Source organism: Nymphaea colorata, chromosome 1, assembly GCF_008831285.2.
Source record: "Nymphaea colorata isolate Beijing-Zhang1983 chromosome 1, ASM883128v2, whole genome shotgun sequence".
Classification (NCBI taxonomy): Eukaryota; Viridiplantae; Streptophyta; class Magnoliopsida; order Nymphaeales; family Nymphaeaceae; genus Nymphaea; species Nymphaea colorata.
This window is the reverse complement of record NC_045138.2, coordinates 10,605,135-10,677,223: the sequence shown is the minus strand read 5'-3', so window position 1 is coordinate 10,677,223 and position 72,089 is coordinate 10,605,135. Positions and strand designations below refer to the sequence as shown.

Below are 72,089 nucleotides of genomic sequence, written 5' to 3'. Positions count from 1 at the left end.
GGATTCAAGTCATGGGACACCTAAGGGTGGTGATCTTAAAGAGCTAGTGTTTGATGCAGCAGGGCATTCAAATTATTCCACCATTCCTTCTAATCAGGTATTATATGCAATACTGTGTTCAAGTATGTAGCTTTGATTTTATTAGGTAAGTTAACAAAAAATCATTCAAACTCATTCTAGAAATTTTTCTGCTTTTTTGGTTTGTGCTTATTTGAGCCTGTGTAGTGCATTCAAATCTTTGGCAACTAAGGTAATATGCACTCACAATGCACATGCACACTTACACACACAAGTGTGTGTGTGTGTGTGTGTGTATATATATATATATATATTCAACTTTATTGATTAAGGTGCCAAATAATGCCCAATAAAAAATATGAATGTAGATCACTTCAGAGCATAAAAAACACTGATTTTAAGTAAAAACTCTCAAAAATGGGCAGTGATTGTCCATGTGTAAAATACATGTTAAAGAGACTTTACAAAAATTAGAGTAAACCAATTATAACTTTTTGAAAGTACGTGTAACAAGGCCAAGCATTTCAATTCTGGCTTTCCCTATTTCATCTCCGACATCACATGGAGCATAGCGTTGGAGAAGCCCCAATTTTAGCTATCACCAATGTGAACACATCCTTCATCCACGGTGGTGGGCTGCTCTTCTGCAATCATCGATGATACAAGAAATCACATCAAAGATCTTAATCAAGCATAGACACTACAAGGAAAAGGGCGTTGAAGAAGTCCAAATCTGTTGTAGTTCATGTTCTAGGATTTTGCCTATTGGCTCTTTTAATCATTGATCTAAATCTATGCCAAAAACAATGGTTGGAGATAGTAACAATTTAACACATAGTTTGTCATACGCAACTGTCAAAAACAATGAAAAAGTGATGGTAGGTGAAGATTTGCTTTCTGTCACCAACTGTCGGTGCTAATATGGACATGAAAGATAGAGAATATCATGGGATTTATCTTTTCCATCATTGTGGTGTTCATTTTTTTAGCTCCACTATATATGCAAAATGTTACGAACCTTAGGTTATGGAATTTATATTGTTCATCCTCGTTGTGCTCATTTGTTTAGCTCCACCGTAAAAAATGGTACAAATCTTTCTTTGTCCCTGTCATTAAATTAGTCATGCTGTTATTTTATTACATCACTACACATATATTGTGCGATCGAATGTTCCAGTTTCTTTTATATTGGTGTCTTCCAGTATATAAGGTGGAGGTAGTGCTACCGGGCATGCTCTGTTGCTTGGACCATCTATGGTCTAGTTACTTCACGTTTTGACGATATAAATTTTCTTTTCTTGAGGGCATCATAGTACAACCTATGAATTTCTATTTGGTTTTTTTTTTTTTTTTTTTTTTTTTTTTTTTTTTTTTTTTTTTTTTTTTTTTTTGCTTTCATCTGTACATTTGGAATTATGAAGTCAAATTTTTGAGAAAAGCTAAATAAGTACGTAGATTGGATGTGAATATGAGTTATGAGCGTGTGGCTCCTACTTCTTTGTATCTGTTCTAGAATTTGTTTTCTTGCATAGAAAATCGGCACATGCATGAAAGGTTCTTCTAAGCTTGCTCCATTGTGCACCTAATCATTACACTTCAATGTACAACTTGTTTAATTATTTGATAGTCTTTCTATTACGAGAACCCTTTTTCTAGTTAGAATTTGACTTTCGAAGCTATATTTGTACTTAAGTTGCATAATCATTGTCTGTGATGGTAACTTATTCTTATATTTTTGTTTATTGACACATGCTGCTCCATATCATCAATGATGTACTTGACGCGAACAGCTTTGACTTTGTGAGATTGTCGTGAGCGACATTTTCTTTAAATTGATCATTGACTAGTTTTTTGCCTGTGAGATGCATTTATTTGGTTATTGCAATTTGGATACTAACCTATGTAAATCTTGATTATATTTGTAAAAAATCATTGTATTTTTAAATCTAAATAAAAAAGTGTACTTGATGAATGAGCAGCATTTTTTACAAAAAGTGAAAGAACCTATAGTGGTGACAAAATCACTACTAAATATGACGTTTCACTGCTATAGACCATATTGGCAACAACTTTCATCCTGTGGTTGATGTTGCCAACAACATTATGGCAACAGCTGACACCCTAAAAAATGGTTTTTTCCAATATGGTTTTGTCCAATGCCACAAAGGCAAAGGGCAACCTGGATTATCCCCCAGAGTGAGAGCCGTTGCTAATAATGTTATTGGCGATGAGTTTGTGGCTATTGGTAATGGTAAGAGTGGTAGCTGATAGTAATGTTTGTTGCTGTGGTTATCTGGCTTGCTGCCTCTATAAGCAAGTACCCCTTTCTTCAAAGTGGGCAACATGTCACCATCATTCTCGTAGCAAAAGACAATGGAAGTAATGAGTGGGATTGAAAGATGCCCAAAAAACTAAATGGCTTTCCAGTTGGTGGGTGTCATTATCAATGATACAAGAAATTTTTGAAAGTTCATTGAGCTTGACATGCCTAACCTTGGAAGCCGATTTCGTGTTAGGTACCAAATCACATGGGCACGGGTACTAGCACGACAACTACAACAAGCGTGAGCACGTGATATAATATATATATATATATATATATATATATATATATATATATATCATGGCCATGTTCCAAGAGCTTTTCGCACCATTCTTCTTGTAGTTTACCACAAAATAATGGAAGGCTCAAATAGGTGATCGAAAGATGTCCTACATTCGAATTGCGAGTCTTCCTAACGAGCTCCAAGTCCGCCTCCATAACATTAAAAAGACCAAGCATGTCTTCTCAGCGTTAGCCCAAGGGTGGCAAAGTCGCCAATTTGGCCAGCTTGCTGCCCCTAAACGAGCAGTGGCCTGACTCGGCCTGGCCGAATGTCCGACTGCAGGCCATGATCGGCTATGGATGCAATAGTCTAGGCCTACAGCGTTCACCTGCATCATTCATAGGGCATAAATGGTGCCAATCTCAAACCGTTGGCACAAGCACATGAGGGTTCAGCTTATTTTTTATGGGGTAGCAAACAAATAGCGGAATCGCTCATATTCTAGTAGGAACTCTAGAAACATTCTCTTGTACTCTCGCTCAAAAGATCCCCCGATGAGTTGTTTTCAATCCAATAATCTACATCGTTCACACTTCTGTACCCAACGCTAAGAGTTGCATGATTAAGCTTGGTGATTAATTGTACCTTGAGAAGTTCTTACTCCAACTCCTTAAAAAAAATATGAAATAATATTTAACTGAAAGCTTCAGTCAACATAGTTCTTAGCCCACATCTAACTAATAAACGAGAGTCCTTACCTCGCATTCATCAATGTCAACATAAGTTGCAGATGTGGATGAGTTGTGAAAGGCAACTCGTCTCCTTCGAGGGAGCATTTCCTTCACCGATGATTGGCCTCTGTTTCGAGTCTTACAACTCTTGGTCTCTCCAGTAACAGACTTGAAGGAGTAATTCCAAGCCAATTGGCAGGTCTTTCCAAAATTCGAAATCTCAGTATGGGTGATACCCAGAAATAATATTTTCCACTACAGTTAGGTAGTGCCTCCGTCCCTCTTTCAAGTGGTGGTGATCGGCCCTGCCGCCATGTCCTCCAATTCGGGCACCATTGCCATTGATTGGGTTGTGGTACACGTGCTTATCTCCCAAGCTGATTTAGTTCCTTGAATGAATAGAGATAGGAAATTTTGGGGCGATGGCCACCATCGGCCACCACCAGCCTCTAAAGGCCGTAGAACTAGCTATGACCTCGCATGCATCTACGGGGCTGTGGTTGAGACCCACACAAAACGGTGGAAACGAGGTCTTTGTTCTTTCTTTTTTCGTTTCTTCTAAAGAGGGATGCAGTGATTGATCCCGACATAAACTGACTACCATGTCCAACGAAGCTAAGTGGGGTTATATATGACATGCCGTGCATGAAATTTTAGTGTGCCAATATAGTAATGACGAAAAATGGCCTTAGTGAATAGGAAAAGAGAACTTTTTTTTATATTTGGACAAAAAAAAAGATTTGGAATTTGATAAAGCTCAGACCAAATGATTTTGTCAGTAGATCATTATAACTAGTATACTTTTCTGAACAACAAAGAACGTCTTTTTTTTTTTTTGTCCTGCTAATGTCATTATCTCTACTCCTATCGTTGTTTCATGCCCATTATGTCATACTCCTACTCCTATCGTTGTTTCATGCCCATTATGTCATACTCCTATTATTATCTCATACTCTACCGTTATTTCATACACATTATCTTATACTCTTGTTGTTACTTCATACCCATTATCTCACATTCATTATCTCATACCCCTGTCACTATCTCATACTTGGGGTCCAAAATCCAATACTTGAAATCCAAATCTAAGTAGATAGACTTGGGTTGATGCCGTGGTTTAGATCAGCATAAGCTTTATGATTTGAATCCAATACTTGGAACTAAGATCCAAGATCTAAATGGGATAGGGGTAAGCTATCAAAATGACTGGGTTCAGTCTTGCCTACACTGGGTTTAAACCTACCTGGGATGGGTTTGACGGTAATAAGTGGGTTTGGTCTTAGTCAAACTATGTGATATAGAATATACAATTCATTCATGTTATCTGAATGATTGTAAAGAGATTTGACTAGATCTAGGCTATTGGGCTAGGTTCACAAGTAATGGACTCTAGTACCAGTTTGTGCTAAGTCTTGGAGAAGTGAGATGGGTTTGGACTTTATGCCTACATGGCCTAGGGTTTTTAAAATCTTTAAAGAAATTGAGTTTTGAAAATATTTTGGAAAACTGTGATTTTAAAATGGTTCTTGTATACGTACCAAGCAAGATTTAGGTTTTCTCATAGCTGGGCTGATGCGCACAAGGTATGTTACTAGGCAGTCCTAGTCTTGTTTTAGACTAGGGATGCATGTGGTTGCAAGATGGTTCTGGTCTATACAAGCAAAAACACAAAATTAAAAGAAAGTGACAAGGAAGAAAGAGGCATATCTGGCTCCTATGCCTACCTTAAAGATATTAAAATAAATCTAATATAGAAAATAAATATGCTAAACTAAGCAAACAATAACTAAACTAAACATTCTAGAAACAAAAGAAAACTGAACATGTTAAAAGTAAAATAGAAAACTAAACTAAATATGCTAAAAGCAAAAACTAAACTAAAAATGCATAATGAAAAAAATTAAATTGCAAATAAGAAAAGAAAGAAGAGGGAAAAGGAAATTACCTGAACCTGGCATTCTGGTTGGGCTTGCTCCCGTTACCCCTACACTAAGTCTAGTTGGGTCCAAGTTGAGTAATGCAGCCTGAATCAAGACTTAGACCAAGACTCTTAACAATTTAACTTAGACCAACCCTTTTTTGAGTACTTGGTTAGAATTTTACCAACTTTTTTGGCTTCTCAAAGAATAGCTCAAAGTTTGTAGTGCCAAAAGGGAGGGAGGAGAACTACTTATAGGAGGCAGAAGGGGCAAACCATTTTCTCTTTATTGATACATGGCTAAACTTTTGCATGTTATTTCTTCTTTCTCAACTCAAAACCATATACTAAAATTATGCCTTCAATCGAATTTTGCTCACGACCATCTCATATGGACTCCAAATTTAATTTCACAAAAAACCACGAGCACACAGAGAAGTGTTGATTGATTCTTGATGAAGTATTTGGCTTTGACATTGAGTGTGTAAAATGAACGACATAAAATATAAAGAAGAAATAAACATAATTTTAAACCTTATTCTAAAACTTGATATAAATTGGAACAATGTTCACTCTGGCCATATACGGGTACCAATTTCGACTCCGTTTATGTTGGAGTGCTCAACAAAAAATTTCACACGTTTCAATCAAGCAAAATTGACATTATGCATGAAGTGAGTAAATCATGATACTTTTTTGAGATATAATGTGCATTAAGTTCACATGTAGATCCTGAATCTAGGTTTGATGCTGAGACTTACATTCAGGTTTAGAACCAAAGAAAATTTTAGAAGGTAGATCTATGAATGGTATAGAAATTTAGGGCTCTAAAATGAGAATAACGGATCTGGATCTATAAATATAGATCAGATCTGAGACTTAGATATGAGATCCTGACATGGAAATAAGACTTGGATATATGATTTGGAACAAAAATATGAAATGAAGACTTATAAGTAGCAGGAACCTGGACCTGGCTCGATCTGAGCTAGGTGGGTTCAAGTTTCATGACATGGACTGGACCTGGGTTAGGTTTAGTTTTTTGAAAAATTGGGTTCAGACCTAGGCTGAGCGCGTAATGCTGTTTTTGGAAAATTTAGTTTTAATAGAAAATTAGGATAGGCTCATAAGTTCAGGTCTACCAAATCCATGAAATTTATATAAAAAAGTTAATTTAGGTTCATGTGGCTCCTAAGTTAAGTTTTATGAAAAATATGTGCATAGTAATAAATGACTAAAATACCCTTTTGTGTGATTTTAGGCTAAAATAGGTCCAAAGAAAGGGATGGGCATGAACTAGGGTTCAAAAATCAAAGAAAATCATAAATCAAGGTACATTTGACTTATACGTTATGCTTATGCAGAAGAATGTGAGTCAAAAAAGAAAAAACAATTTTGGCCATGTATGTATTTTCAAAAGCCTGGATGAATTTTCATGATTTGATTGAACCAACTTGTGGTCAGGCTCCTAAATAGGTTTTTGCTAAACTCTCACTAAAGAACCTCTTGACTTGCTCTAAAAATCAAAAAACAAATTTTTACCAAGTCATATAAGGCACATTTATAAAGAAAAATCGAGGAAAACCATAAAAATCAGATTTGTGTAATTTTCACATGTGGAGCTGAGGATATTTGGAAAAGCTACTTACATATACGAACATGCTGAAAGATCGAAGAAATTCACTTTGATTTTGCAAAATTCAGCTCGACATCAATTTACATATTGTAGCAAGTATTAGGAATGAGCTCTACGGCCTTTGCAATTGAATTGAGCTTAAACTAGAAAAATTAAACTCAAATTGTGCTAAGGGAGTATTGATTTATACATGACAAATATAATCCTAGCTCAGTTTTAGCTCACAAGTGAGCTCGAATTTAGCTCATTCTATTGGGCTGAGCTCAAATTTAACTCAAACCACTGAAAACATGATAGAGAAAACACTTAGAATTGAATACTGAGATGAATGAACCCAAAGTGAACTAAGGGAAGCTTGATTTATATATGATAAACATGGTCCTAGCTTGGTTTTAGCTCAATCTCTTGGGTTAAGCTTAAATTCAGCTTAAACTCCCGAAAATAGAAGAGGGAAAGCACATAGAATTGAATTGAATTCAAATTGGAATGAATGAACTCAAACTGAACTAAAGCAAGCTTGACTTATACGTGATAAACATGGTCCTATATCAATTTTAGCTCAATATTTTGGCTTGAGTTCAAATTCACCTTAAACCCTTAAAAAGAGAGAGAGAAAGATCACGTAGTAATCTACAAGTTAGTATATAGCTGAAACTTGGGTTTGACACAAAATAAGTAAAATAAAACTTTCTCTCCACTAAGGTACACTTTTTTTTATTTGATTGAGCTAAGATCACAATTTTGAGTTTCAAGAGTCAATTTGGGCTATAGAGGAGCTAGCTTCAGACTGGGTAACCCTAGTGAGCTGATGCTAGAAATCCAAGGGCCATGTAAATGGCCTAATTGCTTAATGTTGGCAATTCTCGAAAATTTGATGAAAAATTACTATTCTTAGGTAGGTATGGTAGGGTGTATGGACAAAATGGTAATTTTTAGTTTAGGCAACCTAGGTGATTTGTGTCTAAGTATGCGATGCTTATATAAAAAGTGTCTGTTTATCTCAGAAATGACTTTGTTCTTGAAATTTGGCTTTTGAAAAACAATTTTGAAACCTCATGGTGAAGGGTAAAATGGTCATTTGTACTTGTAAAAATTTTGAATATTCACAACGTAGTGGCTTTGAGAACTCCATGAATGATTGACCATCTGATTACCATCAAATGCTCTATAGATCAGCATCGAACACCAATGTTATTCAAATCACCAAGGACAGATGGGTGTCGGTCTTTCATGCTCCTAGACAAGAGTGAGAATTCAAACGGAGATGAGTACAAGAAAAGGGGAACCCTAGGGAGACAAGAGAGAGAAAATGAAGGTGAAAATAGAAAGGGTGAAAAAAAAAGTTTCCATGTGCATCTTTGTGAGTGCGAAGCTCATGAGATCCTTACCTTGATCCTGGAAAGCTCAATGCCATAGCAATTGAAATGGCACTAAGGCACAAGTTGAATAGCTATTGGCTTTGGAATATAAAGTGGCAGAGCTCTTTCTAAGTTACGAACATTGTGTGTCTAGCTCTGGTGATAATCCACGGTAGTGAAAACCATAATTGTTGGACATCTACCACAGTGCCAGAGACTCGGCCCAACAATGGTGTCATATTGCACCGCGCTAGAGCTTAAATTGTTTTAGAACTAGATCTACCTTGTTTTGTTGTAGTCTATAAATCATTGCTTGGAGAATCAAGTAAAACATAGATTAGTTAACCAATGACCAATTATAGTGCTTTTTCAGTGCTTGGATGCACACGTTGATGGTCATCAATAGTAACAACCCGATTACTACATTGAAGTACATTATTATTTTCTTAACATTAAACAAGAAAAACAACAAAAGTATGACAAACATAAAATGTTATATGCTTTGTACATACATATCAAAAAATCTAATAAAGTTAATCTTATTTGGTATTCATGCATTTGCCAAGAAAAATCTGGAAAGCCACCCATACAGTCATTCATGGCTATACCTATCGCAATCTGCTAGTTCTTGTCCCCACAATGACATAAGCTCACTGATCATGATCTTATTTATTCATTCTGCAGCTTCAACTATCAGAAATGCCCAATAACATCCTAAAAGCACCAATTAGTATGGAGCATTGAAGATCAAAATATATGTCTACTATTTTATAATGCAATGCAATTTGTTAATCGACAAAGGAAAAAAAAGTACAAAAAAACAAGGAGAAGGTAAAGACTTATGATGGTAACATCCTTGGTACTTCACTTGTAAAATTATACCTAGCTCCCGCCAATCTATCTACTTTGTAAGATCTTCTTTCTATTGTACCATGTAATGTGAGCTTGGTATAGGTGAACAAAACTTTAAGCAGTGAGAGCTTCTAATTGCATGAGTCTTAAAGTGGTCAATCTCAGAAAACTTCAGATACTATTTCTCAAGAAGCTAGTGCTAACAAGAAGGTTGAAACAAGTATTCATCTAAGTAAACTTGTTTTATTAAAGTATAAAGGCAATAGGAACATAGGAACATAAGGGAGCACATTAGGAAAATGTCTCATCTAGCCTCAAAGATAAAGGCACTAGGTCTGAACTTACTTGAAGACTTTAAAGTATGTATGGTTTTGCTCTCTTCATGACATCATGTAACGTGAAGCAAAGCAAGCTCTATGCAATCACTCGCACCATCTTGCATAATATGAGTAGTTTAAGATCAGCTGTAACCAAAAAGAGATAGACTTTCAATGAGCTCATTTGCATTGCATGTAAGGGGAGGAGAGACCGAAGCAAGACAAGATAGAGAGTGTTCATTTTGATACTACATTTAAAAGCAAGAAAAGAAAAGTAGTCAAAGACGTTAACTCTTCGTCTATTAAAAAATAGAAGAAGCCTAAGAATGACATAAAATTATTTCTTTTGCAAAGATTATGGTCATATGAAGAATGATTGTAACTAAGTGCCACGCATAGATGAAAAGAAAGGTACACTTCTTACTTTAGTTTTTTTTTTTTAAGGTTAATTTGACTCCAGTATCCAGAGTAGATGGATTTGAATGCTACTACTCCCCGGAGGGGAATTAAGGAACAACGAAAGAACTTTCTTGCATTATCTTTCCCTGCCCTTTCTTTATTTGTCAGTCGCTTTCTCAACATAAGTGTATCAATACATGATTGCCTAAATTATGAGCTGTCAATTGATGATGAATAGTTCATTTATGTGGGTCATGGCAACAAGGTGGAGTTTGAAGTCATTGCATATTTCAATTATTGTTAAAGACTCACTGTTATTCAAATTGGTCAAACTTGTACATAATTGATTTAAGCTTTTTTTAACACAATGTAGTTCTTTATGTAGTGGTAATAACATTTATTTGCTCAATACAATTTTCATATCATGCAACCTTGCACGTTGCATCTTCTAATACTAAATAAAAATTGGAGAATTCTATTTTCATATAGCATAGATGATTAAGTCATATCTCTGAAAAAGGAATTAAGATGCTTGGTTCAAATGAAATACTTGATTCCCTTGATTTCTTAGACTGCTATGTTTATGTTGAGTGCATAAAGAAAAACCAAATAAACACTGGAAAACATTATCAATCGAGCTTTAGATATCTTAGAAATAATACATATTGATGTTTATGGCTCATTTCATATGGCATGTTAGAATGAATAACAATATTTTATCATGTTTATAAACTATTATTCTTGTTATATTTATCTGTATTTAATTTATGAGAAGTCTCGGTCCTTAGACATATAAAAACCTTTTAAGACTGAAACCAACTTAATTAAAGAATTATGGTTGTCAGAATTGTAGTAGTGGGTACTATAATAGATTGATGAATCATGTGAACAACGTCCACAATCATTTGTAAGTTCCTAGAGGATTATGGTATAGTCCTCAATACACGATGTCAACTACTCTTATTGAATGGTGCAACTACGAGACAAAACATCACATAAGCATATGGATATGGTAAGAAACATGATTAGTTATTTTACCTTGTCAGAGTCCTTCTATTTTGAATATGGTACTAACTAAAGCAAGACTGATAACCCTATATGAATTGTGGACAAGCAAAAGGGGGCCAAATCGGGCTCGACTCAAACTCGCTTGCAAATACTCGACTCGAGCTCGACTTGTTTATTAAATGAATCAAGCTCAAGCTCCAACTAAAGCTCAAGTTTATAAACAAGTCGAGTTTGAGTCGGTGGAACTCGACTCGTTTAACCCATCCTGACTCCTTTTTCCCTTTACGAAAAATTTTAACCAAACCCTAAATACCTAAACTCATTTTCGTTTGAAAGTTTGAAGAACTGCTTCTTCATCCTCTCCTTGTCCCACTTCTCTCCCTTTAGTCTTTGTCTCTCAAACTCTTCATCTCACTGCTCTTGCTCTTTTTCTCGATTTGCCAACAGCCAGTCACTGACTCAACTGGTTGAGTGTTTCTCAACCACGTCTATAAGCATCTGGGTTGCTATGAACAACTGAGAGCTTATAAAACCATCAACCTGGTTGAGGGTTTCAAGTCAAAGGCTTCAAAAACAGACATGCAAGGTATGCAACCAGAGATAAAAATGTTTTTTTTTTTTTCTTTTTGGCTGAATCTTAAAATTCCTTTTTGCCATTGGCCTGGCAGCAAGGTGGTGGTTTTGTTTTTTTTTTTTTTTACTGAAGTTTGGATTTGTGGTTGGTTTTCTTTTTTTTTTTACTGAAGTTTGGATTTGTGGTTTATTTTTTTACTTTTTTATTTTTACTAAAGCTTGTGTTCATTAAGGTTTTGCAGGTTTCATTTTTGATTCGTTGAGCAAGAACATGTTCAAAAGTCTTTGTGGTCTTTAGACAAAGTATAGAAATAACATCTTCCAAAGGTTACTATTATTTACATAAGTTTGTTTCTTGACACGAAATTCTTTGATGAAATGTGTTATTTCCTTATTCTTTAAAGATGGACTGTGTTTGCATGCCCAAAAACATTTGGTTTTTGGAGTGCTCTAGAAAAATGAGATTTTATTTTGAAATGAGAGAGAAAGGGACTCGTCTGTCGGTATAAGGATTGACCATTCCTGGCACCTTTACCGGGAGTAACCAATCTAAGGGCTATGCTTATTTTTAATGCATTTAATTTTTGCTTAAACATCTTTTTCATTCTAAATGTGGTGTGGTATTTTAGAAAGTGTTAAAGATTTGATGTTTCAAATTTTTTGAGAAAGTTTCGAAGAATCATTTGAGTGTAAAACATTTTCGTTTAGAAAATCTTGAGTGAGAAAATCTTTACAAATATCATTTGGAAACTTTGGACTATCACTTTTGAAAATCACTTTGTTGTGCTCTTAAGATTTTAAGTAGGCTTGAGGTTTTGCTATAATTCGGTTACTACTTAGTTAGAGCTTAATCTCATCTTGCTTAAGTTATTTTAGAGAGGTGCTTGTGATCATCGATGGTGTTAAGTCAATATCGATGCACGAATGCATTGATCCTATATGATTAGAAGGAAATCATTCATTTTTATCATAACATTAATCTAAAAGCATTCCTATCATCACATACATCTAAGTTTCTTATTTTTATTTATAAAATTGTCACAAGTATTTTTTTTAAAAAAAAAAAGTTTTTGAAAACAGAATGGGGTTGTAGACCATCAAACATAATTCTAGTATTAGGTCATTACTTGAATTTTTTTTTTGTCTTGGTGAAGTCAACGAATGGAAAGTTAAAACCTTAGATCTTTGGAAAAAAAATATTCAAAAGAATGGAAAGAATGAAATGCTTTCATAGAGAGAAAAAGGGAGAGAAAAAAATTTTAAAGATCACCAAATAGAAGATTTAAAAAGAGATGGAGATACATATCTTTAGAGAGAGAGAGAGATTTTAAAGTTAAAGAGGTAGAGAAATATATATATATATATATATATATATATATATATAATTTGTAAAAAAACGACATTTAACTTGAAAAGAGAAACAAAAGATTCTAGAGAGGGAAAATGAAACCCATGTATATATGCATTCATGTGTATATGAAAACTCGTAAAATAATATGTTGAACTATAGAAAGAGAAGGACAAAGAAAGATAATCATGTCCACGTATACGTGTATGTCTTCATGAAAGTTGAAATCAAGATATCACTTAAAAATATCCGACTTTGATTTTTATATTGGCCGGAGATAAACTTGCGCTCATGCAAGTGCCTAGGCTAAGTTTCCAAGGCCTCATTAAAGAGTGCTTTCAAAAATCTTTTGAAAAGCATGATTTCAAATATTTTCATACATGAACATAAAACATAATTTTTTCTTTTATGACAAGAGAATATTTTTCTCTCACCATTAGGTATGAAAGAAAATCAAGCAATAAAATACTCATTGGGGTTCATAACCGAGTGATTAAAAAAGAAACTAAACGTAAGAATGACATGAAGGTGCATTTTTAATATGTATATATTTGTGAAGGGCTTTCTCGGATTGGACAAATCTCAACCTCTATAATCAACATAACAATGAAAAGATCCCAACCCAAACACTCATTTTCACTCATTCCCCATTAATCAAGTAAAAATTAAATAATTAAGCATAGACATCATCTCAAGCATAAGCGATGAACAAAGCAATATAACAGACATATTTCGAAAATAAATAAAAAAACGAAATTTATTTCGCCTTGCTCACACTCCCGATGCACTCATGAGTAGCTCTCGATTGTGGATAGAAAATCCTTAGAGCATGTTTTGCATGGCCATGGGGAGGTGGCAAGAATAAATGAGAAAAAAAGATGAAGACAATAGGATGATTACATACCTCAAATATGAATGATATTAGCAATGAGGTTCCAAGATGATGATCCAAAGGTCACCTTGAGTGAAGCTCCAAGATGATGAAAGTGTTTCTCCAAGACATCTTCTTGTGCTCCCTTGAAGAATTTGGACTTGGAGAAGCTTGCTCCTAAGGTTGGAGATGGAGAAGACAAGAAGAGAGAAATTGAGAAAGAGAGCTAAAGGAAAATTTTAAGTCAAGTGAGAAAGCACTAGAGGTTCCCCAAGTGTTAGCTCATGCCTAAGAGGGAAGATTGTGGGAGTATTTATAAGAGTTTTGGAGCCAAAACATAAAACTTCAATTTTTTAAATTACGAATTCCAAGTATTTTTGAATAAATTTTTATTTTTTGTGAAAAAAAAAGGCTTTGACCAAGTGGGATTGGCCATTAGCCTTGCAAATACCCCTTTGGGGTGTGGGTGGACTATTGCTCACCCCAACATGACCAAAACCGCCCCTTGGGGGGTGGTTTTAAACAAGAAAGGGGCCTATGCGTGCAGCCTCCATACAGCACAAAGGAGCGGTGCACGTTTGTGCACATGCTTGCACGAACACGCGGTGCAAATAATAATAATAATAATATAAGTTATTTATATAAGAAGCGCAAAACAATTTTTTATTAAAAATGTAAAAAAATGGTTTTTATTACAAATGGGTGGCCGACTCCATTTTGAGTGACTCCGGGCTCGTTTTAAATCTGGATTGAGTTCAATTGGTTGTCGACACATTCTAATGAATGAGTTAGGCTCAAAAACACGTCTTGACGGGAGAACGAAACATAAAACAAAAGAAAGGTCCATGCATGCACGTGTGGTGCTCATAGCATCAAATTTTGTCATTTTGATCTCAGCTTAGAGATTCATTTTGGATTAAATAGTTGCGAATTTGTTTTGGGTCTAGGATTTGGCTTAGGGTCTAAAAATTTAAATCCAAATAACTGAGAATTTCGTTTGGGCAAAAATAAAATACAATCTTTTTTTTAGAAAAAATTGGGCTGATAACAGGCTGTTTGGGATGCTTTTAAATTGAGGGTTTAAGAAACCCTTAATTAAAAAAAATGGTTGAGGCTTTCAAAAACTAAAACTCTCAATGGATGTTTTTAGAAGGTGATTTTACAAATGAACTGCTAGAGTTCCCCACCACCAGCAATGCAGCTCTTGGTAACAAGAAGATGACTTGAAGAAGACAACAAGGATCATTCCTCGCCAACAAGCTTAAATGATTCAAGCTTCAGCTGCACTCAATTTATCAAGTCGAGCTCGAGCGTGCCTTATAAAGCTCGACTCAAGCTCGAGCAAACAATATGTGAGTCGAGCCAAGCTTGAACTGGCTGAGCTCCGGCTCAACTCGGCTAAGCTTGCTTGTTCTACATTCCTAGCTGTGACGAGGTCATGTAAGCAGAATGAAAAGAAACTGAACTCTTATGCTCTCTTGAAAATATTCCTCCAAGAGATCTTCTTATGCTCTCTTGAAGAGTTTGTACTTGAAAAAGCTTGCTTCCAAGGTTGGAGTAGAAGAAGGAGGAGAAGAAAAGAAGAGAGAAATGGAAAAAGAGAGTTAAGGGAAAACTATAAGCCTTCAAGTGAGAAAGCACTAGAGGTTTTCCAATGGTTAGCTCATGCCCAAGAGGAAAGATTGTGGGGGTATATATAGAGAGTTTTGTAGACGAAACTCAAGTTTGAATTTTTTTTTAATTTAACAAGATTTTCATGCAAATTCTAAGTATTTTTGAATAATTTTTTATTTCTTTTTTAAATAAACTTTGACCAAGTGGGATTCGCCACTACCCTCCAAATACCCCTTTGGGGTGTGGGTTTAAATCTCGTGTCGAAAGTTGGGTTTTGAATTTGAATTTTGTAGTTGGGTTTGGACAAGACTTTAGAAATTCATTTCGGATTGAATAGTTGCGAATTTGTTTTGGGTTTAAGATTGGACTCTAGATCCAAAGATTAAATCTGAATACAATATTTTTGAAAAAAAATTGAGGTGATAACAGATGTCCCTCTTTGTTACCAAGCTGGCACTAGCCACACTTAGTGGCAAAGATAAGCACCTCAGATTTTTCAAACATATTTGAAGTGATGTTTCAGGTTTAACCCCTTACCTGAATGGGTTATTTGAGTTAAATTGAGTTCAGGTTTGACCCCTTACTTGAGTGGGTTTGTGCAAAATTGAGTTTAGGGTTAACTCCTTACCTGAGCGGGTTGCTTTGCATTACAGGTTTACCCCTTACCTACATGGGCTGTTTTGCATTACAAATTTAACCCCTTAGCTGCATGGGTTGCTCTCAAGTCTTGAATGATAATAATAAAATAATAAAAAAAATAACCTAGTGTAATTGTTACGTTTTATGATTGGGAAGAATTCAAAATGAATAGTAGATTGAATGTGGAAAATACAAATATACGTCATTGATTAAAAAGTAAATACAAGAGGACTAGGTGTAGAATTTTTTGAGTGAAGAGCATTAATAGGAATCAGCAAGTTCCATCCCATCAGCATCAATCAATCGATATGAATTACGGGGCAAGACATCCTTAATAACATATGGGCCTTCCCAATTTGGTGTCCACTTACCATGTGGTCGTCCTCTAAGGTATACCATAGATTGTAGGACCAATCATTCACTTTGAAATGTCTCTCTCAATAACTGACATGGCAAATTGTCTAGCCATCCTTTGGTGATAGGTTCAGCATGCTTAGCCGCTTTCAGCCTCTTCTCATCTAGCAAATCGAGCTGCATTAGTCTCTTCTATTGATATTGATTTAGAGGAAGCTTTAGGAAAGTAGCAAACTTCAAAACGAGTTTTAGTATATGTAATGGTTGAACCACTTCCATTCCATAGACTAGCTCTGCTGGAGTAGCATTTGTTGGAGTTCTCATAGTGATACGATATACCCACAGAGTGTTGTGCATCTTTTAGTGTCAATCTCTTCTAGTTTCCATGGTCTGTTCCAAGATGCAGATCATGATCTTATTGGTGGTCTCTACTTGCCCATTATCTTGGGGATAATGAGGGGCTGAAAATGATGTGTGATACCGTATTTACTACACAATTGCCTTATCTTTTCATTTTTGAAATGGAGTCCATTATCAGATACTATATCATAAGGGACTCCAAATCTACAAAGGAGACTTTTGGGAATGAAGGACACTACATGACGTCCTTCTATTGTTCTGAGCATGATGACATCTATCCATTTGGTAAAATAGTATGTCGCAGCAAGAAAATACTTATTACCATTAGAAGCTACAGGGGATATTGGTCCGACTATGTCAAATGCCTACACTGAAAATGGCCAAGGAGATATTACAGAAAGCAAGTGAGATACTAGTGCAAGGATCATTAGAGCATGTAGTTGACATTCATTACATCTTTTGACGAATTGGTAACAATCTTTTCGCATAGTAGGCCAATAATAGTCTGCTCGAATTATTTGTTTGGTGATGGTTTGATAACCAACATAGCCCCCACAGTCTCCTTGATGTGACTTTTTGATGACTTCTCTTGCCCCATCTTCATCAAGGCACCGAGAGTATTTGGTACTAAGCCCATGCCTGTATAACACTCCTGCAAGAATAAAGTACCTTGTTGACATATGTTGAATTGCTTTTTGTTCCGTTTTAGGCATTCCAGTCGAGAATTCCCCACTCTCAATGTACCTTTTGATGTCGTGATACCAAGACGTATTTCATTCTTGGATATGATGAATGTGTTTCACCATTTCAAAATCGAAATGTTCTAATCTTCCATTATTAAAAGAACAGATTGATTTGTTCGTTTGAAAGGAGATAGTGGATCCTAGACTCGCGAGGCCATCTGCAATAGGGTTGCATTCTCTTTTTATGTGTGTGAGTTGTATTTCTTCAAACTAACGAATCAAAGAGGTGGTGATCTCTTGATATGATACAAATTTTTATCTTTAACTTGTCATTCTCCATTCACTTGATTTATGATCAGCTGAAAGTCGCCGAAGGGATGCACGTTTTTCACTTGGAAACTTAAAAAAGAACGAAGTCCTTGTATGTGAGCTTCATATTTCCCATGTTATGGGTACATGAAAAATCAAGTTTTAAAGAGTATGGAATCATTTTATCTTCCAAAATGATAAGTAAAATGTCTATACCTACTCTCATCACATTCCTGGATCCATCAAAAAACATCTTCCACACTGAGTCCATTTCCAATCTTAGTAAATGCTCGTTTGGAAATTCTTCGTTCGTTTTGACTTCCTTGTATTAGAGAGAGCAAGAAAAAGGAGGAACAATGTTTTTAAAAACTTTATTGATTAATGGATGAAATTGCATATTTATTAAGAAACAATGATTTCCTCACATCATCAACAAGCGAGTATAGTAAACCAGTTTTCTCAGGAGGTCATACTTTTGGGCCCTAATATGTGGCTGCATGTCTAAGATGGAAAATACGAAAACTGTCTTGTTACTTAAGAAGGAGGTCTGTCTTTTTATAACAGCAAAAAGAAGGAAAAGGAAAAATTGCTTCTTAGAAAAGTGAAGAAAATACATATTTTTCACACAAAAAATGATGAAACAACCAACATCCCCCAAACCTCTTCACATGTACGTACGAACACAGAGCCTCATGTTAGAAGTTGAGCATGCAAGCTGCTGAGTAGTGCTTTAACCGGGTGGTTAAAATGATTAAAAAAAAATTTGAAAACATAACCGCGTTCTTCTTATATGCCCATTTATTGGGCCTGTTTTTGTAAATTTTGAATAATACAAGGATAATGAACATTAAATCTGTATCCAAGTTTAAACTGAAAAGGCTCAAAACCAAACCAAGTGCTCAAATCCAAACTTTTAAACTGCATGCGGCCACATCCTGCGCCATTATATCAACTCCTTTTCTGGTTTTAGGTGTAACAGCATTGCCTTTTCTTGGGTAATCTTTTACGGATTTTCGATCCGAGTAAATTTAGAACAAACCATACAAAACTCATTTACATGTAGGAAATCACCTGCTTGGTAGAACCTTATATGGGCTGAGAGAAATGATTTTGCCCCAGGTGAGACACGCAACAGACTGACATCCATGCTGATGTATAACGTGCACCATATAGAGACAGCTAGTTCTTAATATAAAGCCAAATCACGCAGTGCCAAGCCCTTGTGCACCCGTTTCCTCACCTGAACCTATCAATCCCCCATCACGCTCTTTGCCACATAGTGCAAATTAAAAAAGAAAGTCTTCCCTAGAAATGTTACCGTTTCACATAAACCAAATGGTACACCCCAATGAAAATAATTGTGCTTTGGATATTGGGAAGCCAGAAATTTCTAGTTAAGAGGCATTAGAAGGGTGTTTGATGACCTTGAATTTTTATTTTGTAATCAAAATCTTAAAAAAGAAAAAAAAGAATCCACCTTAAGGTAGAATTTGAATTAAAATTCCAATTCTATTTTCTTAGTCTAGAATTTTGATTCTAGCATTAAAAATAATGTGTTTGGCAATTAAGATCCTGGAATTGATTAATTAAAACCTTCATGACATGTGCCCTCAATGAAAAAATTCTAAATTTCTATAAACATAATTCCAGCCCTTAAGATAGAATCACAATTTCAGAATTTTGATTCAAGAATGAGCCTAAATTTCAGAGCCAAAGTTATTTGTTTGATAACATAATTTTCATTTCATCAAAAATGAGATTTTTAATTTTAGAATTTCACAATTCTGGCCTCATCAAACACCCTTTAATAGTTTGGATTTTAAACTTAGAGGAGCACCTATACATAAGATGTGAAGGTACAATATATAAATATATAAGACCATTTTCTCTCACACCAGCCCACGTCTGCCTCAGCCACTTACGTTACATAAGAGAGTGTAGAAAGGTATTTTTGACACATTTTGTCTTGGTATTATAGACAAAGACCAGATTGCTCAACGACACTTGGTGTATTTTTATTAAGATCCTTTTTACTTTTAATTTTATTTTTTATTTTCATTTTTGGTTCTACTCTTAGGGGTGAGACCGAAAAGAAAGAAAAGAAACAAACACACACACACGAGTCGCTCAGAGTCTGGATAACACACAGCATTTCATTCGACACTCCATCCGAGCACCTATTTCTTCTTGTAAACTAGCCCTTGAAAATATATTCCCGTTAACTAACTTTTGTCCTGGGCGTTACATTTTTCTTGTATAAAAAATTTGGTTGACCTGGCAAGTACTTCAGAAGAACTTCAGAAAAGTACGTTTGCTTGGTAAGCGAAAGGCCCCGTTCCTTAAGAACTTTAATATGTGCCGCATCAAGATCTTAGAGGGCAAGTTGTCCGGCTTTACTGCCCATAAAAAAAATCGTAGCAAGAGAAGGCAACAAGCTGTTGCACCGTCAAAAGTTTGTTACTTGCTGGTCCTCAAGGAAAGAGCCCATTTGTCATTGGAGGGCCTTGCAATGATGAGAGAGAGAGAGAGAGAGAGATAACATTACTAAAACACTTGGTTAACCTTTGTTCTACCAGACAAAGACAGCCAAAGGCAAGTAGAGCAGCAAAGATGTGTGTGAGAGAGAGTTGCCAAATTCGAAGCCAGCAACCAAAACAAGCAACATGAAAGACGACCAAAACCCTGCAACTGATGCAGAGAACAAGCCCTAAATGCAAAAAGATAATGTCATCAAGCAGTGGCGGAGTCCTCAATGTCAGTAGCTCAAGTCTGGTGTGGGCACTTATATAATTTTTAAATCATTACAGTGTAATTTAAAGAAGGAAGCTGCACCTGGTTTGGAGAGAGAGAGAGAGAGAGAGTGCGTATGTGTGTGTTATGACATACTATGAGGCTGTTGTGCTTGGCTTATTCGTTTGGGTTGCACTCGATTTCTATGTCTTCTCTGGTTTCTCCTCCATGTGGCAGTTGGGTTTATTGGTCTTGTGTTTGTTTATTATCCTAAGGCTCTTGGTTGCGGATTTTTTGTCTTGTATTGCTTGTGTTTTTTTATCCTTGGGCCCTTTCTTGATGTTTTCTGGGTTTCCGTTTTTGATGGAGTTGTTAATGCTCCCTTTTCCTTAATCAGTTTGCCTGCTCTCCTGCCAACATCTTGTTGAAAGTGAGTTTTGATTTGTAATATTGAGTGATCACCCTGTTTTACTGCCTCACCAAGTAGCACAACCGGTTGAACTGTATCATGTGTATGAACCATGTAACCAGTTCGATTCTGAAGGGTGATATGTTGATGATATTAAAGAGTGTTGATTTGAATTGAATATTATGTTAGTGAGGTCACTGTCGCTAGTCCTTTGCTTGGCATTGCGAGAACAATCTAGTGTTTTGTGCTTAACCTGATCTCGTAAATGCAAATTAAAAAAGAAAAGAGGAGAAGCGATGTTTGAGAGACAGAAAGAGACTTTTTCTCATTAAAATGTTCTCCTAGCAAAATTCCACGCTTCTTTCCCATGTAAAAATTTCTCACAAACATTCCATCGTCCTAGTCCGTTTCACAAACTAGTGTCAAATCAAAATAAAGCATTTTGTAAGGAAAATGATTCGACTGGCCGTAGCAATCGGGCAAATTTCAAACCACGAGTAGATGGGCATCAGGTCCGCTCGATGTTCCAAAGTCGGGCTTAAAGTCGGGCCCGATACCCGATGATAATAAAAAAAACTATTTTTAAAGTATAAAATAAATTTTTTAATATAAAATATATATTATTAATAATAAAAATAATTTTAAAAATTAATCAGCTGAATGAAACCCCTGTCAAGCCCATCATTGCTGGGTTTTTCGAGCCCCGCCCAAACCCGGCCGGGTACCAGCCCCCTGATCAGGCGAATAAAAACGTTAAAAACAATTCTGCTCTCTATATTTACTTTAACAGGAAAAATCACTTCTAAGAAATAGAACGTGTTTGCAGGTAAGGTAAAATGCATTCTATGGTGCATTAACATCCCCAAATGCAACCAAACAAGAAAAAGAACCTTCATCGGTAATCGGTAAAATAAGTAGAGATTTTCCAACCACACGGGTCTGATCTTCGGCTTTATTTGCCGGATGAAAAATTTTCCGTTCAAATTAATTTTTTTAAAAGAATTTAAATAAAACAAAATTTTGTTGGTTACTAAGAAGAAAAAAAAATCATTTTGAAATCCATTTAGCAGACACACGTATAAACACATGTGGGCTAGCTCTATAAGATCTCTTTATATATATGTTCGTCTATATATATTAATTTATATATATTAAAGTGTGAAATTTTTTAATGTCTCAACTCAAAATTCCCGACTCTGCCATTAATGATGTAGATCTAATTTACTCCTGAAAATTCCTTTCAGGTGTGAAAAGGAGTCGTATAAAAGTGCACGAAACGGAGAGAAATTTTCCACAAAATGATAAAGATATTAAATTTTAAAATACCAACGATGTCCTTCCTCTTTAAAAAATAGAACACGCGACACGTGGTGGGAATTATTTGGAGCGCCTAATGATGTCTCATTTCACTAATACCTAACTTTGTTTGCATCTAAAAATTTAGATATAATTTTGCATTTCTATGGTTGGATTTGAAATTAAATGTCCGGCTCAATACCCAAATTGCGGTATTAAAGAATCGTTTTCTAAATTATATTGGTAAAGTTTCCGGTTCGGCTAACCGGTCGATCCACAGATTCAATAAATCAAATCAACTGTGAACCGGCAAAAATTCCTTTTTCAAAAAATACGAATACAAGAAATATTCGGAAATTTGGCACATGGCATTCCCCAAATCGGATAAATAAGTGCCGATTTGATTCATATAAACCGATTCAAGTCGATTCTGATAACACTGCCAAATAAGTACCATATTATATTTTATACGAACCCGGTACAATATAATATTTTATACGAATCCGATCCGTTTATGCCGAACGGAAGGAATTGGAATTCTTAGAAATCCAAATCCCATGGAACCCAAACGCCGGCTTTGTGTTTTAGGGTTACGTGGGTGGGGCGGTGCGAGTGGACGGAATAACAAAAAGAGAGGGAAAGCGCCACATCCTCCTTCCCTTCTTCTTTTTGCTCCTCTGCTTTCACTCCGCCCTCGCGCGCTCTCCATCTCTCTCTTGCCCTCTCCGTGCTTTCCTTCTCGTTCTCAGCGAAGCCATATTGTCACCACCTTCCTGCAGAGCTTGTGGGAAGGGAAGAGAAGGGAAGACAAGTGATTCAAAGAGAGATAAAGAGAGAGAGAGGGCGCTAGCTCGATCTCCGCACCATACGCGTCGATTTTCACAGTCGCCGCGCCGACGCTCGCTCTCTCCTGATCTGTAGCAGGTATATCACCCTCGGGTGTTGAATGCTAGGATTTGAGATCCGATGGATGGTTGTTGCGTGAAGTTTGCTTATCTGTGTCTGTAGGTTCCTTAGGCGAGTGAGCGATTGAGTTTGTTTGCCGTCGAAGTCCGTTTCTCGATCCGAGCTTCTCTTTGTCTGGGATCGTTTGATTGTTATGTTTGATTTTGAGAGGTCAGTGACATGAGTAGCTCAATAGTTTCTTACCGTAGGTTAGGGGGAAGTGAGTCCGGAAGAGTGTTGATCCTTTATTTCTGCCTTTCCTGTTTTGTCACCGCAGTAATTGGTGGCTTCTTTTGTGTTGGCAGTAATTGATTTATTTTTCTACAAGCTGCGACGCATAAATATGATATGGACGTATGAAATCGTAAGACGTAGACGTGCCGATTGATGTTCCGGGTTAAGGATTTGGATCCTTTAGACGATTGTCTTAGTACTTTGTCTACGTCATGACCATAGTTGGATTCGGACGGCCAAAATGGCTAACGTATATTGCGGTTTTATTTCTCTCTGTAAAGGCACGAGCTTGTTGGATTCGCTTCGGAGTTTGTTTCTTCATGCGATAACAGTGGATATAACACCTGCGTTTAAATGTTGTACTTAGGTTCTTCATTCTTGCATAGTAGAATTAAGGTAACTTTTAGCGGGCTATCGTTTTGGTTATTGTTTCTTTCTCTTCTTTTATGGAGATTTTCTCTCTTGAGACTTGATGCATGTTGTGTCTGTCTTGTATCTTCAAATGTTGAATTAAGTTTTGTTTAGCACACTAGCTTTAGCCTGTCATATTTCTTTCCCTTCTTTCGTGGGGTTTTGTTTTCTCCTGTTACCGACTATGGAGTTGAAGAGGGGGTGTCTGAGCGATTTTGTTGCAATCGGCCTCAGCATTTTTCCTCCTGTGGGCCAAAAATGTGGTGTTCTATTTGTGTCAGTTTCCAGTAAAGTTGGGACTTGGATGCCCAATTTCAGCCCCAGGTGCGAGGAGCCTCATGGATGAGGTGCACCTTTATTGTGAGGCATTCATCTCAGGCCCATAGGCTCCTGGCCCTTTACGTACTGCAAGCTATGCCTCGGGGCAATGTCATGCACACTTTTTTTGCCTAAGAGTGTATACTCTATACGGTTCCTTCGCTTATTTTGTAGGATGACCAAGTAACACCTGACGATGATTACATACTAAATTGCTAGTGTAACGGTTAAACAAACATGATGAATTTGCTAAATTGCTATCCTGTCTATCTTGCAGAGCTTATCTTTTAACAAATAAAAAGTTCTTGTGGTTTAGTGTATCCAAAGGTCAGAAGTTTCTAAAAGTCCATCTCCTTTTCTATCTTTATGTTTCAATTTATGCCTTTATTGCTTCCTGTTTGCCTTTGTTCTGTTAATGTTAGAATAACATTGTGCTCAATGAAAATTTGTTGTTCTCTGGAGTTGTATTTACAAAAAATTGTTCATTTATCATGTTAGCAATATAGATCCTCCTCAAGAAGACCCTCATTTTAAAATTCCTTTTTCAGTTGGTTTCTATTTCATTGCTTCGTTGACAATCATGGCTGGTATGGCTCCAGAGGGATCGCAATTTGATGCACGTCAGTATGATGCCAAGTTGAATGAACTGTGAGTTCCCATTATTTTTATTTCTTTATTGTGGCCTGTATTATTCTTGTCAGCTTTTGTATTATGTTGTTTAGAAACTCAAAACAACGGGTTTTTTTTTCTCAATTAACCATCTTGTTCTTTCAGGCTTTCAGCTGATGGAGAAGAATTTTTTGCATCCTATGATGAGGTTCATGAGACCTTTGACTCAATGGGTCTTCAGGAGAACCTTTTGAGGGGCATTTATGCATATGGTACCCGTTAGCACACTTTTTCTGTTTGACTTTTGACATATTGAATGTGTTTATTCTAACTTGCTTCTTTCATTTCCAGGTTTTGAAAAGCCTTCTGCAATCCAGCAAAGAGGCATTGTACCTTTCTGCAAGGGCTTAGATGTTATTCAGCAAGCGCAATCTGGTACAGGGAAGACAGCAACATTCTGTTCTGGAATCTTGCAGCAGCTGGACTACGGCCTAGTCGACTGTCAGGCCTTAGTTCTTGCTCCTACTCGTGAATTGGCACAGCAGATTGAGAAGGTTATGCGTGCCCTTGGTGACTACTTGGGTGTGAAGGTTCATGCATGTGTTGGTGGGACAAGTGTACGTGAAGATCAGCGTATACTCTCAAGCGGTGTTCATGTTGTTGTAGGGACTCCGGGTCGGGTTTACGATATGCTACGCAGGCAGTCGCTTCGACCTGACAACATTAGAATGTTTGTGCTTGATGAAGCTGATGAAATGCTTTCTCGTGGGTTCAAGGACCAGGTTATTATTCAATACCTCTAAGTGCTTTTCTGAAAATAGATTCCCAGGTCATTAGATTCCAGGGAACCCCATACTTTCATCTACAATCTTTGTGTGGAAAGATGTCAATTGTGACCTTCATTGATTTTCTTGTCTTCAGATATATGATATATTTCAGCTGCTTCCTTCAAAGATTCAAGTTGGCCTCTTCTCTGCCACTATGCCACCTGAAGCATTGGAGATCACCAGAAAGTTCATGAGCAAGCCCGTGAGGATATTGGTGAAAAGGGATGAGCTGACACTTGAGGGTATCAAGCAATTTTATGTGAATGTCGAGAAAGAGGAGTGGAAACTTGACACTCTTTGTGATTTGTATGAGACATTGGCTATCACTCAGAGTGTAATCTTTGTGAACACTAGACGCAAGGTTGATTGGCTTACTGACAAAATGAGGAGCCGTGACCATACAGTTTCGGCAACGCATGGAGACATGGATCAAAATACCCGAGATATCATTATGAGGGAATTCCGGTCGGGTTCTTCCCGCGTTCTGATTACCACTGATCTTCTGGCTCGTGGAATTGACGTCCAGCAGGTTTCTTTGGTTATCAATTATGATCTTCCTACACAACCAGAAAACTACCTCCATCGAATTGGTCGGAGTGGTAGGTTTGGAAGGAAAGGTGTTGCCATAAACTTCATCACTCGTGATGACGACAGGATGCTTGGAGACATACAGAGGTTCTACAATGTCGTCATTGAGGAGCTTCCTGCCAATGTTGCTGATCTTATTTAATTCAGTGATGAAGCTGCCAATCAGACTAGCGAAGCCTATAAGTTTAAGCTGTTGTCTGTTTTTAAATGCGTTTTTGAATTATTGCACGCCGAATTAGCATAAGAGATGATGCTCTTCACCTTTGTCTATTCTTATTTTTGTTCTGTCTGACGCTTCGTGCATTGCTCTGCAGCTTTCTGCTTTCATTTTCAAATTTTGAGGTGGTTATGCAATATGTTCCCCAGGTTTTATATTGCTGTTCGGCTTGCTCTCGCTCTCTCTCTCTCTCAGGCGGGTCTCTTCTCTGTACGTAAATTCATATGATGCTTCACTGGAGCACATGTACATGAACTTTCTCGTGGGCCACATCAAAATCCTTCAGAACTTCCGGATAACTTGGATGCGATTCAGGGACCTTGCAAACTCTAAAGTTCCTCTTTATTTTTTGGCCAATTGAAGCGATGTTATGCTGGTTGCCAGGAGATCGAAACTTCTGATATTTCAAGTTGAGAAAGTTGTTTACTACCTTTCAGTTCAGCAGATTGCCAAAATTTAAATTGTTGCAAGCCTCTAAAGCATAATTAGCGAATACTTCCATGCAGCAAGTAATCTCTCTACTCCAGAAGCATGTTTCAGACAAACTGGACAAGTACTGAAAGCAAAACGCAGCCATTCGTTAGGCTTCATTTACAGTAATTTAGGTTGCCATGGGCGACAAGCTTGGAGTCAGTTCTGTCAAAGCGCTACTTGACCCATTTTTGTGAAAAATGCTCCATATCGGAGAACATCGACCAATGCAGATCGTATCGGACAATGGCGGTACAATCAATGGCTGCTACAAGTTTATGTTTTTAAAGTGAAAATAATTTAAATTGCTTTAAAATTCAAAAAAAAAAAAAAGTAAAGCGTACATGCCAATACATGATATCAGTGAGCAAACCGCTACAGTGCATTGGGCTTTCTTCAGGAAGGAGAAACTCTTTTCAATCTAAGTTTCTAATTTGGGACTGCAAATTGGTGTACAAGGTTAATAAGTTATACTGATACACAACCGGACGAATCACACTCTTGAGAAAACGGTGTTCCCAATTGGTATTAAAAAAAAATCATCTAAATTCTAAACTCATGAGCTAGACTGCACAAATGCATATCCTCAAGTGACAACTTGCATGAGACAATGCTACGGAATATAGTGGCCTGCACTATAACAGTTGGATGGCGCTGCCAACAGGTCACAAATGTGCTTCAGTGATGGCTGGTCCCTGTGCTCCTCTGTGTGTGTGTGTGTGTGTGTGAGAGAGAGAGAGAGAGAGACCATCTATAAGGCGCTTCCGGATAAAACAGAACAAATCTTAACTTATGACGACCATGAGAAAAAGAATGACCAGTTTATGGTCAAAACCATCATTGTTCAATTATACTCATACTCTCCACATACGCCTGAATGAGCTCTTTGTGTGTGTGTGTGTGTGTGTGTATATATATATACATTTTAGAAGATGAGAACAACAAATATGACAGCCAGTTTATTGAAAATGGAATTCGCGCGTCATAGCACTTGACTGTCACTAAAATTTCTTACCATGGAAAAACATGAAACAGAACTTCGCACCACTTTACCATGTCACTCAAATTGGCAAAATTTTGAAAAGTAACCTTGAGCAGTCTCCATCTGTGTAAGGCTCGGAATTTTTCCAAATACACCCCAATATAGCCACACTTGCAGGAACATACTCAGCAAGATGCTATATTCGAAAGTTACGCTCTGATACAGAAGACATGGCGTCAGCAAATTGTGAGTAAAAAAATTGGCATCAGTTCTTCCAGAACTTACCTCGTCATATATGAATCATCCATAGTGTTGACAACAATTTGATCACCAGTTTTGATGAATGAAGGAGCCTGAATGGCAAAAAGATCTACAAGTGAACCTTGAAAAAGATTTGAAGTTGCATGGTAGAATAGAACAGGCAAGAGAAACATAAATCACGCTTCCTTTTCCCCAGAATGGAGACAAGAGGAAGGAAAATAGAATGATTATCATTGAAGCAAAGAAAAAGTGAACAGCATTATATGAATCACATTTCTGTTCTACCGGACAAAAGCAAATACAAAGAGGAAAATATAATTATGCAATTGACAGAAAAAAAAAACCAGCCATAATGACCAACAAACTGAATTTTCATTAGCACGCATAAATTACACGTAATACTCCAAAATGAAATTCTCTTGTGAAGTCAATAAAATGACATAAACAGAACAGCCTAAAGACCCCTGAGAAACAGGACTAATGAATTTACGACACTGTTTGCTCTTCGGAAGAAACTATAGTCTACTAAGCAGTTCAAAGTTACATGTTTTAGAATCAGGTTTGCATGATAAAAGTTGCAACCTATGTCACACGGGTACTCCTCTTAAGGAGGAGTACCCGCACGGTACCGATACGACACCGGTACCGGTACTGGTACGGCCTCAGGTGCGGCGCGGGTGCTGCGTTGACCGTACCAGGTACGGTCAACGTACATAGGGTCGAATCCATCCATTTTCAGACTCGGTCAAAGTTGACCAAGTCCAATTTCGACCTTTTTTTTTGTTTTTAAAAGTGATTTACAATTTAACGCGGTTTACTTTATTCACGTTAAAAATATCGTAAGTTAATAACCCTCGACGCCCGACTGTTCTTCACTCGTCTTCACCAAGATCGACGACGGGAGGCCATTCTCCACTCCGGCGAACAGCGAGCGGCGACGGCGAATGGAGAGAGGCGAGAGGCGAACTGCAAACAACGAGCAGCGAACGGCAAAGTTAAAGGTTTTTAGGGTTTTTTGATGCAGCTCTTGGTTTCATCTGTTGAAAATCTCGTTTGTTTTGTGAAAATCGAGCTCCTTTCTTCATTTTTTGTTCTTCCATTTTCTGTTTGTGCCTTTGTAATAATTGTTGGCTGGTTTTGGCTTCTTCATCGGCCCTTCACTTTCTGTTCGGTTCTTTGTAGGGTTTTAGGGTATTTAACAGACGAGATTTAGCATTCGAGTTGATTGCTTTGTTCCTGAACTTGGCTAAATGTGCTTTTCTGTTTTTTATTCAGTTTTTAATGTCAATCCTTTCCCTCTTCTTGCTTTTCCTGGTTTTGTTCCTTTGCCTGGTTTCATTTGTGGTTCTTCTTTTCTCATAATGCTTAACATGGAATTATTGGCCACAACGGCACTTCTTGATAGTTGTAGATAGAACCTGTTGTGCGTCTTCAATCTAATAACCAGTTGTACGCTGCAAGTTTGTCCTTTGAGAACAGGGTCATGTTTGAAAATTGAAATCATTGCTTGTGTCCTTTTGTATATTGCCGATCGATGCAACTGTTTTGTTGGAGTTCTGGTTTTGGTTTTCCCGTTCCTCCTTAAAACTTTCTTCCAATAACACGATTTCCATTTTTCATCTGCTTGGTAGATCATCTGTTTTTTCAACTTTTTTGTGTTTTTCTTCCATGTGTGTTTGCATTGTTTTCTTAGTTTTTTGGTAGATCATCATGATTTATAAATATGTTATTGTGTTTGTAATTTTTTGATATATATATGTGTGTGAATATGTTATTCTGTTTGTAATTTTTTGATATATATATATATGTGTGTGTGTTAGTGGAAATTGAACTAGAATGGCAGTTGTTTGGACATAATCAACTTGTTTATGCATACAACTTTCTGCAGGATGCCTACAACTCTCTGCAGTGGAACTGCTGACCAGTCACATAACAAAAGCAATTTTATTAAAGAAAAAAATTGTGAAAGTGACATGACAGAAAAACAGAATACATTTTAACATATATCCCGTACAACTTTGTTCTTGCCAATGGTACAAGTTCATTATCATTTAAATGACTACATAGATGTGATATTTGGGAATATGTGAATATTCTGTAAACTTTTTACACCAATAAATGCTCAGACTCACAGAGATCCATGACAAAAATGACATTCTTTAGTGTGAAGCCTAAACAAGATCACGTCATAGTTAAAGAGCAGTGATTTATTTAACTTACAAGCACAATAAGTCCATTGTCCAATGCAACCCTTTTGTACCTGAAATTAGTAAAATGTCAATATGACAAAAATGTGCAACATGAATATTTGGGACATTTTTATAATTAAATTAAAGCAAAGAAGAAAGGAACTTGGATATCGACAGGAAGCACAACTGCAATACCATGTAACCTATGTCACACGTGTACTCCTCTTAAGGAGGAGTACCCGTATGGTATGGGTATGGTACGAGTACAGGTACGGGTACGGGTACGGCCCTGGGTATGGCCTTGGAGCGGTCAACGTAGTACCGGGTACGGTCAACGTACTCGGGATCATTTTTGTCCATTTTCGGACTCGGTCAACTTTGACCAAGTCCAAAGTTGTCCAGTTTTTGAGTTGAAAATTAAAAATCCCCCTCTTTTCTTGTTTCCTTTTTCACTCTAAACCTTTCTTGTACATAGTTCCTCACAACTTTTCATTTAAAATCTTCCATACAATGTTTCGAAAATTCATTCCTTCTCTATAACTTGGCTCTTCGATAATAATGTGAGCCATAACCATAGCGATGTCAATATATCTTAAAAGCGTGACCTGTTGCTCCTTCTAATCTTGATGATGCAATGGAGAATCAAGAAAGTTGATATATTTGTATGTTAATTACTTCCATACTGTATTTTGTGAATATGTTATTCATTTTGAAATTTTTTGACATCTATCTATCTATATATATATATATGTGTGTGTGTGTGTGTGTGTGTCCGCGTGTGTGTACGGCCATACCCTCGCACCCAAATTTTTTGAAAATGGTCCGTACCCATACACGCACCGGTACCTGTACCCGTACCTATGTGACATAGCATGTAACACAAAGTTTTCATAGGGGAAAAAAGAACTTTTCTATGCTAAAAAAGCTTCGCTACAAGCAGCTCAGAAGGCATATACGAGTCAAGCAGAAAGATACTCAGCTTAGTTTGCCTCATACATGGTCCTTAATATGTAGAGAAACATATACGTGTGCAGTTGTTCATGCATGCATAAGCATTTTCAAGAATGCAAAAACCAATTTCCAAGAAGAAATAGAATTCTAAGGTACTTATGGGTGAGCCTTCTCAAGTATTAATTGGAAAGGTTGCTTTTTCATTGGACAATCTCGAGAAATCAAAATACTAAACATACATAAATATAATAAGAAAGATTATGAGTTTTCTACTAATTTCTTACAGAACATTGATACATGTTCAAAATAGCTATTGAAATGATGAAAGAAACCTAAAAGAAGTTTAAAATATATTTAAAAAATGTTTCTCTTAACATTCCAAAATATTTTCTTTTGGTAATACTGCATGTTAGTTTCACTTTTTTCTTCATTTTTCCTTAACATGCCAAAATGCCACAATATTTTCTTTTGAATATACATATATATGGCATGTATCTTCATTTGTTCCCTGGGCGAGTCAAGTGTCTTTGAGTCAAGTGTGAGGGGATCTTTAAAGCCCAAATAATTTTTTATTTAAAAAAAAACATTGTCTCCATCAAGATCATATAACACAAACACCTATGTCACATGGGTACAAGGTGGGGGTGCCAATGTGGCGCATCTTATAAAACGTGGGTGCAGGGGTCCAGCTATATATATATATATATATATATTGCTGAATTAAATTCCATACAAAGGTCATTTTAGTTTATTTTTAAAATTTTATATTGAATAAATGAAGTTTCTAAAATATTGGCAGTCTGGTTGTCCTTTAAGAAGGACAATCAGGTGCTGTCCTCCTTTTAAAAGGAAGTGTGTATGTGTGTGTGTGTGTGTGTGTGTGTGTGAGAGAGAGAGAGAGAGAAAGAGAGAGAGAGAGAGATGCCATAAACTAAAAAAGAGAGGGAGAGCGAGAGGAGGGGAAATTAGGAGGGAAATAAAAGAAAGAGATGGAAAAGGAAAAAGGAAAGAGAAGGAGAGAGGAGAAAAAAGAGGAAAAGAAAAAAGAGAGGAAAAGAGGCAGGTGCAGCCCAGGCGCGTGTTAGAGCTGCACCCACACCCACATCATGCTGACGTGGGAGCAACACGCTAAATGAAGCATCTGTATGACTTGCACATATACATAGAATGTTGTACAACCACTGTCACAAATATCGTGATTTTTTTGAAAATCTTGCAAAATTTATGAGGAAAACAGGTAAAACAAGAAAAACAAGAAAATCTCATGATCTTTTAAAAATCTTGGCACAATGAAAATCTCGTGGCCTTTTTGCATTTTTTCACCATTTTTTTCTTAAGCTGATTTTGAAGGCATCATTGTGATTTTTTTTTTAATTTCCCAAGTTTTTCCCTACAAAAACAACTTTGCCAAACGATATCCGAGAAAACCTCAATGATATTTGCCTGATAACGATGTTTGCAACAACACATTATACCTATGTAATATCCCTGAAACTAGTTTCATGAGTGTATTGCACATTTTCACAATAGTTGTTTTACATTGACATTTATTATGCGAGTGGGTTTGCCGAATATGTTGTTCATTATGTGATGGCCCAAGACAAACCAAATGCTATGTGTAAGGATGTTAACAGTTTTTCTTCTCCCACCGTTTGTTTTTTTATGATTAATAAACCCAAGCAGAACTTCTGGGACCAAAAAATAAAAAAGACAAACACTTTAGAGAATCTATAAAAAAAAAATAAACTCTAGTTACAATCTTCAACAGGACATGTACCAGCTTAATGCCAAGATAACTGCCACAAATGAACATTTACTATGAAAGCACCACATCAGTAACAGAAAAAGGAAATATTCATATTCATTCACATAAGACGAAGATAGGACATGAAAAATAGGGTATAGTGGTGAAACTAATTATACTGTGGAGAGGCAGTTTGTCCTTTTGCAACAGGTTGTGCTTCAACTACTGTGCAAGTAACCCGCTGAGGAACTGATGCAGACATTGGCTTTCCATCATAAAATTGTAATGTGACTGTCATATTATCTGTTTGTCCAAACAAAATTCAGATTTTATCATTTCCTTCATCATAAAAGAAAAAAAATCCAAAGCATACAAATTCAGATAGTTCAAAAATATGAAGCCTATAGAATTAACACAAGTATGCAGGTAGCTTATGCAATCTCCTGCAGCAAGGAATTTCTATGGACTCTCAAGAAAACAGAGTCATACTTCACCTTCTACAACATGCCAGGCAGATCAAGACATGCAAAGTTGAAAAGGAAAGAGAGATGGTTATGTACATCTTACATGCTGCAGTTTAACAATTAATCGTCAAGCAATTTAGACGGTATTGCTCAAATAGATGAAGCCTTATGAAAGCTAAGAGGAAAGGCAACAATTTACCATAGACTCAGAGAATTTAAAATAGTTAAAAGATGCTCAAGAATAACAATCAGCATTTACACATCAATTGGACTTCCAACTTGTCTATATCTTGTCGTCTTATATTAGCCATCTTTGGCCTTCCATGTCTTTGGAAATCGACCCAAAAAAACAAAAGCACGAGCTTCTGAATTTATCTGAACCTTTTAATATTTTTTTGTGGTCCAGAACATCCATGAAATTTGCTGGTTTGCCTCTTTATGAAAATGAAAAAACCAAAGTGAACAAAATTGTACATCATGGTTCATGAACAATTAATCTTGGTTGCCTATGCCGACATGTAATCTTAGTTTAGAAATAACATATAATGACAGTACTATAGATGTTCTTTTGTAACTACTTTTATATTTGTCAATTTTTGCTTTACTATTTTGTTTTTCCAAGTTCTTTTAATTAAGTTATGCTTCTTTTTTAAAAAAATTAGCATGTGCTCAATCAAGTAGGGGCCAGATTGACGTACCTTGTTGCCCAGTCTGGTTTTAAAAGCTCTCAAGCACCCCTAATGAGTTTACATGTGAGCTTTCATGAACACACATTCTGTAATCAACTTTCTGTTTAATGTAAGTTGAATGCATTCCTTCTGCTCTCTGTTTAATTCTGCTGGTTTCACTATTTGCATTCTCTATTTTCTATGTTCTCTTTCATGCTTCTACTGCTCTGCAAACTTGTGAGCTGGGCAACAAATACACTTGCGGTAAAAGACTGAGCGATCTTCCACGACAACTGATGAAGATTAGGCCAGGTTAGCTACCTTATGAGAAGAAGCCAGCTTTTCCAATGCAAGCTTGCAGAAGGTTAGGCCTTCCAACCTTTATTAATAATGGGCTGTACAATAATCATAAAACTAAAATTAGCATCTGCTCACCAGCTACGAAGCCCACCTAAGTAAAGGACGTGCAATGCAGCAGAAAATACCATCACACAAAATGGGGACGACAGGATACACATTACAGCTCCTTACAATGACGAATGATTCTGTCCACAACATGGATAGACAGGAATTCATGAAGCACAGATAAGCAGTTGTCACCCACATCAGAGTCGGCACTAGATTAAGACGACTGTTGTCTTCACTAAACTCTCGTCTCAGGACATTCTTCCAGACCTCATTGTTGCCAATGACAGTTATATTCACACCAGTATAGTTAATCCTCCCAATACAAGCATCAATAGCCTTCAATTCTGGCAGCAGGTAGTCTTCGTCGTTATGGAATATAGTCACATGATCTTCATCTACTCCAGCATAGTTGATGACCGTACCAATCATATTGATGTTTCTCACTCTAATAGTTATCACATAGATGAGGATACCGTGATTAGGAATCATGGAGGCATTGGAAGTAAGAATCTCATGTCCAAGCCATATTTCGACTTCCTTTGTTTGTTTCTTCCACTCCACTGCCAAAATGGCTTCAGCACATGCTGTCTACACCAAGGAGGAGAAACTTGCGACCGTGAAGGATGCGTTCTTCCTTTTGGCAGTGTCCATGCAACATAGAAAGTCACTATCAGTGGAGTGGACATGGATTTTTCCTTCTAGTCTTCTAGTATTGATACACTGAGATCTGCAAAACGCAGTGAGCCATAGGAAACTAAGGACACTTGAGAACTCCCTATTATAAATGGAAGACTATTTAGAGATCCAAGGTGTCTAGCAAATTACCAAAAGTTCATTATCTTGCTGGATAGGGATGCAATAACCCAATGACAGCACAAGAATGCAGATAAAGAAAGGGGACAATGCAAAATAAAAACCTCTGATGACTTCAAGCACAAACCAGCAGTCACTTCTTGCCAAGAAATGCACAAAAGTAGCCCTATCATTTACTACCAAATAGCTAGCTCAAGCACACTAAAGACTTGCAAAATTGTGCAAGGAACTTCTAGAAGCTCACATTGGAGCTGCCTAATATGCCAGACTCGACAAGCTCTACTTATTTATTACGGGAAGATGGTCGTGGGCTCAAGATGAAGTGGAACTCAGCTATGCTAAAGAGTTGGAAAATATATAACATGACCATTGACCGCTTAGTGGACAGCCATAGTAAATCTTTTTCCTCTTAATCTAAGTACTTGAAGAAAGTAGACCACGATGTAAGAAGGATCATCAATGAGTTAACAATTGTGAACCATTGAGCCAGCACAAGCAAACAAGGGAAAGCAACCTCAAAAGCCTAACAATAACGATATAAAGGTAATCATCATGTGGTTATTTGATCTGCAAAGACGAAAAACGTGTCAAGCAACATCCCACATGACTAATAGAGGATGACAAATAGGTCAATATTGTGCAAGGTTAAACATAGGAAAGAAAGGTGTATAGTCTAGAATGGGTACTATTTACATCTGCAATACAGTCAAGAATTGCATGGTGGAAAATGGGATGGTCAACAAGGAGCTCAATAGCTACATATTATCGTCTATGAAGTCTTCAACAACTGTGATAGAGTCTTGATCAGGCACAACCTTGCCTCACCTAAAGAGAAAGAGAAATTAGCCTGAGGCCAAAGTGGAAGTAAAGAACCATCAAGATGGTGAACTCAAAGGCCAAGCCCGTCCGTTGAATTGAGACCCGAACTAGCAATACGATCTCCATCAATGATTTGAAGGCGATATGAGATGGAATTGCCATGAAGTCTCAACACCCTTCCAAGCTCAACAGCATAACTCTTTTGAATACCATAGGCTCACTTACAATGTAGGGCTACACTTTGGGAGGGAATGCTTCAACATTGCCAACCATGTGTTAGAATTTATAATGTAAGTATACATACATGTTTTTGTATCTACTATCATATATCTTAAACTCCTAGCAGTTTGATGTATGATTTGTATATATAAATCATTGTCACAAAAGACGTGGACGGGTATAATACGGCGATGAAAAAAACGGGTATAATACGGCGAAGCCGAAAATCTCGGGAATAAAACGGGAAAAAGAAGGCAAATTTTTAAAAAATAAGTAAATAATCCTGATAATTATATAAAAAGAAAGTAAATGAGAAATTAAAAGAAACATTGAAAAATGACTAGATAAGCAACACATTAAAATTAGATAATGAAATGACAAATACATAACTAACAAAAGTTTTTTGATGCATACGACAACAAGAAAAAAGAAAAATCGAACAGCACATGTATACTATAGTCTATAGACTCTATACGTTGTAAGAAAACGAAATGGAAACTTGGAAAGACTAAAGAGAACCTATCACCGCTCGAATGAAAAAGAGATGGAGATTGGAGACGAAGGAAGTTGAATCTCGAATGCCCTCCTCTTCAGCCGGATGAAAACGAGAAGAAGACAATCAGACGAAACCAGCCGAATCTCGAATGCCCTCCTCTTCAGCCGATTGAGAGGTGAGGTCGAGGAACGGACGAAGGAAGAAGTTCTCACCTCACTCGAAGAAGAAGACTAAGCCCTGCCCTGTTACGCCTCTGTGTCTCGAAGACTCGAACGTTCGAAGCCTCAAGGCCCTCAACAAGTTTTCGATTTCAAGTTAACCCTAAGCCCTCTTTTCTTATGTTAAAATACTTTTTTGCCACTAAAAGGTCGAACAAGTTTAAGAAAAAGCCAACGTCTTAAAAAATATTAGAAGCTATGCCATTTTACACTTGCACGTTAAAAGAAAATGCAAAAAATCGTTTTATGCGCGTTTTATACGCGTTTTTTAAATTTTGCCGTTTTTTTAAAAAAAAAACGCGTCTTTTTGCCTTTTTTTTCGTCTGGAACTTTTTTGACGTTAAATACGCATTTTTTTTAATATAACACCGTTTTTTGTGACAATGAATTATAAATATATGTGTGTATACATAGGACTTTTTGTAACTTTTTGTATTTATTTTTTCTTTATTTTTCATGCATTTTTCTAAACTTTTTTCTTTTCCTTTTTTTATTAGAAAGGAAGTAGCTGTTGGGAGTTCCCAACGGCTAGAAATCTAGCCGTAGGGAGCTCCAACAGCCACTTACTCTTCCTCTTTTCTTCCTCCTTTCTTCTTTACTTCCTCTATAAATAGGACACTTGGGACCCTTGTTATTTTAAGCGCTTTTTGGCCTCTCTTGTGTATTCTTCTTTTGAGTAATATATTTGGTATTTCTCCTCAAGTTTGAGGTTTGGTTTTGTATTATCTATTGAAGTTGTTGGGATCTTCAAGAGTGTATCTCTTGAAGCATTTTCATTCTCAAGTTTGGGCCTGATTTACATGGTATCAGAGCCTTGTTTTGGCTCTTTGTCTTGCTGTTTTTCAAGCTTGAAGATCCAGCTATTACTCTTTCCTTGGAGCTGTGAAGCACTCCAAGTGTTCGATGTATTGCCGGCTGTGATTTGACACAAAAGGGTGTTGTTTGTTTGCTGGCCTCTTTCGGTGATATTTGTGACGGGATAAAGCTTCCTTGAGGTGAAGATTGTCGCAGTTTTTGGCGCATCAAAAGCTTCTATTTTTGTGGTTGTTTTTCATCTTAGCACTACCTCAACATCTCCTCTACAAGGTACACATTATAGATGAAAGAAATTCTTTTACTCCTCTCCCTAAACTTACTTCATCAAACTATGTTTCTTGAGCAAAAACTATTGAACATTTCATTAGAAGTCAAAGCTTATGGGGACTCGTTGATGAGTCTAAAAGTGAACCTCAATTAGTCCTAACCAAAACCATAGATGGTAAAGCCCAAGAACTAGATGGAGTTGAAAAAGACAAGGTCATGAGTGAATACGAGAAAAAATGGGAAGAGTGGAAGATAGAACATCACAAGATTATCACTTGGATTATTGCTTGTGTTGATAATACAACTATGGGCCAAATAGCAAAACATAATTTTGCTCATGAAGCTTGGGAATTCCTCAAGAAAACCCACACTATGAAGGATGTGGCTTACATGTGCAATCTTCAAATGAAGATTGCAAGTCTCCAACAAATGGATAAGTCCATTAAAGAATACGTTGGAGAAATAGAGCAATTATGAGACGAACTTGCCCTATTTGAACCCAAATGGTATGATCCAAGAGACATTGGAGTAAGGGAAAAACAAATCCAAAGGGAAAAATCTTATAAATTCATTCTTGGTCTTAGACCGGAATACGGAGTCAATACTTCCTTGCTTCATAGACATAAGGTGTCATCTATGAATGAAGCCATAGCGGAGCTCAGAATAGACCCAATTTTTGCAAAGAAAGAGTGAAAGTGTTCTTGCTACTTCAAAACCCGGCGCTCATATGAGAACTTATAGACCTCCTCATTTTAACCGAAACTATGATGGCAACAAGAAGATTAGATGTTTCCATTGTCAAGAAGAATGACACACTAAACCTAGGTGTCCTAAATTGAGGAGATTTGATAAAAAGACAAGTGTGGCTGGGACAATGTATGAAGAAAGCAATCGATTTGACCTAAACAAGCTTGTAAGTACTCTTCAACCACTTTTCAAAAGAGGAGGGACTTCTCCAATTTTCGGAGCAACGGTGGCATCTACATCATCAAGTAAGTACTCTTGGATACTTGATTCTGGAGCTTCTTTTCATATGACCCCTTGTAGTTCATTACTTACCGAATGCACTAAGGAGGAATTGTGCCCTTTTGTTAAAACCGCCGATGGAACTCCTCTTGAAATCAAATGTGTTGGGAATATTGATCAAAATTTTAATTCAAAAGTTTTCAAAATACCAAAAGTTAGATTTATTCCCAAACTTAACTTAAATCTCTTGTCGGTTTCTCAAATAACAAATCATGGATGTGATATTGTCTTCTCACAAAATAAATTTTTGATACAGGACCATCTTTCCAAGAAGACGATTGAGGAAGGTTCTAGGAAAAATGATCTCTACTATGTTGATTATTTGGATCTTTCCAACCCAACTTGCAATTTAGTCAAGAAGAGTGACATTCAAATTTGGCATCGAAGACTTGGACATTCGAGTTTAGGAAAAATGTCTTGTATCCCTTTTTTGGAAGAGAAATGTAAAGAAATGATCTCATGTGATGATTGTATTAAAGCCAAAATTAAGGCTTTACCTTTTTGAATAGAAATTTTGTTGCACAAGCACCTTTTGAATTAGTGCATTCGGATGTATGGGGTCCCGCTCCTATTATGTCTAAAGGTGGTTTACTTTATTATGTCATTTTTGTGGATGATTACTCTCATTATGCTTGGGTTTACTTTCTTAAATGCAAATCGGAAGTCTTTATGAATTTCAAAAACTTTTACAACATGATCAAAACTTAATTTGATGCAAACCTTAAAATTTTTAGAAGTGATTCGAGAAGAGAATTCATTTCCAATGAATTTGAAGAATTCCTAAAGGAAAAGGGAGTTATACACCAAAAGTCTTGTCCCAAATCCTCCCAACAAAACAGAGTTGCCGAAAGAAAACATAGACATATTCTTGAAACAATAAGAGCTCTCCTTATATCAAAAAATGTTCCAAAAAATTTTTGGGCTGAAGCGATTCTAAAATCCATTTACTTGATTAATAGAATGCCCTCTAAAGTTTTAGAAAATAATTCACCTTTTCAAAAACTTTTTAATTTGGAGCCAATTTATAAAAGATTCAAAGTCTTTGGTTGCAAATGTTACATTCTAAATGACAAAAATGATAAACTTTCATCTAGGGCTATTCAATGTGTCTTTATTGGCTATTCCGAAACTCAAAAAAGATATAGATGCTATGATATTGAAAAAGATAAGGTCTATGTTTCAAGAAATGTGATATTTTTAGAAGAAGAAAATGGCTTTAATGAAAATAAACCCAAGCATGAAGATGACTATTCCTTTTTATGGATAAATGATGATGATTATGATAATGATGATGATGATGTTTTGCATTCTTCATATGATGATGCTCTAAATGAGGTTGATAGCACTTCTTTTAATAGACCACCACCAAGAGAAGTAAATAGTTTATAAGAGAAGGTCTCAACAAAACATCCAAGAGTCTCAACCTACTCTTAGGAGATCTCAAAGAGATATTCATCCACCTTAAAAATTTGTCTCCTACGAGTCTTTTTCTCCAAAACATAGAGTTTGCTTATTAGCTATTCACTCTCTTGATGAACCTTCATCCTATGTTGAAGCCAAAACTAACCCACATTGGGTTGAAGCCATGAACAATGAACTTAAAGCCCTTGAAGATAATAAAACTTGGGACATTGTGTCTCTTCCTATCGGGAAAAAGACAATAGGATGTAGGTGGGTTTACAAAGTCAAGACTAGAAGTGATGGATCAATTAAAAGGTATAAAACTAGACTTCTTCCCAAAGGATACGCCCAAGAATACGAGATTGATTACGAAGAAACTTTTGCCCTTGTTGCTCGTATGGCCTCTGTTAGAGCTCTTATTGTTGTTGCTTCTATTAAACAATGGTTCATATATCAATTGAATGTCAAAAATACAGCACAAATGAAGTTGCTTATAGTAGAAGAGGATACTTACTCTCACAAATGAAGTTTGCCAATAACATTATAAGCAGATCATGAATCACTGATGACAAGGTAGTGGACACTCCTGAAGCTTTAGGAGTAAAGATGAAGATTGATGATGGAGAAATTCTAGAAAATCTCACCCCCTTTCGTCAATTGGTGGGAGCTCTCACATATTTATCCATCACAAGGCCTGACATATCACATGTTGTACATGTTATAAGTCAGTTTCAACAAAGACCTACTTCTGTACACATGGGAGCTGCATTGAGTATTGTTCGATAAGTCAAACACACTATCACTAAGGGACTTTTTCTATCCTCCTCATCAAACTTGAATATGATTGCTTATACTGCTGCTGATTGGGGTGGAGATCCTAATAATAGGCATTCCACCACCGGTTTTTGTGTTTTTCTAGGTGGCTCTCTCATTTCATGGAGATGCAAAAAACAACATAAAGTCTCTTTATCTTCAACTGAAGCAGAGTATCGTGCCATGGCTACCACCACCATGGAGATTGTATGGTTGAAAAGCTTATTGAAGGACATTGGAATTGACCTCAATGAAGCCACCAAGCTCTGCTGCGACAACAAAAGTGTCATCTACATTGCTAGCAATCATACTTTCCATGAAAGGACAAAACATATTGAAATGGATTGTCACTATGTGAGAGAGGAATATCTTAGCCGAACAATTGATCTATCTTTTGTCCCTTCTGAATATCAACTTTCCCTTCTAAATATCAACTTGGAGATTTCTTCACCAAAGCACTTGCTTCCACAAGATTCCAGTTTCTTCTTGGCAAGCTTTCGGCGATTACACCGTAAGTTTGATGGGGGGTGTTAGAATTTATAATGTAAGTATACATACATGTTTTTGTATCTACTATCATATATCTTAAACTCCTAGCAGTTTGATGTATGATTTGTATATATAAATATATGTGTGTATACATAGGACTTTTTGTAACTTTTTGTATTTATTTTTTCTTTATTTTTCATGCCTTTTCTAAACTTTTTTCTTTTCCTTTTTTTATTAGAAAGGAAGTAGCTGTTGGGAGTTCCCAACGGCTAGAAATCTAGCCGTTGGGAGCTCCAACAGCCACTTCCTCTTCCTCTTTTCTTCCTTCTTTCTTCTTTACTTCCTCTATAAATAGGACACTTGGGACCCTTGTTATTTTAAGGGCTTTTTGGCCTCTTGTGTATTCTTCTTTTGAGATTAATATATTTGGTATTTCTCCTCAAGTTTGAGGTTTCGTTTTGTATTATCTATTGAAGTTGTTGGGATCTTCAAGAGTGTATCTCTTGAAGCATTTGCATTCTCAAGTTTGGGCCTGATTTACACCATGCAACTGAAAAAGATGTGAAGTAGGGAGAGCAAACACTCCTCATAGGCATTGGAGAAAAAAGAAGGTACAGTACATGTCTTACCTCTTGTTCTTGACCCATTTCTAAAAGAGCTTGTAGAAATGATGCCCCTAGAACTACCTAAATGCCTAGTACCCAGGCATGAGGTTTGTTGAAATAAGAATGTTTGTTTCTAGGTGGTTCTTTGTAATATTAAAGAGTTATAAGATCTCTTTAATATTTCCTTTATTTTAGATTGATCTAATATGTAAATCTTCTTTCTACCCTATTCGCTTTATAATAGAGATTAGGGTTAGTGAATAGAATGTGTTCTTTTCTTCTCAACTCTCACGTCTTCAGCCCTCTCTCTCTCTCTCCACGTTTCAAGGCTGCAACATGGTATCAGAGCGGGACGTGACTGGCGACGCGACTTGAACAGCCGGCGATAGGCTGCAGACGTCCGTGAATCTGGCGACGTGACGTGAACAGCTGGCGGCCCTCCTTCTCCTTCTTAGGCTATCTCTTCCACCGTCTTGTTCTCCTTCCTCTTCTTCTGTCTCTTCCTTCTTCTCTTCTCATCTGTTCTAGTTGACTGATTTCCAGCAACGGAACTAGGTGGAGGAGTCTATTCACGCTAGGAGGTATGCGTGAATAGACTCCAGTCGTGGAGACTCTTATGGTTTGATGTGGTCTATGATCAAGGCAGCCAAGTGGAGGACTGCTCTTTATGATTTTTTGTGGCAGTTTACGTTGAATACATTTATCTGTTGTCGTTATCCATGATGTGTGAAAATTAATGTGTGGTACAGCTGCGTTAGATACATAAATAGACAAGTTGTTGGTTGGAGCAGATTATTGTGGGCTTGCTGTTAGCAGTTTTTTTTAGATTGCTGTTCTTTTTGGTCGTGGGTTGCTGTCAACAGTTGGACAGCGGTTTGCTTGCTCTTGTGCATCTAACGTGGCTGTGTGGGAAGTTTGGTCTTGCTGATTAATCTCTTTTTCAATATATATATATATATATATATATATATTCTCTTGCCTGTGGTAGTTGATCTCTTGTGGATAGATTTGCAATGGCTGAAAATCTCAGGACTGATTTTTCTCATGAGGTTAAAAGTGGAGGAAATCCATTCTCTTATGGTTCTACGGTAAAGTTAGATGGATCTAACTATGAGATTTGGTCTTGTGTGTTTATGATGTCAATGATTGGACATCAGAAGGAGCATGTTATAGAAGAAAATGAGTCTGTCGAAAAGAGTGGAAAATATGGTTCATGGAAGGGAGATAATAATATTGTCATGTCGTGGATCATGAATAGTGTGCAACCACAAATCGCATCAACTATTGCATACTATACCTCGGCCAAACAAATGTGGGATTTCTTGGAACAAACTTACTCAAATGACAAGAATGTTAGCAAGATAATGCCGGTGGAGGAGGAATTACTTAATTTGCAACAGGGTGATCAAAGTCTTGCTCAGTACTTCGCTTCCCTCAAGTCCATCTATGAACGACTTAAAGCATTACGTCCCCCATGTCCAACATGTCATAAAACTCATGGTGAACAGTCTATGGTTGCGAAGTTTTTACAGGGTCTCTCCCCTGCCTATGCTGTAGCAAAGGCTCAGATGTTGACTGGAGCAGAAATCTCTGACCTAGCCGAAGCCTACAACAGACTCAGTCGTTTTGCTGTGACCCTTTCTCAGCCCTCTAGTGACTTACAGGCTTCTGCCTTGGTAGCCTCAGGAGGTCGTGGACGTGGTTCATTCAGGGGGAGAGGCATTGGTCGTGGGTCAGGAGGAGGTAGGGGAGATTTCAGTGCACCTATTGTGGTAAAATAGGACATTTAGAAGACAGATGTTGGGATAAACATGGTCGTCCTTCCGTTGCATCCCTAGGAAGAAATGTTGCATCTAAGCAGGGCAAGAATTCTTTACCGTCTCCAATGGGTCTGTTCAGGCAGCTTCATCAGTTGTAGATGGGTCTTTATCTCCTTCTCAACCTGAGACAGTGACAGTGAGTATCAACAAGTCTGAGTATGAGGACTTCTTAGCACTCAGATCTTCCCAGCCGTCGGCCTCTACAGTCATGATAGACAGTGCTATGTCTGTTGATAGTGTCCCACATGATACAGGTACTACTTGGATTCAATGTTGTACGTATCGTACGATACGTATCGTCTCGTTTGAAAAAAACGGTACGATACACCCCCCGTATCGTAAAAAGGGGGTGTATCGGCCCTGTATCGCACGTATCGTACGATACAGGGCCTGTATCGTACGATAAGGGGCGATACACCCCGTATCGTACGATACGGGGCGATACACCCCGTATCGTACGATACGGCCTAAAAACGAAAAAGGGGGCCGAGACCTACTTATTCGGCTTCTTTTTCAAATTTTTCTTTCGTTCTTCATTTCTAACGCTTGGATAGTGCCGTGAGGGAGGGCGATCGTTCATTTTCACCGTGAAAAACTTGATTTTCATCGTCAAATCGAAGATTAAGTGGTCGATTTGTGCGTGGGTGCTTGATTTTCGTGGGAAGGAAAGGGGTTTTCTTCATTTCAGACATTTCTTCTTCGTAAGGTATGAAATCTCATGTTCTTACCATGCATTCTTAATTTTGTACCGTATAATAGTAGATTGGAAGACTTTGAGTGTTTTTCATTAAGTTTACTTTTTTTGAAGATATGGATCCTACATGGCAATGGTGCGAAAGGGTGAAGGAGAATAACCATTTGAAACTCAAATGTGGCTTCTGTGGGAAAACACTTTCAGGAGGGATTATTAGAATGAAACACCATTTGGCAGGGACCTCCAAAGATGCGTCTCCTTGTGTTGGAGGACCAAACAAACCTTTGCCTCCATTTGTGCGTCAACAATGTTTAGATATGTTTCATGCTTTACGTCAAAAGAGAATACAAAAAGAAATTGAAGATGCAGATGTAGGCTATAATGTGCCTTTGGAAGATGAAGAAGAAGAGGAGGAAGCTTATGAATGTGATGATGAAGACGATAGCAGTCTAAGAACAGATTTGGAGACCTCAAGAGGTAGAGATCGTAGAGGAAAAGGGATTATGTATGAAGGAGGTCGACCTGGCATAACGGGAAGGAAGAGGAGAGGCACAACAGATGTTAGGGCCAGGCGTGGTATGCGACCACCTAGTGGTAGAGTTCCTACTGGTAGGTCTAGTGTTGGCTCTATTAAGAGTTTTTTCCCTTCATATACCAGCCCAGGTGGTCAACCGCATATTCGTGCTGCTATGACATCTAAAGATATGCTATATCATGCACAAAAGCAGGTAGGGAAATGGTTTTATGATGCATGTATTCCATTTAATGCAGCTAATTCTTTTCAATTCCAAGCCATGGCAGATGCAATTGCTTCTATAGGCCCCGGATTCAAAATGCCATCATATCATCAGTTGAGGGGCAAAATTCTTTAGGATACAGTCAAAGAAGTGTCTGAGCATTGCGATGAGTTGAAATTATGTTGGAAGGAAACAAGTTGCTCCATTATGTCAGATGGTTGGACTGATACAAGGTCAAGAACACTTGTAAATTTTCTTGTTTATTGCCCTAAAGGTACAATGTTCTTGAAATCTCTTGACTTGTCTGATGTTCCTAGGACTGCTGAGATTTTATTCAATGTATTTGATAATGTCGTACAAGAAGTTAGACCTGCAAACATTGTACAGTTTATTACAGATAATGCTGCAAATTATAGAGTTGTAGGAGATTTGTTATTTCAAAAGTATAGAATATTTTATTGGAGTCCATGTGCCACTCATTGTGTTAATTTAATGCTTCAAGATCTTAATGAGATGCATGATATGAAATCAGACATTGACCAATGTCAAGAAGTAACAAAATTTATCTATAATCATGCATATGTATTGAGTTTGATGAGAAAATTTACAAAAGGAGTTGAATTAATACGACCTGCACAAACTAGATTTGCCTCAAATGTATTGACTGTGCAGAGTGTGGTGAAACAAAGAACTCCTTTGAGACAGATGTTTGCTAGTGAAGAATGAGCTGCATATCCACATACTCATAAAAGAAATGCTTCTTTAGTTGTGGATATTATATTCAATAACGTATTTTGGGAATCATGTGTGAAGCTATTGAAGGTTTGTGTTCCATTAGTTAAGGTTCTCAGGTTGGCTGACAGCGAGGACAGACCTTCCATAGGGTACTTATATGAGGCTATGGACAAAACAAAAGAGGCAATTCGAGACAACTTAAAGGAAAAGAAAAAGTTATATATGCTCATATGGAAGATTATAGATAAAAGGTGGACTGGACAGCTTCATCAACCTCTTCATGCAGCAGCTTATTATCTAAATCCTGCAATTAGATTTTCTCCAACATTTAAGAAGGACAGAGAAGTCATGCATGGTTTGTTAGATTGTATTAATGTGTTAGTGGAAGATTCTACAGAACAAGATGTTGTGCACAATGAGTTGGATCTATATGATAGTTGTTTTCGGAACATGGGACTACCTGCCGCCGTTCGAGCCAGGACAACGATGCGTCCAGGTAAATACATAGAAATTTTTAATTTACTTTGCATTTGTTACATTTGATTCTTTTAAAACTTTCACATTGATTTGTTATATTTTTGTTTAGATTTGTGGTGGAATAGGTATGGGTTTGATTGTCCAAACCTAGCACGTTTTGCAATCAAAGTCCTCAGCCAGACATGCAGTGCTAGTGGATGCGAAAGGAACTGGAGTGTGTTCCAACATATCCATAGCAAAAAAAGGAATAGGCTCGAACATAAAAGGTTGAATGACCTTGTCTTTGTTCGATATAATATGAGGTTGAAACAAAGGTAATATAGGCATATAGCTTAATTAATGTTTACACTTTACATTTTTTGTACAATATATTTATATGAAATTATATACTAACAAATTTTCTCTTATTTAATGTAGAAAATTAGAAAATCATTAGCAAGGAAGCACACATCTCAGTTCGATCCTATCAGCTTGGAAAAATTTGACGATCTAGAGCCATGGATTGAAGAAGAACCAGCTACGATATTTGATGATGAAGATTTTGAATGCTTCAACCTTGAAGCTGAAGCAACAGAAGGCTTTGTTGATGAAGGAGAGTCTGCTACTGCTGGTGCTGGTGCTGAATATGTTGGTGAAGATCTTCCAATTCTTGACGATGAAGAAGAAGAAGAAGATGAAGATGAAGATGATGAAGATTATGAATGATGAATCATGAATGAGAGTCAAGTCAAGAGTGCTTTCATTTTATATGTATCAAAAACTTAAGAGTTATGAATCTATGGTTGTTGAACACTTGATTGAATGTTTTATGACTTTATCACTTTATGGCTTATGGCCTTATGCTTTGTTGAATGATATTGTATTATTGTTATGAATTTTGATGTTTATGAATGATGAACGCGTAAGTTTATAGCAATAATAAGTCTATCATTATCTCAAACATGTTTTCTATGAACAATTTATTATTTTTAATTTTTTCTGATTTTTTTATGAATTTTCCGAATTTTTTAAAAAATTTTCTGATTTATTAATAATTTTAAAAAAAAATTTACGATACGGTTACGATACGTTACGATACGGCGTATCTTAAAGCCCGACTGATACGGCTTACGATACGCGTTTTACAACATTGCTTGGATTATTGATTCCGGAGCATCGAGACACTTTTGTAGTAAACCTTCTATGATTATTGTGCTACACATGTTGCCTCAGGCACGTCATGTGAAACTTACAGATGGTAGATGGTCACTTATTCTGGGTTATGTTGATATCAAGATTTCTTAGTCTATGACTATTCCTAATGTGTTATATGCTCCTAAGTTCCCAACAAATTTGTTATCAGTTGGACAATTGATTAATGACTTACACTGTCGTGTTACATTTGACTATGGTTTATGTTCATTTTAGGACTTGCAAACTGGGAAGATGATTGGTGGAGGCTATGAGAAAGGAGGCATCTACTTCCTGTCGGATCCAGTGGGTATTGCAGCATCATCGATCACCTCACCGTCCTCCTCTTTCCAATGGCATCTCAGACTTGGTCATCCATCTGTTTCCAAGCTCCGTCACCTTCTTCCTCAGCTTTCAATACCAGAGTCGTTCCAGTGTGAAGCCTGTCAACTTGGCAAACACACCCGTAGCAGTTATTCATCGAGTCTTTGTCCGTCCAGTTGTGGACTATTTGATCTTCTTCATGTTGATGTGTGGGGTCCTAGCAGAGTTACTAGTAGGTCAAGATTTTGGTATTTTCTTGTCATTGTTGATGATTATTCTCGAGTCACTTGGGTCTTCCTTTTGAAGGAAAGGTCTGAAGTAGTATGTATTCTCAAAAATCTTATTATTGAAATAAAGACTCAGTTTGGTATTCTTGTTAAAAACATTCGCACTGATAACGCCCTTGAGTTCAAAGCCTCAACCTTAATTAAGTTTTATTCCGATAATGGCATTTCTCCTCAGTTTACTTGTCCTCATACCTCCCAACAAAATGGAGTAGCTGAACGTAAACATCGCCAACTCTTAAATGTCGCTTGTTCCCTAATGCTTCATACCAAGTTACCTGCATCTTTTTGGGGAGATGCCATCCTCACGGCTTGTTACTTAACCAACCGTTTACCCTCATCCTCCATTGACAACAAGGTTTCCATTAAACTTGTGCATCCACAACGACCCTTATTTTCAGTGGCTCCCAAAGTATTTGGTTGCACATGCTTCGTTCACATGCTTGGACCCACACGTGATAAATTGGGAGCCCAAACCATTAAGTGTATCTTTATAGGCTACTCCAGAAACCATAAGTGCTACAAATGCTTTGATCCCTTAACTCAAAAGGAGTATATCAGTGCAGATGTCACATTCTTTGAGTCTCAACCTTATTATAGCTCCTCTTCCATCCTTCCTGAGATGCCACCATCACCAGACCCACTACCTATTCCTCCTATTCCTTTGGAGTCGTTCCCGTTTGAATCTCCTTCTATTGTAGTGTCCAAGTTTCGTGATCCTTCGCTGGTCTACACACGTCGACAGGACCCTTCTCATAATCCTTCGGCAACCGTTTCTCAGGAGGTAAGTATATCTGAAGTGCATAGCCCTAGTCATTCTGATCCCTGTCAAGACTTACCTATTGCTCTTCGCAAAGGCAGGCGACAATGTACTTTACATCCTATATCTCATTTTGTATCTACTGATGGTGTTGGTAAAAATATGCAATAGTTCATTCAAGCTCTGGCTGCTTATACAGTTCCTACGTGTCACCAGCAGGCTTTATTAGACACCCAATGGAGACGGGCTATACAAGATGAGATGGATGCCTTAGTGCAGAGAGGCACTTGGGAACTTGTTGATCCTCCTCCTCGTTGTGATATTGTTGGCTCAAAGTGGGTATTCACAATGAAATATAATTCTGATGGTTCTATGGAACGATACAAAGCTCGGTTGGTTGCTAAGGGCTACACGTAGACCTACGGTGTGGATTTCTTTGAGACCTTCTCTTCAGTTGCTCGGTTGGGAACCATTTGTCTTATCATTTTTGTGGCTGTCCACCATGACTGGCACATGTATCAACTGGATGTCAAAAGCGCCTTTTTGTACGGTGATCTCGATGAGACTGTCTATATGCAACAACCACCAGGATTTGAACGACAGGGGGAGTGTGGCAAAGTGTGCAAGCTGAAGAAAGTTATTTATGGACTCAAGCAGAGTCCTCGTGCATGGTTTCACAAGTTTTCCGAGGTAGTCTCAAAGTGTGGCTTTGTGAGATCTCCTCTTGATCATTCTCTGTTTATCAAGAAAACTTTCAGAGGTATAACCGTTCTCGTGGTTTATGTTGATCATATTATCCTAACAGGTGACTCTGATCAAGAAATTTCTGATGCAAAACTGTTTATTCAAAAACACTTTGTGACAAAAGATCTTGGTCCACTTCGATACTTCTTGGGAATAGAAGTTGCTCGCAATAGGGAGGGTGTTGTTCTCTCTCAACGGACGTATGTTCTTGATTTATTGCAGGACACAGGAATGCTAGGAGCTAAACCGGCTAATTTGCCTATGAATCCACGTATACACCTTCATGATGACCAAACAGAATTAGTGGATTCTCGATCTTATAGATCCTTTATTGGAAAACTACTCTATGTTACTATGACAAGACCAGACATTAGTTTTGCAGTGGGGAAGCTAAGTCAATTTATGGAAAAACCAAGGAAAGTTCATTGGGATGCTGCTTTGATGGTGGTTAAATATCTGAAATCGTCTCCTGGCAAAAGCCTTTTGTTCACAAAAGGCAAGACTCTGGAAGTGAAAGCCTATAGTGATGAATCGAGGACAGAAAATCTACCACAGGATTTTGTGTATTTGTGGGAGGCAACCTCATATCATGGAGAAGTAAAAAACAAGGCGTGGTGTCAAGATCTAGTGCAGAATCTGAATACAGAGCTATGGCTCAAACTGCAACAGAAATGACTTGGGCTAGATCTGTGCTATCTAGCCTAAGTGTGCCGATTCCACTTCCCATGAAGATGTATTGTGACAATCGTGCAGCCACATACATTGCTAATAATCCAGTTTTCCATGAAAAAACTAAACATATTGAGGTTGACTGTCATTACATTCGGGATCTCGTTCAAGGAGGAACCATTGCCACTATTCATGTCCCTTCAGAAGACCAAGCTGCAGATATCTTCACCAAAGCTCTCCCTATTGGTGATTTCTCTAAACGTTGTGACAAGCTGAGCATGTTTAATATGTATGCTTCAGCTTGAGGGGGAGTGTTGAAATAAGAATGTTTATGTTTCTAGGTGGTTCTTTGTAATATTAAAGAGTTATAAGATCTCTTTAATATTTCCTTTATTTTAGATTGATGTAATATGTAAATCTTCTTTCTACCCTAATCTCTTTATAATAGAGATTAGGGTTACTGAATAGAATGTGTTCTTTTCTTCTCAACTCTCACGTCTTCAGCCCTCTCTCTCTCTCTCCACGTTTCAAGGCTGCAACAAGGTTGACCATCAAATTGAGTTGACCATAAGGGCTAAGCCCCTTGCGTGGTTCTCCTTTGTAGGATGGGACCAGTCTAGGTAAAGAAGTTGTATTAACAGTTGGATGAGATGCTAAAGGCAAGAACTATCTGACCATCTAAAGCAGTATTGGGAGCACTGATGTTCTTCTTGATAAAACATAACAGGTCCAAAAGATTGTAATATAGACTCCATGCCCTCAACAAAATTACAGTGAAAAACAGGAATCTATGTTGTTAATAAACAATTGGAGAATGACCAACTTTTCTCAAAATTGAATTTGTTTTCGTGATGGTTATAAATGTGAATTATAGAGATTAGATGAGTTGAAGACATATGGCATCTATGAATTCCTAGTAGTGCCGTATTCATCAATGCTCCTCCACAATGTTCTCAGCCCTTGTGAATAAGGCATTCTACCCTTGGACAATTTTGTGATAATCTATCTAGATGATATAGCCGTTTTCAGCAGTATATATGGAAGATGACATCAAATACTTGTGGACAGTGTTTCGAGTGTTGAAGGAAAGTAGCCTTTATGTGAAGAGAAGGAACAAAGTCTATTGAACAAGAGATCAATTTTCTTGACCATGTTGCTAGGCATAGCCAACTGTTTTTAGATTGAGAGAAGATAAAGGTCATCAAAGAGTGACATTTGATAGTAAAGGTTCCTGAGCTACAGGCATTCCTTCGCCTAGATAACTGCTACAGTGATTCATTACAGACTACTAACTGATTATAGCTTCACTTGTAGATATACTAATGAAGAACAAAGTTTAGGAATGATTAGAGGACCCTCAAGATGACTTTGATAGGGTGTTGTGCCTTGATGCAGGAACCAGGTATTGCAACTGCTAGATTACTTAAAAACAATTTGAGGTGCATAATTATGTCCCAGCCTTTGTCATGGACAAAATGCTGATGTAGGAGGGGCACCCTTTATTGCCTACAAGAGCCAAAAGCTAAAAGATATAGAACTAAAGGGCAGTGTCAACAACACAACACCTGATTTTGCTACACAAGGCGAGGAAGCTTAAGTGCTAGTGCACCATCAGTACCGCACACAACTCGGTCAACACTAGTTGGCTACTGCTGACCACAGTCAACGGTTTATCTCTGTGGCAAGGGTGCACCTTGAGTCTAAAAAGAGGATAAACATCTACATCATCTGCCAGCCTTCTGTTGTTATTCTACTTATGGAGACTGACACCAGCAACATGTGACGTGAGCAGCGGCAGCGATCAAAGCAGTAATGCAGCACCTATGCGTAGAAACCTTCTCATCTCCACTGTCACAAAACTCTTTCCCTTTCTATCTCTCTCTCCTTTCATGAAAAAGATATAGCTTACCATCTCTCTCTCTCTCTCTATCTATCTTCTCACAAGAGATTACCTCTGTAGTCGTCCTTCCAGAAGGACGGCACAGGTTGTCCTTGATCGGAGAGAGATGGTTGTGTGTCTTCCTCTCATTTCAATTTCGCTAAAATTAAGTCATCCTTATGTCTCCTCATTTCAACCTTTTTTTTTTCTAGAACAGGTCGTCCTTGATGAAAAAGGAGATTGCATGTGTTGTCCTCTCATTTCAATTTTTTTTAAAAAAGGTCAAAACCCTTAAGAAAATGGTTGACACCCTTTTAACATTTAGGACTAAAATAACCTCAATTACAATTTTGTTTATAATAGTAAAATTCAAATAATCAATGAAAAATAAGAGGAATAAAGCTATCCAATAATTAGATTTTTGTTGCACCTGCACCTTTTTTAAAAAAAAAATTTACCGCACATGCACTTGCACCTATGTGACTTAGAAAGGAGGAGGAACTGATGCATTGAGCCTTGAAGTTCAATGTCATAGCATGACGTAAAGATGTGACTGAGACAACAGCAACTATGTGGACTTAAGGAGCAAGCTTCCGGTAAAAGCACTTTCATTTTGCATGAAAGAAGAGAGATAGACAATGCTTGCCATAAAGGAATACTTCCCCTTGTTAATTAAATCATTTGAATCCTCGATTATACGAAACGGCTGCCAGTTTTGTAAGCTGTGGTTGGAGAAAGCACATGACCTCATGGATTGTTGAGAGAAGAGTCGTCAAACTGGATTCTTTTGGTGCAGATCCAGTCCCTAGCTAGACTACGTGTTACGATTTTGTTGGATTGGCCATTCTACTACTTTCCCAAGACTTTAAAGTCTTAAGAAGATGCAAGTCTCTTCCATCTCGAATTTCAAAGTGAGAGTGGCAAGAAGTGCACATCCAAAGAATTCATTGATCCTCTAACAAAACAAAATCTTCCTGCCATGGTTTCACACTTCTAGGCCATGATGAATGTGTGTGCTCCAAGTTGTTAGCCTCCACCTTCTAACTTCCACCTGCTACAAGAAAACACTCACCCACACGCACTACCCTAACCCAGTTAGAGCGACCCTCACCAGAGGAAAATCCCTATTTCATCGATAACCCTAATGACCCCCACAATTCCCTTATTCATAGTGATCTTTTGGATCAGTCCAGTAGACCCGATACAGACCTGATTCTTGATCCGAACCCTAAACTGTAACATTACTCCCTCCTTTGAGAAACACCTTGTCCTCAAGGTGTGAGAGTTTGATATGGAACCATTGTCAAGTGAGGGTAGTCCTTCCCGCCAATGTTGTGCAGCATTCTGTGATGTCCATGTGATCAGTGTGCCCCAATGTGAAGATTACAACTCCATTACCAACTTAATTGATCTCAGCTTCTGAAGGAAAGAACCTTCACTTGCATTTGCCAAGCTGTCAACAACATCAACAAGAACTCGATTAAGAGCTGCATTTGATATGCAGGGCTCCTTGTGATCTCTGCTAGTAACTATGCAGTAGGGAATAAGTAGCGATGAATCCAGGCTGCACCACTTCCAGTGAATCAAAACAACTTACTGACTGCGAGCTAGCATTCCTACTGCAATAAGCTCATTGACACAGTCAAGAAACTTGTTCTTTAAATAATCCAATATGATTCTCGTTTCTGACTCTCCCACTATAGGATTGCTATTCATCTTTAATATATGAACGTCTCTAGGATGAAACGTAACGCCTCCAGAGCATCAGCCAAGGCTTCATGTGCAGCTAACTGAACTTCTGCTTCAGCCTCCGTTATAGGGGCAGAAATGTAATTACATTCCAAGTGTAACTCCACCAAAACTCAATTGCTGAAGTAACCAGCCTATCCTCTGAATGAACATATAACTTCAATAGGGAAGTGATAGCTCTTGGAGATGCAACCGCTTGTAGCAGAGAATTAGCTGAAAGGGTGGGCAATCTCCATTGACTAGGCCCCTCAAGCCTTCCCAATACAGAACCGGTTGTGTGGCATAAAGTGGGCAAATGAACCTTGTTTTTAAACAAGCGGTCTTGGAAGGATGATGCACCTTTCTTGGGTTTGAAATTCAGGTGCGTAGAAGGAGACCCCAAGCATCTTGCTCAGGGATTCCACTACAATGGGTTGATTTGGCTGCCACCCATTCATTGGTTTCAATTCTGAGCTGAGCCCCTCAATCCACGATGCGACTCCTTTCACTATGACGTGACCAGCTGTTGTCTTCACCTTGTTAGCAAAAACCAGAAGAGCCACGTATAGGCTGGAATTATTTCCAATTCAAACACAGTGATGGTGAATTAGCAAATGCCTTTTTAGGATTGGGCATACTTACAGCAATTAGCCTCACGTAAGTTCGTAACAGATATTTGGCATCAGCATGGGAGTAGCTCGAACATTCTCTAGACCATGATTAGCTTGCATCGCAGCATGTATCACCCTCGACGTGTTCTTGTAGTGGTCAGTATGCAGAATTCCTTCATACTTCATACAACTTCTTGATTCAAGGGAAATTCCAGACTCCATCACTTGCCTTAGAATTTGGGTTCGTGCATTAAAATGATAAACGAGTGCCTTAACCTCGCAATGGTGAGTCCACTGTCCAGCACTGGCCTGCTGAATGATAAGTGAAACTTGAAATACAAAATTTCCTGCATGCTGCTTCACAATTTCTATAACTTCTAAGGTGGCTGCCTCCTTAGATGTTTGCAAAACAAGAATAGTCTCCATCTCCTTCAAGTTGAGCTCTAATATATTTTTCTCATGATAATCAAGCAAGCTGAGGTGCCCTTCCTTCCTGGCATGCTCAGGTAATGTCTCTGTAAAAAGTTCTACCAATTGAAGAAATCTCTGATGAACATCTTTAAAATTTGTGTTAAAAAATGGTCTCCCCTTCACATAAAAAACATGAGTTGCTATATGTGTGGGTTGACAATGTAAAACGCAGCACATATAGCACTCCGCATCATATGATCAGACGGGGATGTCAGTGAACTTGCTATCCCCTTTACTAATCATGGTCGACCGTTCGCCTCTATTGTTGAAGCGTATTTCCATGGAGAACCGACAAAGTAAGAAGTCCCATGAGTCATCTACCTTTACAAAAGGGTTATGCCAAGTGTCCTTAGTTGCAGGAAGAACACGTGCAGGGCTAAACCTTTCTAGCCACCTGGTGAGATAATGCTCATCAGTATCATTTTCTGCCGAGATTTCCCCTGCATCTAGTGCAGCTTTCACCAATGTAAATGAGGTTGGACAACATGACAACATTAGTGGTCCAAATAAAAGCAGTTTAATGGTTGGGTTGCTCTTCCCTTAACCATCTGCAGGTTCTGCGTCCACTCGAAGTATATCAGGGGTGCCATGGGAATGTCGACTTGATAACCCTCACCATGAAAGAATGGAGATAAAGGGTTCAAGGCAGGATTTAGGGCAGTCATGGTGATATGTGATGCTACTTGTTCTCTGGCAACCCAAACTCCTAGCGTCCCCACTGGAATCATCTTAATCTCTCTTTCCAGTTTCTCACCAGTTGCCTCCTTCATCTCCCATCCTAGAAGGCCTAATCTGGTTGAAGGCAGCTGCACTAGCTTGTAAAGAACTCCATCAGGTTTGAAGGAAAATGAAGAAGCATACCTGAAATTTTCAGTTGGTGGCAAAGCTCCACCATCGCTAAAGGCATCTCCCTCATACTCTCTTGTTGCTGCCATGACTCTACTCCACAGGGGTTTCTTAGGCCGCCTTACTAACCTCCTGCCCCTCTCTCTGATGTCATCATGTTTGCACCTCCTAATAGGAATGGAATGATCTGATGCCAGTTCCTTTTGTATCTGTTTCTTCTCGCTAGGACCTAACTCCTCGTCTTGTGGTAGCAACTCCATGGTTTGCCTTCTCCATTTCCCTGTTGAATTTTGTGCATCCTCCTCCTCAACTCCTTCTCCATGCCTGCAGCATTGTTGGTCACGGTCCTTGCCGCATTCTTCTTTCTGCCAATTCTGCTCATGTCCTTCTAATTGCCTCAATATATGGTCGATCAATTGCTGCCTGGTCTCCAATTGGGGCTTGTGCTTAGGAGGTGCCCAGCTTGGTCCTTGTAGAAACACGAAGATCAAGAACAAATGAATACGATGAACACGATATAACGTGGAAAAACCCTCAGCAAGAGGAAAAAAAACCACGGACGAGGAGGAACTGGTGCCCACTAGCGACCAGACTCTCTCTCTCTTAAGATTTCATTAACCACACAAAATTAGGGTTACAAGTAAGGCCCAACAAGGGCTACACGATGGATCGGGTATGGATCCAGACCCGGTCCTGAAACCCATCTAACATGCTTCAACACTCCCCCTCAAGTTGGACATACACATCAAACATGCCCAACTTGAATACATTTCTCTCGAACGAAGTCGAAGATAGAGCTTTCGTCAGAACATCAGCAGTTTGGTCTTCAGACTTTATGTAAGGTAAGATTAACTCTTTAGCATCAATACTTTCACGGATGAAGTGACGGTCAATCTCAACATGCTTCGTTCTGTCGTGTAGTACAGGGTTGTTGGCTAAGTTGATTGCAGACTTGTTGTCGCAGTACATCTTCATAGGTCCTTCAATCTATATTCTGATATCAGTCAGTAATATTTTCAGCCATAGTAACTCTGACACTCTCATAGCAATGGCTCTATACTCTGCCTCTGCACTAGATCGAGAACACACATCCTGTCTCTTGCTCCTCCAAACAACAAGGTTTCCTCTCAAGTAGACACAATACCTTATGGTAGACCATCTAGTATCAGCACAACCTGCCCAGTTTGCATCGGAATAGCCCTCGATCTCTAAAGTCTCTTGTTTCACATACAAGAGTCCCTTGTCAGGATTTCTCTTCAAATAGCATAGTATTCTGTCCACAGCCTTCAGGTGTGCATCAGTAGGTGCATGCATGAATTGACTCAGTACATTCACTGCAAAAGTGATATCTGGTCTTGTAAGGGTAAGATAAATCAACTTTCCAACTAGACGTTGATATCGTCCCTTAGCTTCTTCACAGAGCAGCTCTCCATCTCTAAGGCTCAACTTGTGTCCAGCATCAAGTGGGGTGGAAGCAGGTCTGCACCCCAATTTACCAGTCTCCTCCAACAGATCTAATGTGTATTTCCTTTGGTTTAGCACAAGGCCAGTTCTAGATCTAGCAATTTCAATACCAAGAAAATACCTCAGTTTGCCAGGATCCTTAAGATCAAATTCAGCAGTCAGTAATACTTTTAACTTGATGATCTCCTCCTCATCATCTCCTGTGACAAACATGTCATCCACATAGACAAGTAAAAGAGTGACTCTGCCCTCCTTTTTCTTCACAAATAGAATGTGGTCTCCATTCCCTTGATTGTACCCATGGCATTGCATCACTCATCTGAGTCGTTCGAACCATGCTCTGGGTGACTGCTTGAGGCCATATAAGGCCTTTTTCAGCTTACAGCATTTCTCTGATTCTTCATATCCTGAGGGCATGTGCATGTACACTTCTTCTTCAAGATCACCATTGAGGTAAGCATTCCTAACATCGAGTTGGTACATCCTCCACTTTTTCATCACAGCTAGGGACATAAAAACTCTAACTGTCTTCATTTTCGCAACTGGAGCAAAAGTCTCTAGGTAATCAATCCCATATTTTTTACTAAACCCCTTGGCCACAAGACGAGCTTTGTATCTTTCAACAGTCCCATCTGGTTTATACTTGATGGTATACACCCACTTGGATCCAACCAAGTGAGCCGCCTCAGGAATCTTCACAACTTCCCACGTCATGTTTCTTCTCAAAGCTTCCATTTCTTCTTTCATAGCATTAGCCCACTTGAAATCACTCTGAACTTCAGCAACAGTCCTGGGAATCACAGCTAAAGAAAGAGAAGATACAAAACACTTGTAATCCTTGCTAAGTCTAGAATAAGATACAAAATTACCAATCAGGTGTTGAGTACATGACCTGACACCCTTCCTCAGGGCAATGGGAAGCTTTTCATTTTCTTTTACAACCTCATCTTGAGTCTTCAAGGTAGGACTTGATTCATCCAAGGAAGGAAGAGCATTGGGATTGGAATTAGACCTCGCACCACAAGTCACCTCCTCTGTCCGAGCACCTTGTTTAGAGTAGACCTGTCCAAACAAACGAAGGCCTTCCTTCTCAGTCCCGGTGTTACGCCATTTCTCCTTAGGCATATCAACAACTGTGAGAGCTTTTGAACATCCTTTCTCCCTTTCATACTCATAATCAACAGTGATAGGTTCTTCTTTCTTGTAATCCAAAAAATCTGTAAATTGAATCTCTTGACTCTGAGAATACTCTTCCCTAACCACAGACTTCTCCCCCTGAAGAGGATTCTCACAAAAATAAGAAACATGTTCCAAAAAGGTAACATCCCTTGTAACATAAACTCGACCAGTGGTAGGATCAAGACATCTATACCCTTTCTCAGTGGAAGAATACCCAACAAACACACCCTTGATAAACCGGGGTCAAGTTTCTTAACATTTGGACTGTGATCATGAATAAAACACACACAGCCAAACACACAAGGGGGGAGAAGAAAAGGTTGACGACTTCTCGGAAGTAAGGAATGAGGAGTCCGACCATTCAGCACAGGACTGGGCATGCGGTTGATGAAGTACGCACTAGTAAGAACTGCATCACCCCAATAGCGTTTGGGGAGATTTCTCTGAAACAAAAGCGCTCTGGTGACGTTAAGGAGCTGGCGGTTCTTCCTCTCAGCCACCCCGTTCTGAGGGGGGTATAACTACAGGACGTCTCATGAACAATCCCCCTTTTCCGAAGGAAATCCTCAACTGACTGACATATATACTCACGGGCATTATCCGATCGAAAAGTTTTAACAGTTCCACCATATTGAATTTGCACAAGAAGAATGAATGTCTCTATGATTTGAGGTACCTCACTGCGATATTTTGACAAGTACACAAAGGTGGTCCTAGAGAAGTCATCAATAAAAGTAATAAAATATTGAAACCCTTGACAGGTATGAATTCCCGAAGGCACCCACACATCAGAGTGAACCAAGGAAAAAGCTTTCATTAACACAACTAGTAGAAATAGGATATGAAGCCCTCACATGTTTGGCAAACTGACATACATCACAAGAGATCAAACACAAATTCAGAGTGGAACACAAATCGAGAAACAACTGTTTCAAAATCCCAAAAGGTAAATGCCCAAGGCGTTCATGCCAATACAAAAAGGACTGAAGACAATCTTCTCTTCTCTTTTCTGTCTTGCTTATCGCTGTCATAAGAGCCGTGGCCACGCGTATGAAGCCATCACACGCCAAACCAATCCTCTTCCCTGTCACCAAGTCCTGCAAAACACAACGATTTGCAGAGAAAATGAGTTCACAATTCAGCTCTTTAGTAAGTTTACTAACTGATAAGAGATTTAAGGGAAGCTGAGGGACATGTAATGCTTCTCGCACATGAAATTTATCCAACAAGGACAGACTCCCTTCTCCGGCCACAGAGGTAGAGGAACCATCTGCGAGAGATACTTGTGTCCTTCCAGAAGCCAACTTATACTCATGAAACAATTTAGGGTTACCTGTCATGTGGTGAGTAGCACCATTGTCAACAATCCATTCTCCCAAGTAGCAGTTACCTTTATCCCCTACAATGGCAAGAGCATGATTAGCCTTCATCTCATCTGATGTCTCGGCTGGATTGACATCGATCCGACCCAAATAGGCCTGCAGTTCACGAAGCTGTTCAGCAGAAATGGAGACCTTGCCTCCACTAGACTTGGTATCCTCCGACACAGGCGTCTTCCCACTAGAATATCTCGCCCTGTTACCCCTTTTTTCTGGATGAAGATCCCAACAGAAATCCACAGTATGGCTAGTCTTCTTGCAATGAGTGCATCTACGAAGAGGTTTGGGAGCACTACCAGGACCATGACTAACAAGTGCAGATCTCTCATTATAAGGTATGTGATCCCTCTTCCCCCCAGGGGTAACAAGTCTTCGCTGCTCTTCAGCGTCAACACGGGAGTAGACATCTTCAATACTGAAGGATTCTTCAGAGTTAAGAATCTGACTCCTGATATTTTCAAATTCGTCATTTAGCCCTGCTAAGAACAGGAATATCCTATTCTCCCATTCTTTGGCAACGTACTACATCTGGTCGTCATGACAGTGCCAAGTAGCCTCGGTATGGTAGTCAAGATTCTCCCATTTGGATTTTAGAGCTGCATAGAAATCTGCGACCGAGAGATCCTCTTGCCTGAGAGCATACACATGCTTCATCAGTTGATACACACGAACCTTCCTCCTCTTCTGGCCATACATTTGTTCCAACATGATCCACATATCTCTCGCAGCCTTCTTACGAAGAATGAGAGATTGAATATCAGACGAGACTGAATTACCAATCCAAGTTTTCACTTGGTTGTCCTCAAGAAACCAAGTATCCCAAGCTATACTGTTTGCAGCAGGTTCAACCTTACTCCCATTCACATATGCAATACGGCCTCAACCAGCTATTCCCATGGTGATAACGGCAGCCCACTTAAGATAATTTTCCTTAGTAAGGCGAATGGTAGTGACCTGAACAGGAATACTCTCGGTTCTACAAGCCACAGCTTCATTCTGATCAGTGTTGACGGTCGACGAGGAAGAGGCTACCATAATTGCAGACCTGCCTTACAAAGAGGGCAAAAAGAAACAGCAGCGGCGGCAGAACACGGACAGCAAAAGGGAACAAACGGGCCAAAAATAGGAACTCCACCACAGCAGAAACAAGGGCTGAATAGAAACAACCTGCCGGGCGATGGAGTAACGTCGGGCGAGGCAGCCGGTGGCAGCAGCGTTTCTAGGCGATGCAGTCAGGTGGCAGCGGCGGCGACAGTGGCAGCGGCGGCGACAGTGACAGCGGCGGGAGGAACAGAGCACGGAGTGGCGACGTTAGGCGCTGACAGAGGCGACAGTGGCGGTCCCGGGCAATGCTCTTCGAAGGGCGAAGAGAAAAAAAAAATCTCGGGCGCAGAAGGTGCATCGTCGGGCACAGCAGCCTTCGCCTGGGTCCACCAGAACTTCACAGCGGCAAGCAGGACAGAAACAGAGAGTCACCAGAACAGTGCGTTGCCGAGACTCCAACAGTGTCGAGTGCGTCACTGGAAGAGACGCCGGAACTCCAGGGCGTCAAGCGATGACCAACGTCGGGCAGCGAACAGTAACGGCACGTGATTGGAACCGTCGGGCAATGGGCAATGAACAGTATCGGCACGAGTCCTCCTCTCACACGGCCACAACAGAAACAAAACGCGAATCAGTCACGCCGTAACTTCACGACTCTGATACCATGTAGAAACACGAAGATCAAGAACAAAGGAACACGATGAACACGATGTAACGTGGAAAAACCCTCAGTAAGAGGAAAAAAAACCACGGACGAGGAGGAAGTGGCGCCCACTAGCGACCAAATTCTCTCTCTCTTAAGATTTCATTAACTACACAAAATTAGGGTTACAACCCTTAAGTAAGGCCCAACAAGGGCTACACGATGGATCGGGTATGGATCCAAACCCGATCCTGAAACCCATCTAACATGCTTCAACAGTCCTGAAAACTGTAATCGACTTCCTTCTCCTTGCGGTTTGATGCCTAACCACCAATGTCCATTATCCAGTCTCTCGAATTCATCCTCTATCTCCTGCTGAGATGGCTTTGCTCTTGGCCAAATCGGCCAAGATCGAACTCCCTCCGGGCGACATAGCTCTTGATAGCCTTCTTTGCCCAAGTAGAGAAAAGAACTACCATCATAGCCACAACCCGAAACTTGTGAGATTGCTGATGTAATCTTCATACTCTTTAGGCTGATCATGTCTCCAAGAATCAGGGCTTGACACACCATAAACCTCTGATCCTAATTGCAGGAGTATGCAACCTTCAGAAATGTCGTCCCATGGTTGAAGGAGTCCATAGATAATCTCTAACATGCGCCTTCTGCTGCTTCATGACTCTAATACCATTGTTAGCCTCTACCTGCTAACTTCCACCTGCTACAAGAAAACACTCACCCACACGCACTACCCTAACCCAATTAGAGCGACCCTCACCAAAGGAAAATCCCTATTTCATCGATAACCCTAATGACCCCCCAGAATTTCCTTATTTACAGTGATCTTTTGGATCAGTCCAGTAGACCCGATACAGACCTGATTCCTGATCCAAACCCTAAACTGTAACACAAGTGCACCACAAACATAAAATCATGCACCAATTCACATGCATATACACACATTTGAGATAGAGCATAGCCTTGCCAAGCTCAAGATTGAGAATCCACGCCCCTCCATCCACTTTTTTGTTCGATAGCAAGCAACAAGTACAATAAACTGAAAATGGGTAAATCCAATTGAACTTACAGCAAATGGATTTTAAACAGCAAGCACAACATATTAAGAAGATATCAATGGATAGACCATAATATGTGTATGCACGCATGCATGCGCGCGCGTGCGTGTGTGTGTGTGAAGTGGGGGGGGAGAGAGAGAGAGAGATAGAGAGAGAGAAGTGGGGAGAGGGAAGGAATGCAACACCCTGTTCCTTAAACCATGTTAAATACGCCTCAACCCAATACCACTTGTAGGCCATAGTGAACATGTGTGCTACAAGTGCACCACAAACAAAAAACCATGCACCAATTCACATGCATATGCACACATTTAAGATAGAGCATAGCCTCGCAAGCTCAAGATTGAGAGTCCACGCGCTCTTAAATTCCTCCATCCATTATTTTGTTAGCCTATCCTGCAAATTTCTACATCTTACTACACCAGCTTCACATATGAGTTACCTAATTAAAAACACAATCATCTCCAGCCTTTACAGCATTAGATGTCAAACAAACGGCAATGAAGACTATGAGCATGAACTCTTTTATCAATCAAAAATATATGCCAATTAAATATCCAGTATAAACACTTAGATTGATGACCTTTCAGATAGGCAACTCCCTTTCCAAACAGTTCCTTAGAGACTTCCAACTGCTCAAATGTCGAAGGCCTACATAAACACCACGAGATCCACGTGTAGAAGAAAAGACAAATCAAAAACAAACAGTAAGACATTTCTAAGCAGGAAGTATATCAACCATAAACTTACTCCATTATCATTACAGATTCACCTTCTTGATACAAAAATGTAAATGACTTTTCTTCAACAAAAACTCCTGCCAAAGTGAACTGATCAATTTCAGACAAGATCCTAATTACTCATCTATCCATTGCTGCATAAAACAACATCAGGTTTGAATTCATATTTCATTAGTTTCCAACTAAGAAATAAATATGAAAGCACTAAAGAACTGTGTAACAAGCATGCCGGGAAACTTGCAATGTACATTTACATGCATACATTTCAAAGACAAAGAGAAATGCATATGTTCATGCAAACAGGTGCCTGTGGTATGCTGCAAGAAGCCAATTGGGCTACAGCTTTTGTATATTACGTCCTAATTCATGGCTTCACAATATGATTTCAAAGTTCAAACCACATTGAGTTTAGGACAGAAATCTCTGCAAGCCACAGCCTATGCTGCAGCCTGTAAGAATAGCTATGGAAAGGATCTTTTGTTTTAGATTATATCATTCCACTATGTTATTATCTATACTTCTGGTGATTAGAGTTCATTTCCTATCTGATTTCTCTCTCTCTCTCTCTCTCTCTCTCTCTCTTTGCCTTTTGTTTCCACTGCTGCACTGGTGTGAGCAGCAATTCGAACAACTGCATCGGCGTGAATAGGTTTTCCAGTGACTGCACCAGCAACTCAAGGTCGGTTTTTCCTTTTTAATAGCAATTTCAATGTGCCCCCAATTTTCACATTTTCCAACTATTTCTCAGACAACGTTCTCTCTTTGATTTCTCTATTCCTATTTGTTTGTCAGCGTCTCTCTCACGCTCTCTCTTTAAGAAACAATCAGCACTGTGATATTGTAAAAGGATCTTGCATTTCCGGCAAGTGACTTGTTGGAAGTGCAAGGCCCTCTCTCTCTCTCTCTCTTTGATTTTGTTTTTTTTTGTTTTTTATTCACATTTTCATCAATTTAACTGGTAAAAAGTAAGAACTGTATTTGATTGTTTTCAACAGATCGCAATAGTTGATTATGATTAGTGCTTATGCAGTTGATTGTTGTTTACCAGGCAGAAGTTCAGGCCCTTCAGAGTTTTTGATGAGTATGCGCCTCACTGAGTTCTGAGTGGCATTATAGCTAGGTCGCTGGGTGCACTACTGCATCATCCGTGGATGTTTATTTATTCATTGTCCTTGTATTAAGAAAATCTTTTTCATTCTGCTAACCTGTTTACTTGTTATTTTATTTAGTGTCTTTACTATTTTTTTCAGCTTGTTTATTCTTGTGTGGTGAGACTTTTCCGTTCATGTCATCTCTATTATGCTTTTTTTTCTCTTAACGGTCATAAATAATCAAATATCAATACTTATAAAAATGTCAAAAGAAGAGCCTTCAAGGTCCCCATCATTAGCATGAAGAAAGGATTTTGTTTCAGAGTTTGGAATACCTCTTGATAAGCCAAAAAAAAAGAGGGCACAATGTGGTTGTTACATAAAAAATGAGCATTTACATTCCAGATAAAGTCAAATGATCTTTCCCTTATATATACAAAGAGGGAGCTGGACTAGCTGCTGACAAAGAAAACACAAGAAAAGTCAAAACAATAATATATATATATATATATATATGACAGTAACTATGTTTTACAAGTATATACGTAGGTACATACATATAAATCATAGTGCTATACATAAAGACGCAAACACTCCAAAGAGTGTAAACAGAATAATGTTGTACCCTCTCATGCTTGAACTATAGAAGTAGAAGTACAAGAATTCAAAGACTTAGTGAGCCTTTGCGCCCAAGCATTACACTAATTTTGCCTTTTTGAGATGCTGCCATGGTAAGAGATAAAAATTGTGGTCTTCTATATAACATGTCAAAGGACAAAATCCCATGGGATGGATTTCCTTATTATCTGGTTGACAGGCTGAGAGATTCTAACGAAGTTCCCCACAAATAGATTTTATAATTCGAATCAGTGGAGAAAAAGAGGGATAGAAGACCTGCAGAACAAATATAAGGAAGACTGGCCTAAAGATGGAAGAACATATATTTGACCCTAAGTTGGATCTGTGGCAACGCCATGGCCTAACCACTAGATAGAAGCTGGCTGCCCAATCATGAGTTTTGCAAGTTGAGAAGTACAAATGAATTTTCGAGTATGAGAACCAAACACTGTCAAAAGGAAATATATCTGTGCCTGTGTGTGTTCAGCATATTTTATGTTCATTTAGTTTACAATTTACATGCATGCTAAGCTTGAATTTTATGTCTTATGTGCATGCATGAAAATAATGATCAAAGGACAACAAGATAATACATATTGAAATCGGTAGACAACTATATTTGCACAAAAGAATCACCAATAACTTCATACAAGAAAAGTAATCCAGATACATACTCTCAATGGCTTCATCAGTACGAAATCTTTCAGTCACTTTATTTCCACTATCAACATCTCGAAGCTCAACCTGTATCAGTTATACGAAGCTATTCAATTTGACAGAACTTCAAGCTTTGTGAAGAAACATAAATTACTGTCTTTATGAGTATGAAAACATTGATTTACAATAGAATTATCTATATATATATATATATATATATATATATTGCAAACTTTCTCATTAACAGGAGGCGAATTTGCCAAACATGTATGTTTGAGTAACTATCATACAGTTTATCACATAAAATCATATAACTGTATGTTTGTTCTATGTATGGAGCTTTCTATCATATTTATTGTGTAATAATATTCATTTGATATAAAACAAATACCTAGACTGCCTAATCAGGTTTTGGGTATATATGCCACACATAAAACCTTCCAGCTTATCTTGCTAAAAAATTGCCAGATTGCACAAGTCATAATGTCCCAAGTGACTTTATATCTACCAGCAACATATTGCTTACCTCTGTTTTAACATTGCCAAATAAACTGCTTTGTAATTTGTGGTCCTTAACCAACCAATATAGTGACTTGATTGATGTATGATCCTTGATTCTTGAAGAAACAAATGACTATTACAGTCCTAACAAGCAACACAGTAGGTTGTACATAATGTATGGTTCAGATTTAATCATGTTAAATGACCTCAGAACGTGAACTGTCTTGACTAAGTGAAATCAGTCCATAGATGTCAAGTCCTTTGTGTGGGAAGCATGTTCAATATTATGAACCACCCTCGAGTGAGGTGAAAGGAGTCCTTGCAGCAATTGTCAAGGTTCATCGATCGGGGCATGCGTTTCTATGATTTTATGAGCGCTTTAGTCCTCCATATTTTATAATAGCCGAAATTCTGCCCAATCTGGACCCGGATATCAAAAGTAACATAGGTGCACTGCCGAATTTAGAGAGAGAGAGCGAGAGTGAGAGAGAGAGCGAGAGTGAGAGAGAGAGATAGAGAGAGAGCGTGTGAGAGAGTTGTGTGAAGAAGTTACTTGTATTGTCGCCCCTCCTCTACCATGTTGAGTATGTTGCGCCTTAAGAACCTAAAAAATGTTGTATAACCGAGGTCAATAATCGATCACCCACTAGAATATTCCTCGCGTAGACTTCAGCTCCAGTTCCAGTGGTCGATCAGGGAACTAGAAGCAAAAGGAAATCCTACCTGATAGATCCGGCCTGTTCGGGGAGCAGGTTGTTCCAACGGCAAAAAATTGAGATCAATCAGTAAATCATCAACTGGACATCTCTCCTAAACAAACTCGCAAATAAGAACCGTAATAGAATCCCCCACCTTTCCTTTGTATAATGTTCCCAAGCCTTATCTAATTTCAATCACCAGCAAGAATCAGATTAAATAACACAACCTCATGCCCTTAACGAGAGAGACAGAAGGAGATAGGAAGCATACGTCGGTGCCCAACACTTTGGCTCCTCTTGATTGATTGGCAGACCAGGAGGGAAGGAGAGAAGCAGCTGGCAGGGTGGGAGAGCTTCGTGGTGTGGTGGCTGCGTGACGGAGGGACCTTATACAGCAATGATGATGAGAGGCAGGAAGGGAGTGAGACCGCCGGACCAGCACGGCGTCAACGAGTCGCCTGGCGGCAGCGCGCATTGTTCGGAGAGGGGAGGAACGCAGGACAGGCACAGCTGCTTCCTGGGGAGACAAGGCCGTCTTCAATGTTCGGCCCGACTACAGAAGCTTGTGTTCACGAGACTCCTCTCACCATGGTAAAGCCTCGCACCGGGCCGGGCCGTCGGAGTACCCGCTATTTGGACCGACTCAGGCTCCAACCGGGGCCCAAAAAAGGAAATCGGGTGGACCCGATAATTTATCGGGCCGGCGGCTCGGGTCAGCCTGATAAGCCCAGGTCGATTAGATAATGAATTTTTTTTAATTTTTTTAATTTATATATATATATATAATATTTTATTATGATTAATTATATTTATATATTTTTTATTTAAAATATATATATTTTATTTAAAAATATATTTTTAAATTTAATCGGGCTTGGGTTTTTTGAGTCGCCGAACCCGGGTTTTCGATGTCGGGCCGGCTCGGGCTCGACTCATTATCGGGCCAGGTCCGGCTGGGCCGGCCCAATGCCCAGGCTTACTCCAGGGTGCCGTCAAATTATCTGACTTCTCCACCAACATCCAAACCTTTCTGTCTCCCTGTCTTCCGCTTGCCTCCAATCTAAGGTTTTATTTGGAGGTTATGTACCTACTCAATGCACCATCAACTTCAGTATTAGGCTTTTTAAAAAAAAAATGAATAGAGGACATGTTTATCTTGCACGGCTTATCCAACCAATTATATTGTCCCTTTTGGTGGTCGTTTCTCAAACGAAATACGTTATAAAAAGATTCATGAATCTATTCTAAAAATTGGGTAGATTTAGGAACACCTAGTTTTAGTGTGTCACAAATCTATTACAAATTTGAGGTAGATTAATAAAACATTCACATGATATTCCTAACACCAGACGACCCTTAGAGTGCAAAACTAGAGTCTTCCTTTGGCGTGCAATATTGTATTACCTTTTTAAACCAGTCGATTTATACTTTATGAGCTTTTGTGCTGTTTTATCTTGGTCTATGGCATTCATCATTATTAGGTTTATCATTAAGGGATAAATTTGTTTTGTGCTATTGGTTGTGTTGTAGATGAGCTTGATGTTTATTTGGTTATGTTCTGGATGTGCTTTTCTACGGGATAATGTCGTTTCAATTAGATATTGTTTTGGTTAAACCGGGACCCTTGAGCAAGACTTTTGTGAGTTTGGTCTTAGAATTTAGGAAATTAGAACGGAAATTTCAGGCATTCTTTCTATTGGTTTTGATTGATCCTTAAGAGTGTTTTTTTAATTGTTTGTTTGTATTTTATTTGTTTTAAAAAGTAAGATTCGTTTCATATTCAGATCTTGAATTGAAACATTGGATTCAAATCAAAATAGGATTCACAACAGATTCAGATTTTGAATTTAGAAGTCGGATTTGGATTATATCATATTTCAAATTTAGGAGTTGGCTTGGGATATAGCATTTTTTTTTCATTTACACTTGGATCCAAATATGGGTTCGAATTTATGAATATCTGAAAAGTCAGATATGGTAACGGATACATCTTATCCCAATCTAGTCCGTTTTGACATCCTTAATGACAACCAATTGAGGCAATTGGCAACTTACTTATAGTGACTAGTGAAGTTTTAGCCATTAAGCTGACCAACAATTTAAAAAATAAATGTAATTTACTCTAGGCAGCATAGGCAAAATTTGGAAATCCTTTTTGTCTTTAAGGTGCCTCCTACTAACTAGTGGTATTTCTGCTGTTTGATTGGGATAACTTACAACTAACTTATTGTGACTGATTTTGAAATTTAATTATCAATTTATTTGAGGTCATTGATTGAGTAAACTATAAATTTACTTCAACAACATATTTTAATTTACTTGACACAATCAATGAAGCCCACTAGCACTTTACTCAATAACTTTCAGGTCACCAACCAACAATTTAGCCAATATATGACCAAATCAACTAATACAAAATTTATTAGTAAGACTAAATAAAAATTTGTTATAATGCCCAATTCATTGAACAAGCAGACTAGTTAAAATATGTTAAAAATCTAACATATTAAACAAACAAGTAAAAAGGTTTTAAGTCTATTACAACATGTTGACAATCAATTTTTGTTGTAGGGCATCACTTCTTCTTTGGAGCATGAGAAGGCCTTTTAGCTAAAGCCAGTAGTATAATCAGAAATCCTTGTTAAATCTTATCATACAGTTGGTTCAATTTCTCATGTAATAATACACATGAACCTACAACTTTCTTTATCTAAAAGAATTTCAACTCTATTAACATGCCTTTCTAAATCTCCTAATTCCTTGCATTGACATGTAAGAGTAGAAAAAGTTCAGTAACATACATAAACTAGCAACTCAAAAAAAGGTTGCTTGTTGTGTCTATGTTCTAACACTTCAAACAAAGCCCTTTTGCTTATCTATTGTATCACTTGTTGATGTTTCTAAACATCATTAGGGACAATGCATGTCCTGTTATATCAAAAAACAAATCTCATCCATTGTTCCAATTCTTAAATTGCTTGGAATATCTAACATGTCAATTCACATCCCATTGCCCACCACTATTCTTTTATTGTCACTATCTGCTACTTGGTTGGCGATGGAGACTAACCTAGCTTTTAAGGCTACTACCATATTGAGAACTCAACCTCATTCATATATTGTATAATAATGATTTATCCAAGCAGGTGGCAAAGAAAAAGAATCGGTCTATTGAAATGTCTACAATTAACAATGTTTATTATAAATGTACTATTAGAGATTTATCTTTAAAAATTATTATGAGTGATTTATGCAAACATGTGACTTATGACCATCTAGCGTTTCACTCACATGTGAAACTAAGCGACAATTCACTCCAATCATCAAGAAAACATCTAGTGGTTGAAAATGAAAACATATATTACACTTTTTCACAATCAATACGTAGCATGATTGCATATACATAAGTGAATGTCATTTCCCATGTAGCCAATTGGGGAATACACACAAATAGATGACTCTTCACTGGGATGTAATACAGTAAACTATTTCTATAACCAAACTTATTTAATAATGAAAACTACATCATGTAAAATTTACTTCTAACATCAGAACTCACATATCATTTTTCGAATTAAATGTGTAAATAAATGTTTTAAAAGACTTTGTAATGTGTGTTGATCAGGCCAACATATATGTCCTATCATAAATATAGCATAGCATATCATAAAATTTATTTTTTAATTCATAAAAAAATTAAAAAAGGAAAATAGATGAAAATTAGAAAAAATAAATTAAAATGTATTCCGTATACAAATCTAATCACTCATAAAGAGCATTTATAATTCATAATTCATAAGTCATATATATCATCATTATCATCATCATATTCTTCATCTTCCTACTATTTTTTTTGGTTAATTGCTTCAAAGTCTTCAAATCAATGATTTTCAAACAAATGGGCAATTTTTTTAGAAAACTAGAAAAACTTCCCCTTCCCACAACTTTTAGAGATGTTTACAAAGCAAGAGGGAAGTGTTGTTTTAAAAAGAAGCACAAAAAAGAGGCTTCTGCTCCTTTTTGTTTTGTCCCTAAATCATACAATATAGTACAAATGGACAAGCATAATATCCCCCTAAAAATAGTAAGTGGCAATGTCCAAATCCTCCATGAAATATTGGAGATAACATGCGCAGCTTTACTTGCATGTGTTGTAGCTAAAAAGAAAGTGACTTATAAGAAAGAGAAAAAGAAAGCTCGTAGTTATCAATCAACTGTGTCTGGAGGATCATGCTAGTGCATCTAGAGTACTTTCATTGTTATGTTGATGTTTTAAGATAATTTCAAGCTACATCATAATGCATAGACTCGGCTCTTTTGTTTGTCAACCAAAGAAGATGTGTATATCTCTAATATGTAGGTAATCTGCAGTGCCTAAAATCAAGTAGCCGTGACTTGTAAGACTCATAACTCTACATGCATCGGTTAAGGGTCATCGTCATCTCAAAATCTTGAAATGTGGTATTGTACTAGTGCTTGTATATCATCTCATATTATTGCATTATAGGTTTTCATGCATAATTGATTCGATCTCTTGTCAAGGACACCGCCTAAATACATCTCATGTAGTTTGTTTTTAACTCAAGTTATTGCAACTCATTACACCATTTAAAAACAATGCATGACTGTATTACACTACCATGTTCACCCTTCACTTCCTCACAACATTTACATACACATTATATAACACTTCACAAACATTTCTGAAATCACACTATAGATAAAATAAAATTATCACCACTTAAATGCATCTCATTTAGTTTGCTTACTGAAATTATTACAACTCCTTAGGTAATTTAAAAACAATATCTA

At 38.0% G+C, this 72,089-nt stretch overlaps 3 protein-coding genes across 9 annotated transcripts; 2 read left to right on the top strand and 1 right to left on the bottom strand.

The window, feature by feature from the left end:
- The first annotated feature begins 22,609 nt into the window (after positions 1-22,609).
- LOC116253073 (eukaryotic initiation factor 4A-9) lies at positions 22,610-26,273 on the top strand. Its single transcript, XM_031627850.2, has 5 exons — positions 22,610-22,893; positions 24,426-24,525; positions 24,652-24,758; positions 24,838-25,268; positions 25,408-26,273. Exons 2-5 carry the CDS (start codon positions 24,458-24,460, stop codon positions 26,041-26,043), a joined length of 1,242 nt encoding a protein of 413 aa, XP_031483710.1. The 5' UTR covers positions 22,610-22,893; positions 24,426-24,457; the 3' UTR covers positions 26,044-26,273.
- A 1,249-nt stretch (positions 26,274-27,522) lies between these two features.
- LOC116253146 (uncharacterized) lies at positions 27,523-67,868 on the bottom strand. Of its 7 annotated transcripts, none has more exons than XM_031627943.2 (11): positions 67,549-67,867; positions 67,432-67,462; positions 67,303-67,316; positions 67,133-67,183; positions 66,096-66,165; positions 63,723-63,789; positions 63,556-63,623; positions 32,896-33,019; positions 30,053-30,092; positions 27,857-27,924; positions 27,523-27,787 (listed from the first exon to the last, which is right to left on the bottom strand). In XM_031627943.2, exons 1-11 carry the CDS (start codon positions 67,750-67,752, stop codon positions 27,781-27,783), a joined length of 744 nt encoding a protein of 247 aa, XP_031483803.1. In that variant the 5' UTR covers positions 67,753-67,867; the 3' UTR covers positions 27,523-27,780. The 7 variants fall into 7 exon arrangements, 3 of the variants coding, with proteins under 3 accessions (XP_031483803.1, XP_049935055.1, XP_049935054.1); XR_007574075.1 differs by lacking the exons at positions 27,523-27,787; positions 27,857-27,924; positions 30,053-30,092 and adding exons at positions 33,879-34,090; positions 34,170-34,243; positions 34,334-34,890 and having other exon boundaries at positions 32,890-33,019; positions 67,549-67,868; XR_007574077.1 differs by lacking the exons at positions 27,523-27,787; positions 27,857-27,924; positions 30,053-30,092 and adding exons at positions 33,879-34,090; positions 34,170-34,243; positions 34,380-34,890 and having other exon boundaries at positions 32,890-33,019; positions 67,549-67,868.
- Positions 46,245-47,032, top strand: LOC126410297 (uncharacterized). The gene is made up of 2 exons (XM_050079102.1): positions 46,245-46,720; positions 46,811-47,032. The coding sequence occupies exons 1-2, from the start codon at positions 46,390-46,392 to the stop codon at positions 47,017-47,019; spliced, it is 540 nt and encodes a 179-aa protein (XP_049935059.1). The 5' UTR covers positions 46,245-46,389; the 3' UTR covers positions 47,020-47,032.
- Positions 67,869-72,089: the final 4,221 nt, after the last annotated feature.

Bases quoted from the DNA above. Each gene is read 5' to 3' on its own strand.
- LOC116253146 (XM_031627943.2), bottom strand. From the start codon at position 67,752: ATGCGCGCTGCCGCCAGGCGACTCGTTGACGCCGTGCTGGTCCGGCGG. The intron at 66,166-67,132 runs GTAACTTCTTCA...TAACTGATACAG, and splicing joins GAGGAGGGGCGACAATACAA to GTTGAGCTTCGAGATGTTGA. The intron at 63,790-66,095 runs GTATGTATCTGG...TCACTTTGGCAG, and splicing joins TACTGATGAAGCCATTGAGA to GAGTTTTTGTTGAAGAAAAG.
- LOC116253073 (XM_031627850.2), top strand. From the start codon at position 24,458: ATGGCTGGTATGGCTCCAGAGGGATCGCAATTTGATGCACGTCAGTAT. The intron at 24,526-24,651 runs GTGAGTTCCCAT...TTGTTCTTTCAG, and splicing joins GATGCCAAGTTGAATGAACT to GCTTTCAGCTGATGGAGAAG. The intron at 24,759-24,837 runs GTACCCGTTAGC...TTTCATTTCCAG, and splicing joins GAGGGGCATTTATGCATATG to GTTTTGAAAAGCCTTCTGCA.
- LOC126410297 (XM_050079102.1), top strand. From the start codon at position 46,390: ATGGACAAAACAAAAGAGGCAATTCGAGACAACTTAAAGGAAAAGAAA. The intron at 46,721-46,810 runs GTAAATACATAG...ATTTTTGTTTAG, and splicing joins CAGGACAACGATGCGTCCAG to ATTTGTGGTGGAATAGGTAT.